Here is a 72,089-nt window from a genome sequence, read left to right on the forward strand (position 1 = left end):
TTTCGACTCTTAGTTGCGACTTGTCACTGAAATCGCAGAAAGCAGTGTTAAATTCGGCCAATAGATGGCTCACGTCTTTGAATATGAAATACTACTTGCGGCTGCTAACTGTGACTGAAATCGCAGTTAGATTCTGTAAAGTTGCTACTGTGATATCTGCGACTTCTCAGTCACTGTGATTTCTAATAGATACGCGATTTCCTGCCCACCACTACTGCATAGCGTCAACCATGTTCTAACAAGGGTGCGAGCACAAACATTTAAAGTTCAAGATTGCCGTGGACAAAGGGACGTATCAGCTCGAAAGGCTGCCAACTTTTAGTCATGCGTGCTCCATACGCAAATTTGATTAGCAGCTATGACATAAATTACAGCAAGGAATAAAATGATTTCGTGAAAGCACATACAGACGTTCACATTCAAAGACGGCTTACGTTATTTATTTCTCATTGACACACACGAGACGTCGCCTTACTACATCGCTGAGGTTGTTGGCAGTCGTAAACAAAAGGAGATATGTATCGATCACAACTTTGGAATGATACTCCTGGCTCCTACCCGTCACATCACGTTTTCGACCCATTATCACGTTCACTTGTGCTGGCGGAACGGCAAATTATAGTTACGTTGTGATTTAATACATGTGTACTACTTAAAATCTCTGGTGCTGAGCTGGTAAAAAAAGTTTGGGAGGTGCTGGAACGCGTTCCGGCCGAGATTAAACCCTGGAACATCTCCTTTCTTGAAGTAGAAAATCGTGACCAGCTCCGTGATAAATAATGTTGTAAATCACAATCATACCTAATGTTGTCTTGTGCTCTGAAGTTTGCGTGTTATGGTGTATCCAGGAATCATTTTCATGATGAAGCAATTTAGAAATGAAAGAAAATGCCTCCCTTTCCAGAAGACACACACGCAATACATCCACCCAGATTTACAGATGTGAAGAGACAGTAGCTGAACAGTGAAAATTTTGATGTTGTCTTGGGGAAACAGACTGTAGATGTATGTTCGTCATTCTTCTCATTTTTTTGGCATGGACACGTAACACATCTTTGCCTCACACAGTCTTCGAATGACTATAAACGACATACTTTATCGCTACACCAAAATAAGATAACAACTGCCCCTACCCCTACTGTATACTGGACGACAGTATACAGTACTGATGCATTTTACAAAAATAATCAAATGCCACGTAGAAATTCCACTTAAATTACTTTTTGGTCTCGCTAGAGATCAAATCCCATTGTTTGTGGTGAGACGTATCTTATTTATCCCTTGCACATATGAGCTTCATATTATTATTAATTTACGAAACTTTAAAAGTTCAGTTCCTGACAGATCATTACTCAGCAAAGGGCATGTTTGAATTAGTTTTCCGCTCCATTATTGACGTGTAACCACCACCAATAATAGTTTACACGGCCACATCTCCACACATTAAACAGTGTTCATTCTGTGCGAGACTCTCAGTACCTTTGGTACAACTTCCGAGAACAATTCACTCTAGACTCTGTAGATGACAAATTGCACGTCATTATAGTGTCCAATGGGTAGCTATACAGGACAACTGCGTGTTGATTCGTCTTTGGTTAAAAGTTTGATGCTGCAACAGAGAAGCTGTACAGTTCCAACCATGGTTATACAGACCATATTGTCGTCCACATATTATGTGTCCAAAAGGCCATACCTGTCATTGGCACCACATCGAGAACTACCCATATTCCACTTTATGTCCGCAAATTACTTGCTTTAATTCCCCCTTTGGAGTTCAATGTCACTGCAAAGGGCACTTAGAACATTTTCATCATTGTAGTCACATGCAACTATGATCATACTTCACACAAATATATATTCGTGATTCAACACACACTACACAATATGTGGACAGTTTTTCTTGAAGTCCCTATTCATACAGAGTTTTCCTTACAGGTATTTGTACAAGTGCGTAAAATTTTACATGACTTACACAATGAAATTAAAACATAACAGCAATTTGCTCCTTATAGCCAGACAAACATTTTTAATATTAACTGACACACGAGGGCTACTACATTTTGCTTATATACAAATTTATACATGAATCTGTTACGTTTTCAGTATCTGCATAATAATATTTAAATACAATGGAATAACATTTAAGGAGGTGTTTGCATCTTCAACAGTCATAAGGCAACATTCCTGTGACAAGTTATTTCATATTAATTTTCATCATTATTAAATCATTCGCATTAACAACTTTTATGATGAGGTAGTGCCTTCTTTAACTTTTAAAATCATGTAACAACTGAAGTAACATAAGCAATCTGATGATATGCATGAACTACTACCATCACCTCATTTAACTCAAGCATTTTTAATTCCAAATGGCTAACTAAAGGAATAGGGAACTTCACTCTTGCATGTCCAACGCAATTAAGCATAACTCCACCTCTCTCAAATTGACCAGGTGGTGGTTTACAAATTGACAGGGAGTTATGACAAGGAATGGAAGCATTTATCATCTCCTGCTGAACATCATTCACATATATCTCAATAATTGATTAAGTATCTGTGAACACTTCTTTGAATTTTGCGCCAAACTTTACTTGGTGTCTGCAGCACTATAGATAAAATTCTAACATCATTGTGTCATACAAGTTTATTAATGTCATTTGCTTAAAAGTACCTTCTGTGTACAATAATATGTAAATATGTTACTATAAAAGTTGTGTCAAAAGAAATATTCATGGAAAGACATACAGATAAGCCATGATAGGTATAATTGTCTTTAACATTTGTATTTAGAGTTCAAATTGTTACTTGCATTCTTCAATGCATGGGCAGTCCAACACCACCACCCCCCCCCCCCACACCCCCTTGGATTCTATGGTAGTACAAGACCTCTATTTCATTTCCCATCATATTTGTGTACTATAACTGCTTTATATTCACACACAACATTCACACTATCACATTCATTCAGCAAGCAATTGTTTTTACTTCGTCATTTTCTGACTCTCGGAATTCAATCTTTATTTGTGATAGTGCAAATATTAACACCATGCGCATCACTTTGATTTACCTTTTTCATCCCTTCCATATTCATACAATGAGTTCACACTAAACTAAGTTATCTTCTTAGATGAGGCAGTGTCATTATCCCCTTTCATAGCTTATTCAGAGCATGAGCATATCTCTTCAATTATTCATTCTTTCATGGCAAACATGCATACCTATCTATTATGCTTAGTTTATTTTGTATACAGCCTAACGTAGATTTCTGTGCATATATTGCAAATAGTAACCTGATGTGTAGATATCTTTCTGAAGTTAGTTCATTTTCTTTCCTTCAATGAAAATATTTCCTTATCTTAGTTCTCTCTCATATTAGCTTTACTGTTACAGTGTAAACCTCAGTATTTATTTTAGTAATCAATTTATATTCACAATCTTTCAAAGTATATTCTACCTAGTGTATGATACTAATGTTAGCTGAGTATCTGTCATGTTAAGCAGTTTGATTCATTTTGTCTTCACATATGTGCCGAAGTCACTGTCCTGTTATGCAAACTTTTACTGCACTTATACATTGCCTTTCACTGTAATGCTGCATCATTTATTTCTCCCCACCATACCTAGCAATTTGAGGTTGGAAGGTGTACGTATTCAAGTAGTAAACTTGCATTGTGGCAATTAAATTTGGCTTATTACTTATTTCACAACAGCCTTTTGTCAATGAACAAAATCTTGCATAACTAGTGACTTATCTTATTTCTATTTACACAGCTATAAATAACAAGAGAGAACTCAAACACTGGAAAAACCAGGAAGGAATGTAACAATATATTTTATCAAGAGGGAAACTTATCCTAAAACTAAGTGGACAACTTCCATAATTAATAGTGAAATATTTTCACTCTACTTAAGCACAATAACTTCTTTGGCTGGTTTAAACTTTTGGCAAATCCATTCAGTGTACAAATTCCTTTAAGGGGGTATTACATGATTACATGTCAATATGCTGCGAATCATACTGGTCTAATGTGACAGTCATCTAGCAGTAGAATGAGTGTAATTACGACAATAACCAGACACATTATCCGCATGTGCACTAGGAAGTGATAACTCATGCATGCAGCGAAGGGGGTTCCGCAGTGCTTTCTGCTTGTTATTTGCTATATTATTATTTGCTAGAGGCTAATTTCAAGTTTTCGCATTGGCGATTTTCCACATTTTTCGGGAATTAGCTTTTCACAAATGCAGAGAATTTTTTTTTCTTTTCTTTTTGCAGTAGACCTTCTTTTATACTAGCTGGTCGTGAAAGTATTTTCTTCTATTGACTGTTTCATATTCTAGAAATGCAATGGAGCAAAGAAGCGTTAAGCATCTTGATTCAGGCATACAGCAAGGAAAGTTGTATGCCTGACCCACTGTATCATAATAAGGTACATTGGCAATTTTTTATTTCTGAGTAGCATGCCTATATCATTGCACAATGATTTTCGATTTGTATCTTAAGGCCTTAGCTTATGAATGTTCATGTTTGATTTGATTCATCTCTTGCTTTATTTCAGCATGCCAAGAAAGAGAAAGTGGCAGTGATAGGCAAGTAACTCCCTGCAGTTTCATAGTTTCATTCCGTGCGACATACGAGTTTTGTATATATATCAAACAAGAAAAAATAACATAGGTGCACTAACCCAAAGGTATCTTTAAGGACTGGTCCTTTAAAGTGTGCAAACTGCAGTGCATATGTCCACAACAACTTTTGGAATGGCGGGCTGTGCTATCCTGTGGCTAAAAGCCAGACTCTTAGATTCCCCAGTCACCAGGAAACATAATGGTACAATCAGACCGCAACATAAAAGGACATGTACCAGTATTTTATCATGATCTAGACTGGTATGATCACAAAACGTATAAACATGTGATTTAATTCTTACTTTCAAGAAAGTGACTTCCCTCATGGCTGTCACACTTCCTAATTCCATCTTCTGTCGCAAACAGCAGTTTCTCAAAACAAGCCATGTCCATCCTCACGAAGTTCCAGACATCTTGCGGGTCTTTGGGCCTCAGTTCTTTCATAAGCAGTCCATATATTCCCCTGCCTTTATCCGTTCTTTTCAGCCAGGGTCGAACCGAACATCATCTTGTTTTCCGTTATCATCGTTCTGACCAATCCAAAGATTTACTGTCACTGCCAGGGCAATACCTCCAAAAACAAGTGGGTCCTCCATGTGCAAAATACTGCAGAAATGTAAATTTATATATACATATACCTGTGTAACTAAGTGTCGTAATATAAAACTAATTGTTTTGTCTGTAATTCAGAACAGTACTAACCTAAATAAGAGAATAACAGTAACTTAGTAAATAATGATAAAAAATAATTTCTTATTAAATAGGTACCTTGAGCGCTCAGAAATAATTTGATCGAATGATGTACCAATATATCAAACGGTCCCCCTTGTGTTTCGCCCGGTAGAACGAATAACGTTACAGGAGTTCAGACATTTCTATTTGCATTTCGCACGTTGTTACCTTCTACTGTACATGTACACCAGATATATCGCTTGTGGATGGTGTAATAGGTCGACGTGAACCAGTCCGTAGTTTAACATATGCATCCTTGGGATGCTGGTGCATAGGTGTACGGTTTAGGCACATCGCATAATAGGGGCTTTAGATCTTTGGGTGGATAAAGACACTTATCCTTTCCACTTATGTGTAAGTTGTCTGTTACCTATGAAATACAATACACTATCAGTTAAAATTATCTGCAGCTCCGCAACTCTTGAGAGACAGTTGTCTGTAATTCTCTTAATAATGCAACTGGTAATCACCGGTATCGATGCATACAACTTAACATACTTCGGAAAATAATACTCATATAAGGCAATCATATACTTAACACAAACTTTTCCTTTTAGATAATGTCTGGCAGCATCCATTGCTACTAATTTCTTAGGTTTTGTGGGAACTGTTGGAGATAGTTCAATTAATTTTAATCACTTACTTAACACACTCGTTTCCTTTTAGATAATGTCTGGCAGCATTCAATGCAACTAATTCTTTATGTTTTGTGGGAACTATTGGATGCAGTTCAATTGATTTGTTGGAGTGTTTGGGATTCTGACAAGCAATAAATTTTTGAATTACTGGGAGAATTCGGCATCGCATGGTGGGGAAGTAGCAGTACATGTTTACCTTATTGGTGCATTTAGAAACACCATTATGACCCCCATATGTTTCTAGTGTAAAGAATGAATTCATCTACAAAGTTTCCAGGTCAATATATGCAACATCATCCTCGGTTAAGAGTATTTCGGTGAAATAGTCCTCCTTTATACGAGAGAGAGAGAGAGAGAGAGAGAGAGAGAGAGAGAGAGTGTCTTGACATTATTTGAGTCTTAGCTATATTCAGTGTGGATCTTCTTCTTGCAATTACCTCAGGCTATTGCATATTTTTACGTAATAGGGTCGGTGTGTTTTGCCTTGCACAAGGTAGGAAACAATTTCAGAAATCTGTTCTGCAAGTTCTAAAAATTCAGTTAGCCTCGGCAAGGTGTCAGCAATTATATTTTGTTTACCTTTGATATACACTACATCGAATCTGAATTCCTGCAAGCAAATACACCAACTTGCCAGGTCTTCTGTGTGGCAATTTGCACATCAAGCGAAAAGAAAACGCTTGATGGTCACAGTAGAATTTGGCATGTTTTCCCCACAAATAACATTTTAATTTCTTAAAAGCCTACAGTGCAGAGAAAGCTTCACGCTCTATCACTCAATTCAGTTAACTTGCATGTTGTGTGTAGCCGATCCTCTTCTCTGGGTAATCAGCTACATCAATCTCCCAAAAGCTTCTTCTCCAAAGACTATAGCTGGTTAAAAGAATTTATTAAAATACTTCTCTATCCTTGAAATAATTTTGGTACGCATAAATTACTTTTCAGTTCAATCACTATATATTTTCAACTTTCACAGACAATAACTTCTGCAAGCTAACTTATTTCTTAAACATTAGACTCATTTACACATATTCAAATAACATACATGTGTCTTGCTTCATTCATAGCCACGACTTGAAATAATTCGAAAGAGTCTAGTCTCAAAAGAGTCCAATACATGAATGAACATAGAAATCTATACTCAATTTTCCATTAGTCTTTTTACAATCAACAGAGACACTAAGGAACACAGATTACTACGTAAAGTTTCCTTGTTCTTCTCAACCCCTACACAGAGACTCTGCGGACCGTACAGCAGGTACTTGTCTGTCGCAGTTCGGCTGTCTGGCCCATCTTTTCCTTGTAAACTTTTTTTTTTTACCCACACATACAAATAGACTAAGCACAGTAGGGTGTATTCATTTCTCCCACTCACCTCTAAAATATCGGGTGTTCGAAACGTTGGAAGGCCGAGTGGTTCTAGAATTTACTCCAAAATTCTCGAAGCACTACAGGTTTTCTATCTGTCTTGGTTATTTGGAATAGGCATGCCCCCAGACCTTGCAAAGGTGCATCAGCACTTAAACGAAACTCTTGTGACATGTCCGGGTGATGGAATATATTTACACTGAGTAGAGCTTCTTTTAGGTTTTTAAAGTCAATTTGACATTCATTGATCCATATCCATGGGTTACTCTTCCGTATCAAGTTAAACAGGGCATCACCTTTCAGCAGCTGGTCAGGAATAAATTTTCTAAAGAAAGCCTTGATAAGCTGAATTGTATTTTGTTCTGAGGTGGGGAATATGTGATTGCATCTATTCTGTGGATCTGGCAAAATATTTTGGGGCGATATTACCGTATTTACTCGAATCTAAGCCGCATCTGAAAAATGAGACTCAAAATCAAGGAAAAAAAAATTTGCCGAATCTAGGACGCACCTGAAATTTGAGACTCGAAATTCAAGGGGGAGAGAAAAGTTTTAGGCTGCATCTCCAAATCTAAACAAAGTTGGTCCATTGTAATATGAGTCGAATGAATGACGATACAGCTACAGTAGTTTTGTTCGAGTCGCAACCTTAGCAGTTAAGCTTTACCCGGTAGCCATCGCTATGCGTCAGACGCTCCGTCTGTATTTGTACGGGTAACCTTCCTTTTTCACTTGCTTCGTCTGGTTTGAATTGATTGCTTACTTTTCTTTGATCTGATAAGCGCTGTTTTCTTTGTTATAGGTGTTTACGTCACTCAAAGCTGAAAATGCATTACTGTACTGGGTCATGCATTCTTTGTCGCATTCTGATAGTGCGTGTTTACGGCCTGTCGCGGCTCGCGGCATGGCTTGCTTTTGTGCGCACTACCGCCACTTACAATTTAAATTAAAAAAAGAGAGGAATCATCTCATTAGCGAAACAATGGCAAGAGACTGCTATTTGTTGTTACTTACACTGCTGCTTTCTTTGATAATGATCAACAAGAACCAAATAATACACTGCGTATGATAGAAGATGTTCTGAACGAGAGTTCAGCGAAAAATTTTCTCCGTTTGAAAATCTTTGCACGTGCCTTTTTAGTACATTACATTCTGCACAGAAATTCGAGTCATCTTAGATTTAAAAATCTAGTCAATTGCTGTGCTTCATTTCTGACTGTATCACTACTAGGCATAAGAATAATACGAATATAAACATGACATGATATGTATATTCTTCCACGTTTGCTGTTGCCTCACTCTAGTTTCGTAGTTTATTAGGCAGACAGGATTTAAATGAGATAGCAGCAAACACACAACAATACATGGCAAAATGTTTATATTCGTATTATTCTTATGGTGAAGAGAATACAGCATGTGATTCACAATTCATAGAAGTCCCTATTAGCATCCATCTCTTCTCACAGGTAGGAAAAAATTCAAAACGTAGAGTTGGCCATATTGACAAACATCCCAAACAGTCTTGCCAATCGGATTTTCGTAGTTAATTGAAATGCTGCTACATTCGAAGATGAACAATACGGAATTTGTATTTACTTAGTTGGATAATGTATTAAAATGCAGTGGTCGAAACTCGGGGCGGAGAAAAAAAAAACTCATCTTCCACCTTTTTTTTTTTTTTTTTTTTAAATTTATTTACTGACACAGAGGATTTGGTGCCAGTACTTATCTTTGTGCCTACAAAGCATGCCTGTGTAGCGCTACATATATTCGACGGCATAAGTTAGTTGTGGCCGCACCCACCAACATTTTTCAGAACTTCCACTTGCTTTGCACTCGATTCTAAGCCGCAGGCGGTTTTTTGGATTACAAAATCCGGAAAAAAAGTGCGGCTTAGATTCGAGTAAATACGGTATGTGTCTTAGTGCTTTGACCTTTTCCTTCCCAAATTCAGAATTCTTTAAATTTACTATAACACCGTATTCTGAGAATTAGTATAGTACTTGTCCCAAAGTCACAAATGCTCTTCTCAGGTAGCATTGCTGTTAGTCATCCACATAAACAGTGATTTTATTAAGCAGTTCTGGGCCTAAAACTTCATCTAACACAGAAATGAAGACACGTGTTCAAATTTAAGCTGAAAGGCAAGGTACAAAATTCATAGCTTCTGCCCCTGCTCCACATTGCGGAAGGCTCTCATGAATACCACAGCATTTGTTCTTTTGCCCTCTGTAATAAAAGTCAGAAACTGTATATGCTGAGTAACCATTCATCAGCTAAGGGAGTAGACAGGTAGGCCGTACAGTCTGCTAATGTCATTGCACTATTTGCATATGGGTATACGCCTTTTATGGCGGCGCAACTGGTATTGACATTAGAAGTACCTTTTGCATTTTATACTCTCCTTCCTCTCTGCCTGAAGGACTAGTGGTAAATGGCAGATAGGTACTGCAGCTCTCTATTCTACCTGATTGCTTGTAAGTAGTGGTTCCTTCGTGGTATCAGTAACACTAGTTACATTGTTCCGCAATTTTTCTTCCACTCCCTTTATACCCGTTTCAATCCTGACAATTAAATTCATTTTCCTTCTCCCAGACTACCTCTTTCACCATGTCTACATAGGTCTTATGCTCTTGCACTTACTTCTGTGCTAGTGTCGTCTAGCCTACTGTTCAGTTTTAAATGATTCAATTCTACAGAGTGTTATACTTTCTCAGAAAAATCTTTAAATATAGTTTGCAACTTGGTAACAGTTTCTTGCATCTCCTTCAGATTTTTGTTAATTGTTGACGGACACCCCTCTATTTTAATCCGTGTGTTGCTCATGTTTTTCAACTTACCTGCCATTTCAACACCTGATACCTTTTAACCTAGCGTATCTATTTCTTGAAACAGATCTGCGAATATATATATGATTTACACACATCACATCCACCCATCATCATGGGAAAGACAGCTAGTTGAAGAGTGAAAAATTTGATATCAGCGTAAGGAAACTTTAGAATACAGATATATGTACATATAATAGAAGGAAACATTCCACGAGGGAAAAATATACCTAACAAAAAAGATGATGTGACTTACCAAATGAAAGTGCTGGCAGGTCGACAGACACACATACGAACACAAACATACACATAAAATTCAAGCTTTCGCAACAAACTGTTGCCTCATCAGGAAAGAGGGAAGGAGATGGAAAGACGAAAGGATGTGGGTTTTAAGGGAGAGGGTAAGGAGTCATTCCAGTCCCGGGAGCGGAAAGACTTACCTTAGGGGGAAAAAAGGACGGGTATACACTCGCGCACACACACACATATCCATCCACACATATACAGACACAAGCAGACATATGTCTGCTTGTGTCTGTATATGTGTGGATGGATATGTGTGTGTGTGCGAGTGTATACCCGTCCTTTTTTCCCCCTAAGGTAAGTCTTTCCGCTCCCGGGACTGGAATGACTCCTTACCCTCTCCCTTAAAACCCACATCCTTTCGTCTTTCCATCTCCTTCCCTCTTTCCTGATGAGGCAACAGTTTGTTGCGAAAGCTTGAATTTTATGTGTATGTTTGTGTTCGTATGTGTGTCTGTCGACCTGCCAGCACTTTCATTTGGTAAGTCACATCATCTTTGTTTTTTGGATATATGTACATATCTCTTTTTGGCACAGAGATTGTTTATGTGATCATTACTCCACACAATGTTCCGATACTTATTAAATGACACATACCTTAAGGCTATTCCAAAATAAGTTCTATAACAACATCTATTGTAAGCTGTTCCCTTTACAGATTAGCAACACTTTCCAAGAATCCTCCCCATAAAATGAAGTCTACCATTTACCTTCCACAACATCAACCTTACATGCTCATTCTAGTTCATATCACTTTGTTATGTTGTGCCTAAATATTTAATGAATGTGACTGTGTCAAGCGGCACACCACTAATAATATATTGCATCTTCATACTACCTACCCTACTACATTGAAAATGTGATTTTAAACAATTAGCCCCGAGTGAGTCTCGCTGAGTGGAGTAAGTTATTTTAGAAGCGAATCCAGAGCTCAGTCTAGCCCATTTCATGGGGAGAAGATGCCTGGATTATATGCAACACACACACTGCACTGCCACAGAGAGCCTATACTCTGCTATCTCTCAGGGGTATAACCAATAATAAATGATGGCTAGCATTGTCATGACGTGTCAGCCAACATTTTCTCTCTACAAAGGTTGTTTCCAATGACGTGATCATCTCCCCTGGACGTCAGGTGTAAGGCTCTGAAACACACTTTGAAGACACCAAGAGTGGTCCTATGAGATTTTCCTGTGGCATCCCTCGCAATACCTTTACCTTTGATGAACACTCGTTATCCAGAACAACAAGCTGGGTTCTTTTATTGAAGAAATTTTTGAGCCACTTGCATGTCTGCAAACCTATTCCATGTACTCAAACATTAACAGTCTGCAGTGGGGGACTTTGTCAAATACTTTCCAGAAATATGGACTGTCTATTGCCTTTTATCCATGGTTCATTGGATATCATCTTAGGAAATGGCAAGCTGAGTTTCACACAAATAATTCTTTTTAAATATTTGAGAGAAGCTTTTCTGTCTCAAGGACATTTATGATAATCAAAGTTAGAATATGCTCAAGAATTCTGCAGCAATTCAATGTTAAGGATAAACGGTGGCTACTCAAAACATGGAAGGGTGGGGAGAGGGGCAGAATTCTCCTGATAAATCTACCCGTGTGTGTGTGTGTGTGTGTGTGTGTGTGATATACGCTAACCATAAGCAATATGCTTGACTGCAATTTTTAAAAATCAATAATTTATACGGAATAATATTCATATAATTAATAAACTTTGAAATATTAAGTACAGGGTGTTTAAAAATGAATATAAGGGTTTTAAGGCTTTGTAGCACACATTACACTCACCTTACAGTTATAAATAATACACCAAATGAAAGAGGACCACAAACACTTTTTCTTACAATTATTCAGTGTGAACATCGATCACACATCGAGTCGATAGGCAAGTTGTTCTGAAGTTTTTGAACACTGCACATCATCAGTCTTTTTACAGATGCAAAAATTACTAATAATTCTTGCTTGCTGACATTTTCACATTCGTATTCTAACCAAAAGTACATCAAACTCTGCTACTAACCACAGTGCGTTCCAGCCTTATAATCCAGTAACTCGGCACATACTTCTCCACAACATGATTTACAGTCAGTTTCAACTTTGCCTATAATCCATACATTTTCTGTTATATCTTAACTAAATAATGCCCATTCACTGTTTAAGTAGGATGCTAACAATTGCGTAGCGGCTCTTTATAGCATAAGAACATTTCCCACTAGCTTTCTTGATGGATTTATTAACCTTAGTAATCACTCTCACTCTGATGACATAAGGATCACTAATCAATGTCTTTCTGTCACTATTCGTAAGGTCAACCTGTTCATACCTACAAGGTCTTAAATATTTTCATGGCACGTGAGTCTTTGAACTAGCTGCTCCAGACACTTTTCAGAAAATGTGACAAAACTCCTTCCCAATACTGTCCGTCCGTACCACATGCACCGAATTATAGGCATTCCAGTCTAAACTCAGTGCATTAATTCACCACACAACACATGATATTAGTTCACAAGCTAAAAGGCAGGGACCTGGATTTTGTCATGGGTATAAAGTCAAAGAACAACTCCAGTTATTTTGCATACACGAAGCATTCTCAGAAGTAGAAATTAAATGAAAAGCCAGAGAAAGTGTCTTATAATGAACCAGGCTTCCATGATAATGGCAACCAAGGAGAAATATTCAAAAACTTTATGTATAAATTCTAGAAATACTAAAAGGTCACACACACACACACACACACACACACACACACACACACACACACACACACACTAGCTAGAAGTCAAGTAAGGGATTTTGTTAATTTCTTTTTTGGCAACAAGTTTTTTCGAAGAGGGTTCAATTGTTTCTGGAGCAAATCGGCACTTCTTTTTGTTTTGAATTTCTTGTGGAAGTGAATTTTCAACAACTGGAATCAGATCCTCCTCTTTATGGTCACCTACAAAAGAACAAAAATTACAAATTACAAAAATCCATAGTGAATGTGTTCACTTCTTTAATTGGGTATCTACTTAGGCGTAGTTTTTATTAAAGAAAATCAGGAAATAACCACTTTCAAATAAACATGTAGTACTTCTAACAAATAAAATTTACTTGTCATCTAGAAATTCTAAGTGTGTAATATAAAATAAGACGAACGATTTATTTTTACATCAACACAGAATGCAAAACATTGCACACTGAATATAGTTACTTCTCATTTTCTATATATTATTCAAATTCCCACATGATTACATGAACGGAAAGTTGATAAGCCCAGCACACATTTAGTTTCCATTAACAAATGGTGGTTTTTGTATATCAAAGGTGTTAAAAGTATTTAAAAGCACCAGTTACGCACTCTTGCAATAATCCTAATCCATATGCTCCATAAAATAAAACTGCAGTCAAAAGACGGGCAATTAAATGTGACATGTAAAACTGAGGAGTTGCGAAATTTCATCCTGCTTGACCAAGCTAAGTGTTTCCTGGGGGTAACTATGACATTTTTAAACCAAATGATGACACAGTGAGGTATATGATAAGTACAGTGTGTCACACTCAACAAACAGAAAAGCATGCATCCAACAGAACAACATTGCATGTGTATGGGAAAACAAATTTGTTCCTTATTTTCAGTTATCTTAAGAAGCCTTTGTTCCATTCATATGGATGAGAATTCCCATTTAGCTTCCATTCACATCACAGTACATGTGACAGTGCTAACTTCATTACTAGGCACTAAATTTACTACATATATTTTGCTCATGCAGTTTGTCAGCACCCATTAAAACTTTAGACATGCCCTTGATTCTTCATGTCTCTAAAATGATCATCTAGTTATAAGAGGACCTATAGGTTACTGTGGACTCCATATCGTAGTGCCACTTGGGGGTTTTCATCCTTTAAAAATTCTTACTAGACATGAATCAAGCAACAAGTGAGAGAAAATGATCATAAGACCAACTGAGAATTGAGCTTTGGACCTTTGGATTAGTAGTCTTACACTTGCCAACTTGTTTAAAGTTTCGTACCATAACACGTAAAAGAGAACCCTTACAGGATTGCTCTGCTGTCCGGCTATCCAACTGTTCAAAATCATTTTTCTCAAAAATGTGTAGAGTTACCAGGTTGAAATTTATGTCACATTCTAAAGTCCATAGACCTGTGGGAGCACGCAGACGAATAGCTGCGTGTGCACAGTACAGGGGCAGTGGCGAAGACTCTAGTGTGCACATAATCATTTACTCTTTGCTTTGTGTTTGTTTTTGTCTTAGATGTTCTATGTTAATGGGGTTCATTGCTTCACAATAAAGTTAAACATTAAGAATACGAACCAGTCTATCATTAATAGAATGGAGCTACGTAGTGGCTACAAAGTGGTGACCCCAAAGTCAAAAGAACAGGTACAGCAAGAGGCAGAGGAGAAGGGCAACGAAGATACACTACAACATACACCAAATGGCAGAAGCTCTACAGCACGATCAGTACACCGGCAGGGTATGCTGCGCGGTCAGGTTTGGGAAGTATGGAACGATGTTTGACACCACGGAATGGATTCAGCGGAGCGGGACAGTGATATTACCAGGACAAAGTCTGTGGCCGGAACACATACGAGAGGAAGATTCGCTGGGACAACGCATGAAAGTACGCCCGCTGCCGTTCCTGGCCGATAAACCGGAACTTTGGTTCTCCATGTTAGAACTGGCATTCATACATAATCGGGTAACTGACAACCGGAAAAAGTTCATGATTGCAGCAAACAGTCTGGATGCCAGGGCAGCGATATTGGTTGAAGAGATAATTAGACGGCCGCTGGAAACGCTGCGATATATACAACACTGAAGGGCTTTTTAATAAGCTGGCTTACTAAACTGCTACATCAAAGAATCTGCCAGGTGTTGCGAGGTGAACGCAGAGTTGACAGAATTCCCTCCAAACACTGGAGGCATTTGTGTGGAATCGTGATGGAAAATGAATTTTCGAACACTACACTTCATTCCGTTTGGGCAGCACAGCTTCCGTCTGCAGTAAGAGCAGCTGTGGCAGCGAATAACAGATACGATATACAAAGCACTACTCCAACTCACCGACGTTTGAACCAAGAAATTCTCTCAGTATAGCAAAGGTGGAGGCGACGCCGGAAGAATACGAAGCGGCGGCGATTAATACGCAGCAGCAGATGGAGGTGTTGAGAGTTACCGGTTCGGAGGCCCTGCCGACACATAAGGAGAGCGGAGATGCCGGGAAGCAGCAGTTGTGCTGGTATCATCGACGATTCGGGGAGCGAGCCCTCAAAGTGCATTCTACCGTGCAGTCACGCTCGCCACGTAAATAACATGGAGACTGTAAGTAGAGATGTTTCTTTATTGACGGTATCTCGGCGACTTTATGTTCGGGGTGTGACGGCTTCGTGTTATTATTTGATAGAGACGGGGTCTTATGTCAGCACTTGGCCAAAGGGGAAACGTACTTCCCTCAGTGACAGCACGTCGTTTTGCCTCAAGGCTGCAAATAAACAGTCCATAATGACATATGGCAGTTGTGTCAGCCGATAGCCATGGTGGCCCATCATACAGTCCACCACATAAACACCGTGCCCGGGCCTCCAGTCTCCCTCAGACCGAGAAGGTTGGCCCCAGACAGATTTGCGGACACAAAAGCCGAGTTCGAAGAGATGTTGGAAATGGGAGTGATACGAATATCTGATAGAGCATGGGACTCGCTTTTATATTTAGTGCGGAAGAAAGACGGAAGTTGGAGACCTTGTGGTGATTATAGGTTGTTGAATGCCTGTACGATACCTGATCAGTATCCGGTTCCCAACATCGCGACTTTACAAATAAATTGGCTGGAGTTGAATGTTTCAGTGTAGTCAACTGTAAAAAAAGCATACCACCAAATACTGGTGGCTGACAGTGACATACTGAAGACAGCAGTCACTACACCTTTCGGTCTTTTCGAGTTTTTATACATGCCATTTGGTTAAAAAAAAAAAACCTGCACAGACATGGCAATGTTTCATCGATGAGGTGCTGCAAGGGCTAGATTTCACTTTTGCCTATTTAGACGATATACTGGTGTTCTCAGCGACAGCAGCCCTCCATGAAGAGCACCTCTGGACAGTTTTCGAGAGGCTATGTACTTATGGTGTAGTGGTGAATGACACCAAATGCAGTTTGCGTAAAGATCGGGTGACTTACCTGAGTCACACAGTCTCAGCAACTGGCATCCGTCCTTTGGAGGAGAAGGTCGAGGTTATACAGCAGATGCCTCGTATGTTAGATTTGCAACAGTTGCGGAGGTTCCTAGGTGTTTTAAATTTTTACCGCAGTCATCTGCCAGGATCTGAGGCTTTACAAGCACCACTCACGGAGGCTTTGGCGGGCACGAACACCGGGAAAAATCAGAAGCTACAATGGACATCAAGCATGCAGTGCACGTTCGAGCAGATCAAGGGAAGCCTAAAGCAAGCGGTTTTACTTGTTCACCCAGAGAAAGATGCGAAGCTAGCTATTATTGTTGACACCAGTCAGGTGGCGATTGGGGCAGCGTTGCATCAGTGGATTGCTGGTCACTGGTAGCCTTTAGGATTCTTCTCCAAGAAACTCTCAGACCCACAGCGGAATTGGAGAGCGTACGATAGAGAGCTGCTGGCTGCTTACGAAGCCATAAGGTATTTCTGGCCTTACGTGGAAGCCAGACCATTTACATTGTTTACAGATCACAAACCGCTCACTTTTGCATTCTGCAAGTGTACGGATACTTTGTCACCTAAACAATTCAACTGATATATATAGGCCAGTTTACTACTGATTTACGACATATTAATGGGGCAGAGAATATGGTGGCAGATTACTTCTCACGAGTTGCGGCAATAAAGTATACAGTGAACTATGCTACAATGGCGAGAGAGCAGAAGGATGATGAACAACTGCAAGTTTCTCAGCAGAGCACGCCCACCGGGTTTAAGTTAAAAAAAAAACTGTGTCCGAAGGTGAGACAATACAGTTATGGTGTGATACCTCACAGGGATGGCCTAGACCTTTTGTGCCGGAGAGTTTGCGCCGGGAAATATTCAAAGGGTTACATGGTTTGGCTCATTCGGGACCCAGAGCAATTGTAAAATTAATGACTGAGCATTTCGTGTAGCCACGAATTAAGAGAGACTGTCGGAAGTGGGTGCAGATGTGTCTGGATTGCCAGCGATGTAAAGTGGGACGCCATGTTAAGAAGCCAGTGGGTAAAGTTCAGGAGCCAACTGGTCGTTTCGAACATGTGCATCTGGGTATTGTTGGACCTTTGCCAATGTCCGAAGGCTATCCATATCTATTGACAGCAACTGATAGATTTACGAGATTGGCAGAAGCAATGCCCATTTCAGACATAGCAGCAGAGACAGTCAGCTGGGCGTTCTTGACGACGTGAATAGCACGGTTCGGATGTCCAGTACATGTCACAACAGACCAAGGAAGTCAGTTCGAATCATCCTTATTCCTGGAGATGGCAAACATGTGCGGGTTCTGCTGTCACCGTACCACAAGTTATCACCTGGAAAGCAATGGCATGGTAGAGCGGTGGCACCGAACACTTAAGGACGCGTTAATGTGCCATGGCGAGAATTGATCAGCAGCGTTGCCACTAGTGTTACTAGGCTTACGCACTGTTCTCAAACCTGATCTCGGAGCATCTACAGCAGAATTAGTATACAGGGAAACCTTATGCCTAAGAAGAGTACAGGCGAGATGGACCTACTGTACTTCTTAACAAGAGTAAGGGCTTAACTGGCTGAGCTTAAGCCACAACCAGTCACATGGCATGACGTCAGGCCATCGTTTGTACATAGAGAATTGAGCAAATGCTCACATGTAATGTTGTGAACCGACGCAGTCAGAACTCCATTGAGCCGCCATATATGGGACCTTATAAAGTACTACACCATATGGACCAGACCATGACTATCCTAGTTTGCGATAAGTGTGTTATTGTGTCAATAGACTGGGTGAAGCTGGCTCACTTACTGTTAGAAGATGTAAGACAAGAAGAGGAGGCGGGCCTGCAGCAAGACGAGGGGCCCCTGCAGGGGCGAGAGGATACGACGATTGAGGAAGTACAGCCGGAAATTTGCACAAGAGCCTTCTGCACATTCCTGGAGCTCCGCTCTTCAGGGAGGGGGCTGTGTGGGAGCACGCAGACGAATAGTTGCGTGTGCACAGTACAGGACCAGCGGCAAAGACTCCAGTGTGCACATAATCATTTACTCTTTGCTTTGTGTGTGTGTGTGTGTGTGTGTGTGTGTGTGTGTGTGTGTGTGTGTATGTGTGTGTGTGGTTTTTGTCTTAGATGTTCTATGTCTGGCTCATTGCTTTACAATAAAGTTGAACATTAAGAATACGAACGAGTCTATCATTAATAGAATGGAACTATGTAGTGGCTACAGACCCTTGGCAGTGCAGTAAATATATGCTTCCGAAACAATGCACACAAAAGAATAAAACATTAATGTCACATATTTTGATACTTACAAACTCACTCATCCACAACCAAAAGGATACTTCCCGTTGACTGAAAATCATCAAATTCGGGAAGAAGCAAGGTATCACACTAGAACCACAGAGAAAAATATTGGAAATTGTTACTCTGTAATTATGTCACATGACAAAACCTTTTCATCATTTGTTATCGGACACTGTCCCTCTGTTGGTTAACGTTCCTTTTTCTCAGGTACACCTAGACATATCAAGCTGAAATTTATGCAGCACACTGAAGTAAGTATTCCCTTAATGGTGTAAAAAGCCCCTCATCTGGTTCAGATTCATTGATGACATCTTTGAAATCTGGACAGAGTGAGGACATCCTATACACATTCCGCCAGGACCTCAACACCTTCTCCCCCATTCGCTTCACCTGGTTCTTCCTTGATGTTGACATCCACCTCAAAGGTGACTACATCAGTATTGGTTAAAAACAGTCTGGGTTGCAATGTTAGTTTTTTTATTTTTCAACAACGCGTTTCGCCTTATTTAGGCATCTTCAGGTTATCTTTTCTAGTTGGACGCGAGAGGCACCAAGATCTGCATAACGCGTTCCCGTTCATAGGAGCGAGTAACAGTAAGATGGGGGCTCAGGTAGTAAGCATCAGAACCTTCATCCACATCACACCTACCAACCACCAGCAATATCTCCACTTCGATAGCTGCCACCCATTCCACAACAAGAAGTCCCTTCCATACACCCTATCCACCAGGAGCCACTGCTCTCCGTAGTGACAAGCAGTCCCTCTCAAAATATGCCCAGAGTCTCACTGAGGCCTTCACAGACTGTAATTACTCTCCCAATCTTGGACAGAAACAGATCTCCCGTGTCTTATCTCTACAGACACTCACCACCTCCTGAAGTCCCACTGTCTGCCTCAGAGGTGTGTACTCCTTGAGACTCTGTACTACCCAGGACTGCAGAAACTGAATCACATTCTCCACCAGTATTTTGACTACATCTCGTTGTGCCCTAAAGTGAGGAATGTCCTACCCACTATCCTCCCCACACCTTCCACAGTGGTATTCTTCCACCTACCAACTTATACAATACCCTCGTGCTCCTCCCTATACAACCCCTGCTCCCAACCCCTTGCTCCATGGCTCATACCCCTGTAATAGTCCTAGATGCAAGACCTGTCCCATGCACACCACCACCACCACCACCACCACCACTGCCACCACCAATTCCAGACTGGTCACAAGTATCACCTATGCCATGAAAGGGATGGCTACCTGTGAAACCAGTCATGTGATCTATAAGCTAGATTGCAATCACTGTGCTTTGTTTTACATGGGCATGACAACCACATGAATGGACAAATTGTGGCCAAGAAACAGTTCGATCACGCAGTTGCTGAGCATGCTGTCCATCACGATGTTGTTCTTCATTTTAATCACTGATTCACAGGCTGTGCCATCTGGATACTTCTATAAAATCAGCTTTCTGAATTGAGCAGGTGGGAACTCTCCCTGCAATTTATCCCATGTTCCCGTAACCCTGCTTGCCTCAGTCTTCTGTTACATTGTCCTCCACCTGCTTATCCCATCCTTGTTCCCACTCCACAGCTTTCTATTCCACAAGCACCCTCAGTCTCTTTACTTTTCTGCTTTTCCACCCTAACCATGCCCCCTGTCTAACCTCTTGAATGTACCCAGCTGCCTTACCCTCTCTCCATCTTGTCCCCATTTGGTTCCACAAGCAGCACCTTACTGTACCTCAGCGGTACCCTGCTCTGCCTCCCTCTTCCCACCCCAGCCTCCACCTCACTCGCACCACCCAGGTTGCTTGTCCCATCACGTGCAGTTGCTCATAGTCTGGCCTGGACAGACAGATACAGTGGTCATATGTAAAGAGCTGCGTTTGCGAGAATGTATGTGTGTATGTTGTCTATTTCAGGAGGAGATGATCATGTTACTTTTTTAAAAAATCTTCAAATGAATGTCTGCATTACCAGCCTATTTTCTTTTGTATATCAACCAATTCCTTATTTTTCAATTAATATTGATAACATATTTGAATTTTTTTTTTTTTTTACATTTGGCAACCATTTCCTATGCCAATACACTGTTTCCATATAATCTTGAAATTTGTAGATGTTGTCTCCATTTTTGTTATGACTTAGTTCACATAATGCCCATATCCACATAAACAGAGTTTTTTTCGTTTTTGGGTAGTACACCAATCAGCCCAGAGGAGTATGTTGTTGATGTAAGCAGTCTGTTGTGAGTAATGCTAATCTCTTCCTGGACAACTTCCAATTCGTGAACTGTCCACAGCAAGTCAACTTTTATATAACATTTGAGCCACTTGTCAATATCACTTCACTCAATAAGGTTAAATTTTTCCATTAGTTGCAACAGTTTTTGTTTACAACTTTACATAAAGTTGATACCACTTCTGATGAATGAATTTTCAAGCTAAAATTTTCCCACATTGTTTTCCATGTGATATTTAGGTGCTTAAGTTCAACAAGGTTTTGGCTATCTGTCTTCTTCCATTCATCAGTCAAGGTCTTTGTCATTAATACTGTTTTTTGTGACATGCTATGTTACCAAGGGAACTCTCTTCCAAGTAAAATTCTCTGATACATGTAAGTTTTAAATTTATATTGCTTATGTCAATGGGTGGTTTTATACTTTCAGTGTGAACAATGTTTGGAAAGCTTCCATGTGATAGTGCTTGGCTCCTTGTTAACCACTACGGTGGTTCGTTTTACACACAGTGCAGTCATCTTCCTTCTGATATCCATTTATTCTAAGCTACCCACCTTTCTTGATTTTATGATCACACGGCAATTTAGCTTCAAGATATGGCCTTGTCACACACACTTTCTGGACATTTGTATTGTCCTTTTGGTCTGCAGTTTGAGAATTGGATACACACCTGAGTCACAATCCTGATTTTTTTTAACCAGTTGTTTTCTATTAAAGTACCTTGTATTTAGTTTGTTGTGTGCTTTCAGTTTTTGGTTGCCATTTACCATTATGATTCCTAGTGTGTCGTGGCTGTTTACCATTTGCACCCACAGTACACCAACAATTCCAAAACCTCTGGCATTTAATATTACACATTTTCCCTAGTTTATTTTTGTTCCAGAGGCTGCACTGTAGTCGTCAATTTCAGTTTTCCTATATTGTTCTCTTAACTTATGAAAACCACAGCCACACCAGTTAGTTTTCCGTTCAGTCTCCTGAGTAGTGGCTCCAGTCACAGCACAAAAAGTGACACTGAAAGCATACTACCTTGTGGTACACCCTTTTGTATCTGAATCGCCTTTGTTACGTATCTGTTGATACGAGGGTCACTCCAAAAGAAATGCACACTATTTTTTAAAAAATCCATCTTTTATTCTGCATGTTTGAAAGTTTTACAGTGTGTAGATACATAATTTAGGAACAATATTTTTATTTCTCCATATAATTTCCGTCCCTCTCAACTGCCTTATGCCATCTTGAAACCAGCACCTGTATACCTGCAGGGTAAAATTCTGGCCCAACTTGTTGAAGCCACTGTTTGGCAGCATGCACAAGGGCGTCATCATCTTCACACCTTGTTCCATGAGGAGAGTCTTTCAGTTTCCCAAAGAGAAGATAATCACATGGAGCCAGGTCAGGACTGTAAGGCGGGTGTTTCAGTATTGTCCATCTGAGTTTTGTGATCGCTTCCATGGTTTTTTGACTGACATGTGGCCGTGCATTGTCGTGCAACAGCAAAACATCCTGCTTTTGCCGATGTGGTCAAACACGTCTCAGTCGAGCTTGAAGTTTCTTCAGTGTCGTCACATATGCATCAGAATTTATGGTGGTTCCACTTGGCATGATGTCCACTAGCAAGAGTCCTTCGGAATCGAAAAACACCGTAGCCATAACTTTTCCAGCAGAAGGTGTGGTTTTGAATTTTTTTTTCGTGGATAAATTTGCCTGATGCCACTCCATTGATTGCCTCTTCGTCTCTGGTGAAAAATGATGGAGCCATGTTTCATCACCTGACACAATTCTTCCTAGAAATTCATCTCCACCATTCTCGTACTGTTTCCAGAAGTTCGCTGCATACCGTTTTTCTTGTTTCTTTGTGAGCCACTGTCAACAACCTCTGAACCCACCTGGCACAAACCTTTTTTAACGCCAACACTTTCAGTATTCTGCAAACACTTCCTTCCCCTATCCCAACGTTGCGTGACAATTCGTTAACTGTGATGCGTCTGTCAGCAGTCACCAATTTGTTCACTCTCTGCGCATTGTCTGGAGTGTGTGCAGTATGAGGCCTGCCGCTGCGAGGACAATCCTCAATATTGCCGTCCCCGCTTTCATCACGTAACCTGCTTGCCCACCGACTAACTGTACTGCGATCGACAGCAGCATCTCCATACACCTTTTTCAACCTCTTGTGGATGTTTCCCACTGTCTCGTTTTCACAGCACAGGAATTCTATGAAAGTATGTTGCTACTGACGAACGTCAAGTGTAGCAGCCATCTTGAAGACATGCTGTGACGGCACCACTCACGGGAACAGGTTGAACTAAGTTTGAAAACAAGCGGGAAGTATGTATCTACACACTGTAAAACTTTCACACATGCAGAATGAAAACTGTATTTTTACAAAAATAGTGTGCATTTCTTTTGGAGTGACCCTCGTATAATCCTTGTAGTGATTTGTTATCAAATTCCAGTTTACTTTTACAGCCCTTTCTTCAAGTCCTATTTGTTTCAGTACCTGTTCTAAATAGTGGAAATTAAGACAGTCAAAAGCCTCACAAAAGTCAACAGAAAGTAAAGCACACTTTTTGTTAGTTATGGCAACTATGAAATAATGTTACAGTATTCAGAAATTAGGGTCATGACAGATCTCCCTGGAAGGCAGGCTTTTTGAGTTTTGACTACTTTGTCAAGGAGGAACATCATTCTGCTATAACTGCTGTGGCAATCTTTTTATAATCTTAAGTTTAGTAAGGTTACTGGGCAGAAGTTGTATATTTTCTTTGACATTAGATCAATTTCACCCATTTTGGTCCTACTGGGAACAGTGCCTCCTGTCATAATTTCATTTAAAATTTCAGTAAAAGTTGCTCCAATGATACTCCACAACTTAAGATAAAAGTCTTTTCATATACCGTCTAGTCCAGGTATTCTGTGTTGTGGTGGCAACTTGTTGATTAACTCTAAAATGTCTTCTGCCTTTTTAAAAAAAAAAAAAAAACAATTCCAGAAAAAAATTCACTCTTTTTCCTTTTTGTAGCCCTCAAAGTTCTTTTCAACTTTCCCTCATGGTACTTGTTTGCTGTCAGTTTCGTGGTCATATTTAGACTCGAATGGAGTTTACCACCCACTTGAAACTGCACTCTCATGCAACCCGACTTGAAGGAGATGTTCTGCCTATGCTCGTACCAGCCGCTAAAGGCCTGGTACCCTCTACAGGCTGTGGCCTCATTCGAGGTAGACTTGGGCTCAGCGCACGGTTTCGAGGTAGTGAACCCTCCCAAACACCACATACCACATGCCTGTGGGGTTCAGTGCTGAACTCTTCCCTGTTCGATCGCTGCTAGTCAGTGAATCCTTGTTAGTTTATTTTCCTCTGTTTAGTAACATACTTAAATTCAATGGGTACTCTTGCCTGCTCTGAGGTCGTTACACAAGATGGCGCGCGCCGCAGTGCCAGCCAGCTGTGTACACTGCTGAGACAGCACGGGTATGCGAACCACTAGGGGACAGGTGCACATAGCACACTTGAGGAGACACATCACGCATCATACCGGCCACAATACTCACCAGTCTTCGAAGCAGAGCAAAAAATGCTGCGAGCTTCAATGTACTGCTGACACTCAGCCTGACGTGACACGGAAATGGAATCCATGGACCACAATATGTGTGTGAAATGTCAATGTTCACTAGTCCTGCAGTTCATATTTCAATGCGCAATTTGCTGTGTTTTTCACCCATGAGCTGAGTGATCCACTGTCCAGGGTGATCTTTTTCGTTTGTACTTTTCCTGTTGTACAACAGTTTTGTGTGTGTGTGTGTGTGTGGGGGGGGGGGGGGGAGGGGGGGGAGTGTTTGATGGCCCCTGGGCCATTGTGTTGTCCAACAGCTTCATGGCTGATAGGTGTCATACGCATCCACGCTGGAACGTGGGGGCACTCAAAACTCGCACCATACGCCAGGTGCCACAGCCTCCTGATCTGGAGCTACAGCACTCTTACCACAACCGTTGCATTAGTTTTGAGCCTTTTGTATGGTTAAGCATGTGGTGCACAGTTACTGTACAGATATTGTGTTGCACAATATGAAACACACATTGCATGATTTGCAGCCTAGTCAGTCTTCTCCTATAGACATGTCGACTGTTTCATCATGAGAGTACATTGTCTCAAATTGTTGCTGAATTTTCTGGACAATGTCATTCTGCTTTGTGAGTATGCTGCCATTTTCTGTTTCCAAGCATTCTGTGAAGTCTATTTATCGTTTATATGGTGTCTGATGAAACTGAACATAGAAGTTGCTACTTAAAGAGATTTAGGTTTCGATTTTATCTTGTGAGCTTCAATTTGTTTGTTTCTGTTTCATGCTCAATAGTTTGGCTGTTATCAAGTTTATTTCTGGATGTATCATATAGCTCTCTCAATAAGTTGTAACAAAAGTAGTCTTATTGTTTCTTGCTTCTTGAGCCCCACAATAAACTAAGTGTTGCCCAAGTTTCCTTTTGGTTAAACTGGTCCACCATTCTGATTTTGACAAATATTTATTGTTTGAGCATAGATAAGGGTGCCAAGTGTCACTTATAACATCGAATAATTCACTGTGTGCGAGGTGTGAAATGTTTAACATCCTGTGCTATCTATGTCACTTGGTAGGTTTACAGTTACTGAAAGAGCAGAATGATCATAAAACAGGCCAGAACCACATCAACAGCAAGAATTTGTTCACTTATATTATCAGACACGTGCAGTCTATTTACCTGGCTGCACAAAGTTGAGGTGAGGAACATATTTCGCTACAGTGGAATACTTTAATTCCCAAGAGTCTTTCAGTTTAACATTCTGAACCAACTCGTGCGGCTCTTTGCAGTAGTTAAAATTCGGTGACTGGTATTTTTTTTTTGTTGAGCACACAGTTAAAGTCACTACCTAGTAACAGGTTGCGGGGACCTGTCTAACAGATAAATATCTTTTTTATTGTTATTTAATGTTAGCCATGAATGTGAAACTTATCTTGCGGCCTAAGTCTAAAAAGTATGATTTATGGGAATACCTTACCTTAATAAAACAACTGTACTTTCTTTCAGAGCTATGTTTAATAATGTACGGAACCCAGGAACTGACAAATTTAAAATACTAACTTCTTGTAAGATAAGAATAACTGCTTCTTATTCATAAATGAACTGTTGTTGAAATGTAAATTTTAAATCAAATGTAATTTATAAATTTTCAAAGCCAACATTAAATTAGCTTGAGTTAAAGCCACAGAGAATCTCATTAATGCAGACTGAACAGTTGTTTTCTCATTCCATTTCCATGAGAATTTCTGATTGGGATTCTTTTACACAAGTAGTAACACTGAAGTCTTTGGAGTCCTTTATTTTTATTTTTCTTCCAGGCTCTGTACACAGTTGGCTGGGTTCTGTACCTACGCCATCCACTCTTAAGAATATCTTGTCCACTGGAAACATCTAAGGATCTTTAACGATATTTAAATCCACCTTTTGTTACACTGGTTTTTGAGTCAGTGTCCCAGATACATTTTTCTCTACAGGCAGCCTACTTCCCCCACCCCTTTCATTTTCTGCTTGTTTGTTGTCACTAACTCCCTCCTCTTATTTGTTTTTGGTGTGGAACTGCCACTCTTATGTTTGTATACAAGCACCACTTTAATTATTGTGCTTTTTGAGAGTTTGTACTTTTAGCAGTTCTGCATGTTTTGATAGGCCAGATTGCTGTGTAAACAACTGTGGCGTCAACATGGACTGCTTGTTGTGGTTCAAGAGCTGCCTTTGAGTTTGTCGGTGTTGCGTCCTGCATTGCTACCTACCCTGCTGCTGCTGTAGTATCATTCTGTGTGGTCTGTTCGAATTTTGGTATTGTCTATGTTGCTTCAATCACACATTCAACTCCTCTAATTTTCAGTGGGAGGTGCTTTTCTGATTCCAGTTTTGTGCACGAGAAACTCCGCAGCCAATAATTTTGGCTCTTGTTGTAAAACATTTCTAGTGCTTGGACCTTCAGGTTTAATCATTTGGTTTTCCATCACGAGATTCCCAATTGCTTCAGTTTTCTGCACTGCTCTAATGAATTTCTCACAATGAAAATGCTTGACATAGACCTTCATTTTTTACCTGTTTCAGATAATGAAACTGCTATGGTCACAGTGGTTTGAAGATGATAATGAATTAAAGGATTGTTCCAATGCACAACTTAGCTCATGGGTTGTAGAATTCAACAACGAGTGCACTGAAAAACTTGTTACTTGATGTGACAAGAGTGTTGTGTGTAGGAAGCAATTATGTGGACAAAGAACTGACAGTGGTAGCTTTAATTGAATATAATAAAATCTATCTTTATATACCTGCACGTTTTCTTTATAAATTAATGTAATTTACTTTTTGAATATCCTAACACTTGTTTTGAGCTATTAGCAACATTTACAATGAAAAGTAGTATTATGAAATGTAAATGCAACATCTCCAAACACCATTCCTAATTATCAACTAGATGTGAGGTCACCCAACATGCACAATTATCAGTGTATAGCTTGTATACAGATAGAAACCAGGACACATGCCAAGCATTTGGAATAACTAAACAATTTGTTACATAGATTATTGCTGAAAATTTATACACTGACAAACTTCCTTATGTCAGGAGACTGTTAGTTTCATCAGCCTAGGACACTTACTGTTCTAACTAAACTTGTTGTCTAAGAATAGAAAACAAACTTTATGATAAAATTATAATGTATACTGTTCAGCAAATGGTTCACAAATTAGTGAAGCAACAGAAGGGAAACTAACTTTGACATGCAAATTTCTGAAACTCTGACTCCATGAAGAATAACTGTAATACTGCATTTATTATATTTCTTAAACAATAATGTGTGGCTCATTTTACAAAACAAAACAGAAGTTTGCACAAAAGCCTACTTTCCTAACAGAAGAAAGCTAGATGCACATTACCTTCACCTTTCTTCTCAATCTCCCGTTTAAGTTTAACTATTTCCTCCTCTGCACGCAATCTCATTCTTTCCGTAACACCAGTCTCACTTTTCAAAGCTACGACTTCATCAGTCATTGCGATGTACCTCATCATAATATCTTCATATCGTTCCCAAATCTTTTTAGTCTTCTCTCTAATGGAAAATCAAACAGCAGTTTTCAAGGATATAACCTGTAGAGCATCTCTCCTTTCAAAAGAAAGGTACACTCAACATTGTAACCATGTAAAGACAGCAAATAATAAACTTAAAATACTGAATCACAGTTTTAAAAAAACATTAATTAATTCAATTATAGAGTTCCTTATATCTCGAGAATGACTCAGTACATGTGAGAATCAAATGTAAATATTAACAAAATGAAGCAGCCATTAAAGATGTATTAATAATATAAATACCATTAACCACTTGCGTCACGTATTATGTTTTATTTTAAAATATATCGGAAACTTAAAATCCCAAGTTTATTGGTAATTCTGCAAGAACCCTTTAAAAATGGAGTCCTAAATATTACTGTTTCTATCCAGTAGTTGACTGTTGAAGTCAGAGTATCCACTTCATACTTCTTGCTCAGAGCATCGATTATTTGGTTGCAGTTGTTGCCACTAGAGATCCCCTTGTGTGTATGCATGTTTCATGTATTAGAAATTAAGAGACATTTGTCATCTTGTATAGTAGTTTACAAAATGCATTTAGAAACAGCAGCAACAGAGGATCTGACATTGCATGAGGGCTTGACAACACATGATATGTTATCAGATGAGGCAAGTGATGAAAGTTCATCAGGTGAATAATTAGCATGTGCTCACCAGCTGGATGGTACAGATTCATCTACTGTATTGTCACCAGCTCCTCTAAGGTTTCCATTCGTGCTAAATTACTTAATAGCACTGATGCTGGTGACACCAACATTCCAAAGGATTGTAAGTTTTACCCATTTTTTGTAAATATAAGAAAGTACCTTTACTTTTCTGTTCTACTAATTATGTAAACCGTCCACAGTGAACGCTCAATAAAATTTGGCCCATGTATAATTCAACAAACAAATTCAGTAGTTTGTGCAATCCAGACAGATGAAGTGACCGACAAAAGTTTGATCTTTAAGAGATGTTGGGTACAGTATCTACTACTAAAATTAAAAAGGGGATTCAGAATCTAGACAACCATTCTTTGAAAGTTCCTAAGTGGGACACATGTTGAAAGATACCAGGTCTGAAAACATGTACAAAGACATGCTTCAGTCAACTCTGATCATAACGACACTTAAGAAACCACTTGCAGGATTATCAGTCAGTTTCCCACAGATATCACAGTCAGCCTGTACAAACTTGTGACATTCTCCGTCATTTTGTGATAGAAAACTGTTTTTCAGAGAGACAAAGTAATAGGAATTTGATGAAATGATGAGAAGGACATGTTTTTCTTTACTCACTATTCTCAACCCTGAAACAAAGGCTACATGTAAGAGATCTACAGAGGTGTCAATGTCAATAGCAGTTGCATCATATGACAACACAATGGCTCGAGTTGTGGAAATTTATCAGCACCTAGCAAATAACATCGCAACTGGTAAAAAGAGAATAAAAACCACTGCAAATATATTTTTTAACCTTGTTGTTGTCATTGGAGAGTAGTAGTAGTAGTAGTAGTAGTAGTAGTAGTAGTAGTAGATGTTGTTGTTGTTTTCTTCTTCTTCTTCAGAACAAAGACTGGTTTGATGCAGCTCTCCATGCGACTCTATCCTGTGCAAGCTTCATCATCTCCAAGTACTACTGCAACGTACATCCTTCTGAATCTGCTTAGTGTATTCATCTCTTGGTCTTCCTCTACGATTATTACCCTCCACACTTCCCTCTGATACTAAATTAGTGATCCCTTGATGTCTCAGAACATGTCCTACCAACTGATCCCTTCTTCTTGTCAAGTTGTGCCACAAACTCCTCTTCTCCCCAATTATATTCAATACCTCCTCATTAGTTATGTGATCTACCCACCTAATCTTCAGCATTCTTCTGTAGCACCACATTTCGAAAGCTTCTATTCTCTTCTTGTTCAAACTATTTATCGGCCATGTTCCATACATGGCTACACTCCATACAAATACTTTCAGAAACGACTTCCTGACACTTAAATCTATACTTGATGTTAACAAATTTCTCTTCTTAAGTAACACTTTCCTTGCCATTGCCAGTCTACATTTTATATCTTCTCTACTTCGACCATCATCAGTTATTTTGCTGCCCAAATTGCAAAACTCATCTACTACTTTAAGCGTCTCATTTCCTAATTTAATTCCCTCAGCATCACCCAATTTAATTCAACTACATTCAATTATCCTCAGTTTGCTTTTGTTGATGTTCATCTTACGTCCTCCTTTCAAGACACTGTCCATCCCGTTCAGCTGCTCTTCCAGGTCCTTTGCTGCTATCTCTGACAGAATTACAATGTCATCGGTGAATCTCAAAGTTTTTATTTCTTCTCCGTGGATTTTAATTCATACTCCGAATTTTCCTTTTGTTTCCTATATTGCTTGCTCAATATACAGAGAGAATAACATCGGGGAGAGGCTACCACCTTGTCTCATTCCCTTCCCAACCACTGCTTCCCTTCCATGTCCCTCAACTCTTATATCTGCCATCTGGTTTCTGTACAAACTGTAAATAGCCTTTCGCTCCCTGTATTTTACCCCTGCCACCTTCAGAATTTGAAAGAGAGTATTCCAGTCAACATTGTCAAAAGCTTTCTCCAAGTCTATAAACGCTAGAAATGTATGTTTGCCTTTCCTTAATTTATTTTCTAAGATAAGTTGTAGGGTCAGTATTGCCTCACGTGTTCCAATATTTCTACGGAATCCAAACTGATCATCCCAGAGGTTGGCTACTACCAGTTTTTCCATTCGTCTGTAAAGAATCCATGTTAGTATTTTGCAGCTGTGACTTATTAAACTGATAGTACAGTAATTTTCACATCTGTCAACACCTGCTTTCTTTGAGATTGGAATAATTATATTCTTCTTGAAGTGCGAGGGTATTTCACCTGTCTCATACATCTTGCTCACCAGATGGTAGAGTTTTGTCAGTGCGTCTCTGCCAAGGTTATCAGCTGTTCTAATGGAATGTTGTTTACTATAGAACTTTATTTATGGAATGCATTTATCCTCTTTGATAAAGTAGTAAGAAGAAATCACTTCAGTTCCTTATTGCTGTTATGGAAAACATGACAATGTGTAGCCATGTTCATAACATGGAGAAGAAGAAAATCTTGATGATCTTATGAAGATTGTACTGTTCTTTGCTTCTGTGCATATCACATGGCTGCAAACTTAAGTTTCAGGCTAATTATTATTTAACTTTCAATCTACACTGGATCTATGAAAAACTTTTCCAAATGTGAAGTTTTACAGATCTTTGTAATTAAAATTCTGAACAACTCATTACGATGACCTCTGTTTTTTGTACATATGTCTAGCTAAATGGAATTTTTCCATTAATAGGAGGTCCCGTACAATTATCTGAAAAATCATTATGTTAAGTTGATAGGTGACACTTTATGACTGACAGTATTCTAAGACAGGCCAGCCCAGACGTATACTGAACAAATATGTATAATGAGAAGAGGTTCTCACTAGTTATAGCAGACAATGTGGAGAACTTTCTGATAGACAGAACTAACTTGCAACATTTAAAGATGCTAAATATGGCATTTTAAAGACCATGAACTGTTTTCTGTAGCATCAGAAAAATTATTTCAAGAGGACTTTAAAAACATAATAAGTTGAACTCTATCACACAGTAACAAGATAACAGCAGCACCAACCACTCTCCCACCATCTGCAGAAGTTTCCACAAATGCCTGACCTACTGAACCAAATATAAACAGTTCATGCGAGTTTGAAGCCTTTTAGTCCGTGATCTGCTGTTGTAGCAGTCAAACGACTTGCTCATGAAGTTATTTAGACATTCACAATGTACACAATAGTTGAAAAATTGGATATGGTTTTTGTTTATCACAAATGTTGCCAAACTGTTACGGTTGTGGTGTGGTTGTATGTTGAAAGGTATCTTGATTGTGCCAAATGCTTGTCTTCTGTACATCAAGTATTAGGCTTTTGTTATGGCACCCATCTCTTCTCTGGCATGCCCAGACTTCCTTCGGTGTATTGGATTATAATTTGTAACTTTGTAAGGAAGTCTACCGCTGTTCATTCTGTTGAGATGCTCCCACCATTTCCTTCTGTTGTCCACTACTCCTCCTCATGTTGATCATGTTTATACCTTCTAAATGTGTGTGTTTCTTAATTTGTCTACACTGGTGCATCTTTTCACAGCCCAAAGAAATCTCACTTAGCTGCTTGGATCTTTCTTACTTTGTTGTTTCTAAGTGACCTGTAACTCACTTCTGTTGAGTAGTATGGATGGCTCTGAGCACTATGGAACTTAACATCTGAGGTCGTCAGTCCCCTAGAACTTAGAACTACTTAAACCTAACTAACCTAAATGCATCACACACATCCATGCCCGAGGCAGGGTTCGAACCTGCGACTGTAGCAGTCGCGCAGTTCCAGACTGAAGTGCCTAGAACCGCTCGGCCACTCCAGCCGGCTGAGTAGTATGGAGAGCATCATTATTTTATAACAATAATGGTTATGGGTTTAGAGAGATTTAACTACTTTGTTATTAGTCCCTCACTGCAAATTCTCGTAAAAAAAATATGAAGCAAGAAAAGGAGAATTGTCAGTTCCTGGGTTGTGAAAATGTAATGGTTAAAAGTGAGTGTGACACTAGCTGTAGTCAGATAGCTGAAAATGACAAAATTTAGGCACCTAAAAAAATTCTAGCTGGTCACTGAAGAATATAACAAGGAAGGTAGACATTTTCAGTACAATTAAAATGTGAGAAAAAGCAGATTGTACAGACTACAAACTAATTAGCTTAAATACATGGATAGATAAAATACGTACACAAAAGTTTAAAAATGTGCTGTACTGCTGAGTGAAAAAGGAGCCTGAGGCCACTCAGAGCATCCACTGCAGTGATAAGTACAATATGAAGGTCTTTTCCCACTTTCAGGTGAGAAATAACAATACCATCCTACCAGTGGGATTGAAACTCTCCTCCCCATCAATTTTTTTTAATTAATTGAGATTTACCTCTATACATAGGGTTTTGTCGACGTAACAAATACCCAGAAATTATTACATCGTTACATAAGATCTTAATCTCCTCGGATGTCACTCCAGCTGTTTTGATCTTGAATATGTTCTTCCCCTGTGTCAAGTGTTCTCATTGTTCATTGTACATTTTGGAGCCAGTTAGTGTGTCCTTCTTTCCTCCTTGTTTCCCATTCCTGGATAATTTTCAGTATTCTGGGTTCCTCCATTCTTCTAAAATGCCCATACCATTGTAACTTGCTTCCATCAATCGATCATGTCATGTATTCTTTCACTTACTTCCATTCTAAGTGTGAGTGAGTGTGTGTGTGTGTGTGTGTGTGTGTGTGTGTGTGTGTGTGTGTGTGTGTGATATTAGTAACCCATGTCTCCATTCCATACATAATTATGCTCTCTAATATCGATTTATATATGATTGTTTTGCTTTAGGTTATTACATTTCTGCTCCAAAAGATTGAGTTGAGCATCCCAATGAGTTTCCTTCCACTCTTAATTCTTTTATTAATTTCTAGCTCTAATTTTCCCTCCATCTCTAAAATGGATCCCAAACAGAAAGTATTGACCTCCTTAATGCTCTTTCCCTCTACGTATAAGTCATCTGGATCATCAGTCAGGTATTCTGTTTTCTGATAATCTTCAATACCTAGTTTCTGCATTCCACTGCTACCCGACTACATATATAATTTGCATCTTCTGTCTTAAACTGTAACTACTTTATCATCAGCAAATAGTAGGTGACGTAAATAAACTCCATCTTTAATTTTTAGCCCAATCCCATTGCATTTATGAGACCATGCCTTAAGACTACAGTCTCTGTAGATTTTAAACTATGTTGGTGACATGGGACAGCCTTTTAACAAACCCTTGCTTGTTCTAAGTTTCTGAGAAGATTTATTATCAATTTTCAGTTGACGGATGTTACATTTATATATTTATTGTATTATTTTAATTAAAGGATCCTTTATGTTTTCCATATGTATTGCTCTCGAAAGTAGTTTTCTCAGGACAGTATCATATGCTTTTTCTAAATCTATGAAAATTAATCCTATGTTTTTTGATTTCTCCCTATGTTTCTCTAAGATCTGTTGTAAGGTTTCATGTAGCTGCTGGCTCACTTCCTGTAGTTGAAGCTGAGAGCACATTTCATGAGATTTTTCACCCGATGCACTATCTGATGTGTTAACATTATTTTTTAACCTAGTTGGCATAGCAGTAGTTGATTCTCTTGGAGTAGAGCTCCTAAATCAGTGTCTCTGAAATCCAGTGTGCAGACAAGGAAACGCTTGACTACTTCATGTTCTGCAGCTGTTACTGAAGCAAAAGAAGATAACTTCTATTCATATCACGAAAAACCACGTCCATTGCTTTCCTTTTACAAACATATATTTCCTTAAATGGGTGAATTGATCATTAGAGTGACTCATGAAATAGAGCAGAACATAGCTTTTCATATGACATACACCTCAAAGGCTCAACATAACATCCAAGATTGCTGTATATATTTTATTTGTCACAAAACCATCTTGTCTTTTGTTTTCATTCTTGTAGTGTGGTTGCTCCTTGACGGTCAAGCTACCACAAAGCCCTGATATCAAAACATCGAAGGCCCCATGAACAGCAGGTGAAGCCATTTACTCATCATCACACCTTGCCATTTCCTCACATCCCCCACCCCTCCTCCCATTTAATGTCTGCACCGACGAAAATAAACATCTGTACATGGCATATGTTCTGCAACTTCCTTCCTACTTAATATTATTCTGTCATAATAATCTTTCCTTGCACTACACAAGGATGTAAGACTTCAGTCTATGCATGATCTACCAGCTGTGAAGCCTCATTGTTATTCCTGGGTTTTTGAAATTTCCAGCTTGTTTTTAATCTCTTTCCCAAAATTTCACATTAATGTGTCTATAACACAAATTCCTCGATAGTTAAAGCAGCTTATGTCATCCTTTTTTTAAATGTGGTATTAATATAACCTAGCTTCTTTTCCTCGATTACCGAATCTCCATGTAACAATGTTTTGAATAATCATGTTATTAATTTCACAATTTTTGTCACCAGCATATTTTAGGAACTCCAGACTGATATCACTTCATCCAGGTGATTTACCATTCTTTCCCATTCTTGACCTCATACTCACCTCACTTTCTAAAATTTGGATTTCCTTCCCTTCCTATTCCTTTCTGTTCACTATTCCTTCTTCCAGTTATTCTTCTGTATCCTCATTTAATAATTTCCAGAAATATTCTTCCATTCCTTTGGTGTTATCAGTTGAAGACCAGCCTTTGCTTTTGTCTCTTGTTGAAGCCCTTTTAATACTGACAACACTTCTTTCACTCTCACAAACACTAGTTTGCTATTGACATTTTTCTTCTTTTCTTTGTAGACTGTTCTTGCTGCTTTCGGTTTATTATTGGACCACTGACTGAAAATGTTCCTCTTTCCTTTAATTGCCACCTCTGTTTCCTCCAACCACCATTCTGCTGTACAGCTGTGGTCGTTCCCCTATATGCCCAGCACCTCTGTTGCTATAACACTGGTTTTTATGTATTCCTATATTTCCTTTGTACTTCCTTCAAATGATTCTTGCAACATTCTTCCCAGCCTGGCAGCAAAGAGTGTTTGTATACTTTCATCTTGTTGGCTGTCAATACTGAACTGTAGATTCTGAGCTTTCCCAGCACAATTCATTTTAGTGTTGTTAGTATCATTCTTTGCATTCTTCCATGGCCAAAAACTCTTCATTTTTACTAGATAATTGTCTGATACACACTGGGTTCTTCTATATGATCTAATGTATGCTGCCTTGAAACTACTTGCCTGTCAAATGTAATTTATTATACAACAAAGTTCTCTAGTATTCTATTGCAAGTACATTATGAATATCCTTGTGTTTAAAAAAAATGTGATGGTAATTTTCATATCAAACTGTTCACAAATTTCAATCAATCATTCTCCATTGTCACTGTATTCTGTCTCTCCATCTTTTCCCACTATCATACCTGATTATCTCATTCCAGATCTGTTCAAATTCCACATGATAAGCAGTTCCTTCCACCATGGGATTTTTTCTACAGTCCTGCTAAGGATCGTCTAGAAAGTATCTTTCTCCTGGTCTCTTCTCATTTGTGGTTATGTATACTCTAATAATTACAACTTTTTTCGCAAACAGTCTTTTCTGCCATAAAAAGACATTCATTAATAAAGTCTCAATTTGTGACACACTGTTTCCATGCCTTCCTTGTCATGACGGAGACTCCAGCTTTGCCTCTTGCCACTTTGGACATCCCACTGCAAATATATAAATCACTACCTAGTTGTTCTCCTCCTTTGCCTTTCCTCTTGGTCTCAGAGTACGACATCCATTTTGAACCTGTCAATCTCTGTTGCTAATAAATTCAATTTTGTGGAGATATGTCACACATTCCGGCATCCACATGTCATTTTCTTTTTTTCTTCACTTGTTCATCACCCAAGATTCCAGTTTTCCGAGGCATATTATTAGGTTTTTTAGCATTCTAATTTTTTCACTTGTGTGAAGAGCTGGCTCACTGCACAGCCCCCAACCCAGGGGGCCATGTAAATTATTATCAAAGTTTTCTTTCTTTAGTCTTTGATAAGCCAATATCACACTACAAGGCAGCAGACACTAGCGTCAGTCCACCCTGGGTGTTTCCCTGGCATGCCCTATATCTGGTGAGCATTCCCCTATCCACAAACTGAGGGGGGGGGGGGGGGGGGGTTACCCAATGCAGTGGGAGACTAGCAACTCCACACTGGCTTCCATCAAATATGACTGACAACCAAAGGATGTGTTTTATGCTGTCATTGCTAATATTTTCAGGGGCTGTGTCTCACCAGTTTGTTAAAATGCTGTGAAATTTCTATTTAGTAAATGGCATATTGTATATGCGATTACAGGCTTTGTCGGTGAATTTCAGCTATGAAATCGTCACTGGTTATCAGCCGAGCGTCGTCGTCATCTTCTAGTAGCAATGTTTCAATGGATTGCGTATCCATCATCTTCAGGTGAAGATGATGGATACGCAATCCATTGAAACGTTGTAACTAGAAGACGACGATGCTCGGCTGATATCCCGTGAAGATTTCAAGGCATATTGTATGATTCAAAGTTATGTGCAGGGAAGGATAACGAGTTTCGCTCTGCCAGGCATTTCTGAATCACGAAATTACGACGATGTTTATTGCGTGCACGCACTTCGGCAGTGTGCCACAGAACATTCAACAATAATAGCAGGATCAGTACAGATGTTGCCATTGAGGAGGATGCCAGGAAATACTGCAAACAGTATGTAGCCACAAATGCAGTGGTAGGTTGGGGGTTCTTGTAGATGATACATACCGTTTCCAACAATCCTACTTTCTCTTCTTTATTAAAACCTGTGTCTTTGCTCAGGGTCTCAAGTATGCTACTAAATGTTCTGTAGACGGATGGCACTTGTGTCAAAGTGCCCTGCCATGCCCTGATAGCTGCAGTTTTTTCTTCAGGCCACCATGGCACTGGTGTCCTTCGGGAAGAATCTGAAGGAAAGAGATCATTGCCTCCACAGCATGTATTTTTTACTATTCTTTCGATGCCTTTCTTTTGACTGGTTTCAAAAATTGTTCTGGAGATGAAGGCTTGCCAGTTGGCTTTCCAAAGTGACCCGCCTGGTTATGTTCCACTTGCCGATGTGTAGAGAAAGAGTGAATAGCAGGAAAGTGGTTGCTGTCGCAGAGGTCGCCATGGATGGATCACTGAATTCAGAGAGAGATGCTTGAGATGCCAACTAATATCTATAGCTGAGTGTCAGATTTCCAGCTCTGAAATTGATTGCTCTATTACTTGGCACCTGCAACATGTGGTTTGGCTGCCTCACAGAGGCTTGTCCACCCACCAGGAGGGAAGTTGGAGGCAGCTGTTCCATCAGCTTATGATATGGTATAAATCTGTCTGGGGGTAGACAGATATCGTATACTGTTACCTTAAATGACAGGTAGATATGAAGAGCAACAGCTTCTAATGCCGTGGACAGTGGCATCTGCTCATTGAAAATGTCAAATCGAATGAATGTGCAAATTCCTCCAGATGCCCTCTTGGTGCTAATGCAATTTGTACAGTGGGATCTTAATTTTTAATAGCAGAGAGTTTCAGAAAACCATGTTTCACGTAGAGCCATGCCAGCTGCAAAGTAAGTAGCTATAAACCGACAGAGTTCAGCCATGTAGCGATAGTAGCTGTTACAGTTTGATTGAAGAAACATCAGATTTAGATGTAAGAAAGCAGCAAAGGGAAAAGAGGAGTACAAATTAATTTGCTGCCGAGTCACAATCCACCTGAATGTTTGGCCCTCCATCGGTATTCACAGGCTCAATGTCTGGGAAAATGGGTGCCAGATTGACCAGAGCAATTTTTGCACTGAAATTTTTCCTGTCTTGACTTTTTGGACAGAAGAAGACCGTTCTCCTGTATGATCTACAGTCTGTGGCCCTGTTGGCCACTGGTTGATGGTAGGTTGCTGGTGTGTTTCATCTGGGGGGGGGGGGGGGGGCGGCGGCACTTTGTCAGGTATCTTTTTTCCTGATGATGCTGGAGGAGGATGAGGCCTCTCCAGTTGCATTGATGGGGTGATTACCACTGTTACTGTGGGTGGGTGGTTGAACGGGTATTAAAATGTGGTGTGGGCCATGAGTTCTGTTTGAGACCTTTTCATCAAGCTAGGTGTAAACTTTGACACAATGTTTGTAAAGTTTGACACCAGATCGATTGGCTGCAGTTGTTCAAACTTTTTCTAGGCATCTTGATATATTACTGTTGGTCAAGTGTTTTGTATTGCTGGATTTTCTCCTCCCTCTTGAAAACAATGTGTTTGCGAACAAGGGGGATGGTGTTCTTTGTAATTTACACATTTATGGGGTTGTCCTGCCACACACAAAGGTAGCTTTATTAGTACAGTGGGAGAATGTGTGTCACAACATTTGGCATTTGACACATATCATAGGAGGAGGAAAATAGATTGTGCATCATGTAACGTGCCCTCCCCAAATGGGCCGTACTTCCGTGAAATTTAGAAAGGTGGAAGTCCAACCCTAAGAGGAGATCATACACACTTAAGCCAAAAAGGTTGCAAAAGAGCTAAAACTAATGATGTCCTAATAATTATGCTGCCGACAGGTGTTGTTGATATACCTCGATGTGAACAGCTGAAAATGTGTGCCCCGACCGGGACTCAAACCCGGGATCTCCTGCTTACATGGCAGGCACTCTATCCATCTGAGCCACCGAGGACACAGATGAATAGCGCGACTGCAGGGACTTATCCCTTGCACGCTTCCCGTGAGACTCACATTCCCAACTGTCCACAATTTTACATATGTATTGTACAGACGCACAGACGAAGGTCAATGGTTGGGTAGCGAATGTGCACATGTTGCCCAAACTCTTACGGGAACCGCCAAAGCATGCGCGAGTAATGAGTGGGTGGGCAAATGTCTATAAGGTAAGGTACAATACATATGTAGAATTGTGGACAGTTGGGAATGTGAGTCTCACGGGAAGCGTGCAAGGGATATGCCCCAGCAGTCGCGCTATTCATCTGTGTCCTCGGTGGCTCAGATGGATAGAGCGTCTGCCATGTAAGCAGAAGATCCCGGGTTTGAGTCCCGGTCGGGGCACACATTTTCAGCTGTCCACATTGAGGTACATCAACAACACCTGTCGGCAGCTGAGGTTTTCAGTTAGTCATAATCTAGTCCTAATAATTGCCAAGTCAACAACGTAAAAGTTTCACTAGATGTAAGTGCCCTTTTAGTAGACTCTTAAGATCACAGTTCCGTTCCAACTACAAATATTGCGCAAGCCATTACTTTATAAAACTATGTTTTATTCTTTGTATCTTGTCTCTTAAATACTTGTCTGTTGTTACACATAGTTTTCCAAGTTTTGCTACTTGTCTACATCTTTGCCATACTTTTCTGAGGTATCACATATCAGATGATTAAAATGGCTGCCATGTTCTACTGTTTGATTCTTCACCACCATTTTTGTTCTTATGGCATCTCATCCTATAAAAGCCACTGTTTTAGTTGTGTATGTGGATGAAATCACATTGCAGTCTTCAGCTACTTTGGTTGGGAGGTAAATTCCTTTTTGCAGGTCATTTTCTATCTATTGAGATTTTAACACCGTCTTGCAATGTATTTGGGGATAGGTAAGGTTCCTTTAATATGAAAGTAGATTCCACCTTTCTAGTGTATTTTATGATACAAACTTTCACATGTACGATACAATACAGCTGATCACAAACGATGTTTTCATTCAGTATGGGTCTTAACTAACACAAAGATTTCTTTTGAGTTCGCAAAATGTGTGCATAACATATACTAATGAAGGTTCATCTTATCATTTATTTTGAAACAAAGAACATAATTAGAAACACAAAACTGAGAGAATTATTTGCTTAACACCATCGAAATGGAAATGAAGTCCCATGCTTCTTGACAGAGCGTAGGGGAAAGATGCAGGAAACCCATACCGTCGTACTAGGCAAGGTCCTAATGGAGGTGGTTTGCCGTTGCCTTCCTCCGACTGGAATGGGGATGGATGATGAAGACAACACAGCAACACCGAGTCATCTCAGGGCAGGTGAAACACTGACTCCGCCGGGAGTCTAACCCAGGACCCCGTGCTCGGGTTGGTTGGTTAAAAAGAGGGAGGGAGGGACCAAACTGCTATGTCATCGGTCCCTCGTTCCAATTAAAATAATTCCACAAGGGTGGGAGTAAAATAATCGAGGCATACAAAACACAGCTGAAGGAAAAGAGAAAACCACAAGAATGACAGAAGGGCAACAAACACTAAAATGGACAAAAGCGGACAAGAAAACCACAGAGAGTTGCAAGAAACATGTAGAAGAAATCAAGACAAGAGAGCAGATTACCATGGCTGGCTAACAATGAGAATAAAAAGGAGAAGCCAACCAGTCTGCAACACATTAAAACCTAAAAGCACAGGGTGGAGGACACAGAGGGACAAAGGACATGCGCTAAAACTTAGATCAAATGATAAAACCCACCCTCACGAATAAAACGTAAAACTAAGGTTGCTGTTGACTCCGTCACCCAACATCAAAGGTAGGGTGCTGGGAAAGTTAAAAGTCCACCACAGATCAGCTAAAAGTGGGCAGTCCAGCAAGAAGTGGACAACCATGATTTGTGAGTCACAGCAACACTGAGGTGGGTACTCGTGACGGAGGAGGTAAACATGCGTTAGTCACGTATGGCCAATATGAAGCTGGCAGAGGACAACTGATTCCCTGCGAGAGGATCACATGGAAGACTTCCACACATTCGTAGTCTCCTTAATGACACGCAGTTTGTTGCGCGTACTGTTATGGCATTCTGTCTCCCAAAGCCGAAAATCCCTACAGTGTAAGACAGAATGCAGGTCTGTTTCGGAGATGCCCATCTCAAGAGCGGTTTCTGCGTGGCCCGTTTGGCCAACTTGTCACCAATTTCGTTGCCTGGAATTTGGATGTGTACTGGGGTCCACACAAACACCACTGAACAATGGGACCATTCCAGGGCATAGATGGACTCCTGAATGGATGCTACCAAAGGATGGCGTGGGTAGCACTGGTCGATAGCTTATACGCTGCTCAAGGAGTCAGCACACGGTAGAAATGACTCGCCAGGGCACGATCGGATATGCACAAGAGCACAAGATATGGCCACCAGCTTTGCAGTGAAAACACTGCAGCCATCTGGCAAGGAGTGCTGTTCAATATGTCCTCAATGAACATAAGCAAAGCCTACATGACCATCAGCCATTGAGCCGCCAGTGTAAACCACTTCATGGCCCTGGTACATGTTGAGAATCTAGAGATGTGATAGTGGAGAGCCACTGGGTTAACGGAGTCATTAGGGCCATGCAAAAGGTCCAGAAGAATCTGCATCCTAGGTGTACACCATGGAGATGTACATGAATGGACCTCGAGGAGAGGTGGTAATGGGAAAGACTCCAGCTCAGAAAGAAGGGACTGGACGCAAACTACAATTGTAAGCCCTGACTTGGGCTGCTGATGCGGGAGATGAACCACTGCTGTTGGGAAAAGGAGATGGTAATTCGGATGTGCAGGAGAATTACGAACATGTGCAACGTAACTGATGAGCAGTTGTGCACACCTAACCCTCAATGAAGGGACACTAGCCTCCACCAGGACACTGGTCACTGGACTCGTTCTAAAACCTCCCGTCGCTAGGCAAACGCCGCAGTGGTGCACTGGGACGAGTAAACACAATGCCGAGGGCACCGCCGAACTGTAAACCGGACTCCCACAGGCAAGGCGGGATTAAACAAGGGCTCCGTAGAGCTGCAGCAGTGTAGAGCGATCTGCACCCTAGTTGGTATTGCTCAGGCAGCGGAGGGTACTGAGGTGCTGCCAGCGCTTCCACTTAAGCTGACGAAAGTGAGGCAGCCAAGACAACTGGGTATCAAAAACCAGTCCTAAGAATCGATATGTCTCCACTATAGTGATTGGATCGTCATTAAGTTAAAGTTCACGTTCCGGATGAACGGTACGACGCTGACAGAAATGCATGACACATTACTTCCCAGCTGAAAAATGGAAGCCATGGATTAGAGCCCAGACTGCACCTTGTGAATGACCCCTTGTAGGCGCCACTCAGCAACACCAGTGCTGGAGGAGCAGTACGAAATGCAGAAGTCATCCGCATACAAAGAAGGTGAGACCGATGGCCCTACAGATGCTGCTAGACTGTTAATAGCCACTAAAAATAGAGACACTCAATATGGAGCTGTGTGGAGCACCATTCTCCAGAATATGGGAGGAACTATGGGAGGCACCGACTTTGACGTGGAAAGTACGGAGCGACATGAAGTTTTGGATAAAAGTCGGGAGCGGGCCCCGGAGACCCCACTCATACAATGTGGCAAGGATATGGTAGGTCGTGTTTGTATGCTTTACGTAAGTCAAAAAAAGACGGCAACCAGATGTTGGCATCTGGAAAAGGCTGTTCGGACTCAAGGGACACAAGATTATCAGTGGTAGAGTGACCCTGGTGGAAGCCGCCCTAACATGGAGCCAGCAGGCCACATGACTCCAGGACCCAACCCAACCGCCGACACACGATACGTTCCAGCAGCTTACAAAGAATGTTGGTGAAGCTGGTAGGCCAGTAGCTATACACATCAAGCGGGTTTTGACTGGGTTTTAGCACTGGAATGAGGATGCTCTCCCGCCATTGCGATGGAAAGATGCCATTGCGCCAGATCCGGCTGAATATGACTAGGAAATGTCATTTATAGTCAGATGAGAGATGTTTAAACATCCGACTGTGGATCCGATACGGCCCAGGAGCTGTGTCGGGGCAATGTGCCAAGACACTGAGGAGCTCCCACACTGTAAATGGGGCTTTATAAGATTCACTGTGGCCGGTAGTGAACGAGAGGACTTTCCTTTCTATCTGCTGTTTGAGGGTGCAAAAGGCTGGGGGTAGTTGTCCGATGCAGAGGCTTGAGCAAAGTGCTTGGCAATTGCATTTGCATCGGTAGATAAGACACCACTGATGTTAATTCCAGGGACACCTGTTGGGGGTCTGGTACCCAAAAAGACGTCTTATCTTTGTCCAGACTTGGGAAGGTGATGTATGGTACCCAATGTTCAACATGTACCTCCCCGACACTCCTGTTTCTGTCTATTTATAAGCTGGTGAACGACGGGCAGGGAGTAGCTTAAAGGCTATTAGGTGCTCTGGGGAAGTGTGACACTTGTCGCTGCAGAGTTCGCCAACACCCTTTAATTGCCTCATCGACTTCTGGTGACCACCAAGGGAATGTCTTATCGGGGGCACTCTAAGGAATGAGGGATCACATTTTCTGCTGCAGAAATGATCGTTGTAGTCACCTTCTCAATGACAACATCTATGGCACCATGTGGGGGAGATTCAGCAGTGACAGCAGATGTGAAGGCTTCCCAGTCTGCCTTGTTTAAAACCCATCTGGGTAGGCGTACTTGGGGATGTCGCTAGGTGAGTGACAGGAAGATGGGAAGTGGTCACTACCACACAGGTCGTCATGTGCTTTCCAATGGATAAATGGGAGAAGACCAGGACTGCAAACCGAGAGATCAATGGCCAAATATGTGAAATGTGTGGGGGCACATGTATTTATAGGGCAGAGGTCGAGTCGTGACAGTAAAGCATGGCCCCACCTCACTAAGGAGTCATGGGCGTTAACGTCTACCAAAAGTAGGAAAGGTTTAGGGAGTTGATCAATCAGTGCAGCTACTACATTCAGGGGTACTGCACCATCTGGAGGAAGATATACATTGCAGACAGTTATTTCCTGTGTTGTCCTTATCCTGACAGCTACAGCTTCAAGATGGGTTTGAAGGGGCACAGGTTCACCACATACTGAGTTCAGGACATTGACGCAAATTCCACCTGACACTCTATTATAGCCACGACGGTTCCTATAATATCCCTTACAGCCATGGAGGGCAGGGGTCTGCATTGCCAGGAACCAGGTTTCCTGGAGGGCAATGCAGAAAGCAGGTGCAAAGCTTAACAGTTACCGTAGCTTAGCCAGGTGGTGAAAAAAACCACCGCAATTCCACTGGAGGATTACGTGATCGTGAAACTGGGAAGGCATGAAAACACTCAATGAGGCAGTCTATGCCTCTGTCACCTGCTGGTGCCACTGGATTGCCTTGGTTCTTGGGGGTCGTTTTCTTTTTAGGTTTCTCTCACTGCTCCTTAGGTTCATCCAGCTGGCAGGGCTTCACGGTCCTCCTCAATCCTTGAGACATAATCAGTGAAGCCCTACAACCAGCTACCTGTGGTTGCTTCAGCCACTGGCGGGTGTCAGCTTTGCCACTGGTAGGAACTTGGGAAGGGAGTGACCCAAGGGATCCCTTCATCATGAGAGGAGTTGAAGAAGACTTATACTCCTCTGGCTGAGAAGTGGGGACTGACATCCCTGATGGTTGGGACGGTGTTGCTCCTGAAGTAGGTTGTGTAGGAGCAACAGGGAGGGAAGTGCCCCCACTATCAAGGGGGCAGGTGGAGTCTGACCCTTCTAAGAGCCAACTGTCTGCAGTGGAAGGTTGTCATCATTTAGACAGGATGTAACCTCTCATATTTTCTCTTAGCCTCAGTGTAGGTCAGTTGGTTCATGGTCTTGTGTTCCATTATTTTTCTTTGTTTCTGGAAAACCCTGCAATCTGGCAAGCAAGGCGAATGGCATTATCCGCAGTTGACACAGATGGGAGGCAGGGTACATGTGATACTGAGATGTGAAGGACGTCCGGAATCCCGATAGGTGACACTGGAAGTACAGTGGGAAAATGTATGGCTGAACTTCCAGCACTGCATCGGGGTAGAGATATATGGCTTTACATCACTGTGGTAGACCATCAACTTGACCTTCTTGGGTAACATGTCACCCTCGTAGGCCAAGATGAAGGCACCGGTGGCAACTTGAGTATACATTGGACCCCGGTGGACCCGCTGGATGAAATTGACACTTTGCCACTCTAAATTGTAAATTGGTGCGTAGCTCATTGTCAGACTGCAAAAGAAGGTCCCTGTGAAATATGATACTCCGGACCATATTTACACTCTTACGGGGTGTGATGGAAACAGAAACATCCCCCAGCTTGTCACAGGTGAGTAGTGCCCATGACTGGGCAGAAGATGCTGTTTTGATCAATACCAACCCTGACCACATTTTGGACAAGCCCTCCACCTTCCCAAACTTGTCCTCTAAATGCTACACAAAGAACTGAGATTTCATTGACAAGAAGATTCCCCATCAACTCTCATACAGACGAGGTACCAGGGTGAATAAGCTATGCTGCTATCTTTAGCCCGGCGTTCCTCCCATGGTGTGGCCAGTGGAGGCGGAGGGGGTGGGGGTGGGGTCGATTTGGGGTCATATCTCTTAGCACTAAAGTTAGACCTTGACCACTTAGAGATTGCTGGTGTTTGACTAACAGCAAGAGATGACATACTACACTTCATGGCATATCGTCCATCCTGATGCCACCCACTCCGACCAGGGGCCCTCTCCACGAGCGCCACCCACCCACAGTAAATGCCACCTAGCAGGATGGCCATTGCTGGGAGTCCTGATGCTCCAGGGTGATGTGCATATACTCCTTGGCATACATGGGGAGTTAACAGCACAGGCATCAGCAAAGTGATCCCTGTGTGGTCAGAGCACTACAACCAACAGGGCACATGGCATCCCTATCACAACAGACTGGCTACAATGCTGGATATCAGGCGCAAATGAGCTAAGAAATCCATTAGCGTTGACAGCGCAGGAAGCGATACTGCACAGAGGATGGAGGAAAACACACCCAGGAGGATGACTTCGCCCAACAGCTGGAGAATGAGCGGACGTGCAGATCCACGTTGATGAAGGATGCGAGAGGTCTCAGCGCATGATGGACACTATGCACCATGTAAGGTGCCCTTACCCAATTGGCTCGCTCTTCGGGAAAATTTTGAAAAATGGAAGTATTAAGTTCTTAAAGAATGACAAAAATTTCTGAAATTTTAAGTACTATATTTGAAATTTATTATTCAGGATTTAGATATCCAGGTCATTCCATGTCAATTCAACCAATTTGAGAAAATGTTCCAGCTGATAGTCTCAGATTTGGCTGAAATTTAGCACACCGATGCTACCAAGTGTGGAACACTCATGTACAAAATTTTAAGTTCCTCTGCCAATTAATTCCAGAATTATGGCTTGTGAAAGAAGGTGGCGTGACGCAGAAATTGCAACCCGTATCTGGCAATCAATCTTCAGACCCAATTTCAGGTCTTAATAACTTTGGAACTATTCCGCACAGTCCTGAATCAAAACACCAACATATTACTGAGGGAAAATAAAAAAAATCCAAAATGTGATTTTAAAAAATGTAATATGTTAAAAGGTACATATTTAAGGTGCCCTCTATGCCAAATATAATTCACTCAAAAAGGGTATAAATTTTTTTGTGGTTAGCTTAATGTGGCCTAAACACACACAGAACTCATTTTGCCCATATCAGTCATACAAACAAAGTTACATGCACACGAAAATACAAAAATTTGAAAAATTACCTGAAAAACATGGATTTTCTAAGTGTGGTAGCACAAAAGGAACAAGTGATATCCAAGCCAAATTTCAAACACTGCATAAGTAGACCATAATATAATATGTGGCCAAATTTCAACTTGTTATTGCAAGGCGTTTGTGTACAATAAAAGTTGACAGATGTATTTGGTTACGTTTCTTTTAACACGATTTAGCAAGTAATAGTGATGATGCAAACAGCTTGTTTCAGATAAAGCTGCAGCAATTGTTGGGAGCCATTAAGCAACGGAAAGTTAAACAATGGTAGTTTTCAGGGACAGAATGAGTCATTGTTAGGCAGGAACAACAAAGGAAACAAGCAACAATTACAGGTTACTCATTTTTTTAAGATTCTACTTCAGACTGGTCAGTACTGTTGTGGAAAGTCAGTATGGAGGCAGAAGAGTGTACTAGTGGTGCTTTTGTTCAAACAAGTTGCAGTATTGGTAGAGCACAAGCATCTGAATGTCATAAAACAACATATGGAACAAAATATGGCATTCGATTTGTACTGTATGAATCTGACAAAGATTTGTTGCTATGGAGATTCGGGATACACCCTGTGGGCACAAGAAGTACAGTTCCAGGAAACTTTAGTGTTTGTTATCATCATATGAAAGTGTTTCTGGATAAGTATTTTTCCTACAAAGAAGTTGTTTTGATCCATTTCGGATTCATAAGAAGACAGTGAAGTGTAGCCTCAGAGAAATTGATATAAAATCAGTATTGAAAGTGAATCAGTGCATGGGACTTAACATGAAACCAGGACAAAAGTTATGTTCCAGGTGTGTGACACTGCTAAAAAATGAAGAATATTCTGATAATTTACATAACAGTGACGAAGAGTATCAGCCACCTACAACCACAGCGGATGAGCAATTAAATACTTCAGTGACCGCTCTTGGTTTGTCTCCCATGAAGAGACACAAAGTTGGGGAAAGAGACAGGCCCAGCTATGGTAGAAGAAAACTACAAGAAGCTCAAATGGAATTAAAACACAAAATATCTGACACACTAATGGTGGAAGAGGAAGAACTATCTGCTCCAAAGGAACAGAAATCGTATCAGAAATGTTCTGACTTGGACAAAATTGTGCATGATTTGAAAGAAAAATGTGCCATACCCACACGCCAAAAAAAGTAACAATTCTTACCCTTGCACCTTCCAGCTGGTCTACTGACTACACTGCAAAGGAATTCAATGTTTCTACATACAGGGTTATTACAAATGATTGAAGCGATTTCAGAGCTCTACAATAACTTTATTATTTGAGATATTTTCAACATGCTTTGCACACACGTACAAAAACTCAAAAAGTTTTTTTAGGCATTCGCAAATGTTCGATATGTTCCCCTTTAGTGATTCGGCAGACATCAAGCCGATAATCAAGTTCCTCCCACACCTGGCGCAGCATGTCCCCATCAATGAGTTCGAAAGCATTGTTGATGCGAGCTCGCAGTTATGGCACGTTTCTTGGTAGAGGAGGTTTAAACACTAAATCTTTCACATAACCCCACAGAAAGAAATCGCATGGGGTTAAGTCGGGAGAGCGTGGAGGCCATGACATGAATTGCTGATCATGATCTCCACCACGACCGATCCATCGGTTTTCCAATCTCCTGTTTAAGAAATGCCGAATATCATGATGGAAGTGCGGTGGAGCACCATTCTGTTGAAAGATGAAGTCGGCGCTGTCGGTCTCCAGTTGTGGCATGAGCCAATTTTCCGCGGGCTACGCGTGAAACTTGCCCGCACGCGTTCAACCGTTTCTTCGCTCACTGCAGGCCGACCCGTTGATTTCCCCTTACAGAGGCATCCAGAAGCTTGAAACTGCGCATACCTTCGCCGAATGGAGTTAGCAGTTGGTGGATCTTTGTTGAACTTCGTCCTGAAGTGTCGTTGCACTGTTATGACTGACTGATGCGAGTGCATTTCAAGCACGACATACGCTTTCTCGGCTCCTGCCGCCATTTTGTCTCACTGCGCTCTCGAGCGCTCTGACGGTAGAAACCTGAAGTGCGGCTTCAGCCGAACAAAGCTTTATGAGTTTTTCTACGTATCTGTAGTGTGACGTGACCATATGTCAATGAATGGAGCTACAGTGAATTTATGAAATCGCTTCAATCATTTGTAATAGCCCTGTATATGGTAAAGCAAGCTAGGAAAATAAAAGCAACCCATGGAGTGCTTCCACAACTTCAGCAGGCTCAGGGTAAGCAATTGAGTTCAGAAATAAAGGTGCTAGTGTCGGAGTTTTATGAAAATAATGACTACAGCTGAATAATGCCTGGAAAAAAAGACCAGAAAAAAAAGGCAGTGAAAATGGGAAATGTACGTGTACAGATGCAAAAATGACTGTTGCAATGCAACATATCAGAACTATAAGTAGAATTCAAGGAAAGGTATCCCAATATCGAAGTAGGTTTATCATCATTTTTCAATCTTCGGCCAACATGGGTTGTGCCTGTAAGTGCAAGGGGCACACACAATGTTTGCATATGTGAGACCCATCAAAATGCTAAGCTTATGTTTGCTGCGATAAAGGATTCTGGTCTGGATTACAAAGGTGCAATGAAGCTGCTAATGTGTGACAGCAGTTCCTACCAGTGCATGATACACAGGTGTGAAAAGTGTCCTGGTAAGGCAAATCTTGCAGAACACATGAATAACAAACTGTATGGTGAATTCCCTTATGGATGACTATGAACATGTTTCTTATAAACAATGGACACACATGGATCGCACAAGTCTTGAAACAAAGCAAAGTACAGTGGAAGATTTTGTTGACATGTTTTGTCAAAAAACGGACAAACTGATCACACACAGCTTCACAGCAACACCACAATCGGCTTATCTCCAGTTCTATAAGGATAATTTGAAACAAGATGAAATTATAGTAATACTAGGTTGGTTGGTTGTTTGAGGTTTAAGGGACCAAACAGCAAGGTCATCAGCCCCTTGTTTCAGATAGGCTCCATTCCGCTAATGGGACATCTCAGTAAAGTCAGAAAAATAAAACGGAAAAAGGTAAAAACGTAAAAGGGCAGTCATGTTGTCATTGGTAAAAAACAAAATGAGGGAAGTCGGCAAGAGAACGAACCCAACACTATGCTGAAGCAGCATAGGCAAGACCACCTGTGACGTAAAAGGTACAACTGCTAGAATGTAGAAAGTACGTATGGGAATAGAAAGACTAACCAAGCCTTAAAAAAAAGGGTAAAAACAGAGTAAAAGGGGAAGAAAAGAGGATTTCGGTCCGGGAGGGGAATCGGGAATCTCCGAACACTGCTTACAGTGGGAGACACCCAAACACTCACCGCCCTGCCCCAACACCAGAGAGAGATTAAAAACCTTAAAACTGAGAATAAAAACCACTTTCCCGGAGGAAACGGAGAACCAGAAAGACCATCCGGGAATCGTCAGCCAGCATCAAAGGTAAAGTGCGGGGGAGTCTGTACTTAGCACGCAGAGCCAAAAGAAGGGGGCATTCAACCAAAATGTGGGCTACTGACTGGAAGGCTCCACAACCACAGTGGGGGTGGCTCATCACGCAAAAGAAAACCATGGGTCAGCCTGGTATGGCCAATGCGGAGAAGACACAGTGTGGTCGAGTCCTTTTGGGAGAGGCGAAAGGAAGAACTCCACGGGCCTGGTGTCACCTTAATTGCACGAAGTTTATTAGACAGGGGAGTAGCCTCCCAAGAATTGGCCCATGACTGTGCAAAACGGGATTTGATGTGAAGCCGTAAATCCGCTGCAGGAGGGGTTACAGAAAACGGGGGGTAAGTAACTGCTCCCCCAGCCAAACGATCAGCGAGCGCATTACCCGGGATACCCACATGGCCAGGGACCCAAAGGAAGTCAATGGAACAAGCAGCACGGTGAATATCAGCGAGATGGTCATGGATGGCAGAGACCAAGGGATGGCGCGAAAAACACCGGTCAATAGCAAGAAGGCCACTCATCAAGTCCGTACATAACAAAACGCGGTTGTGTTGGGACTGTTTAATAAAGGTAAGGGCCTGGGAAATTGCCATCAATTCCGCAGTAAACACCCCACATGTAGGTGGCAGCAGATGACTTTCCATTCCAACAGAGGACGTTAAGGCATACCCAACATGATCAGCAGATTTAGAGCCATCAGTGTAAAAAACAACAGCATCCCGAAACTCCCATAAAATTTGGCAGAAAAAGGAACGGAACACCACCGGGGGAATGGAATCTTTCGGACCTCGGTGGAGATCCATCCGAATTCGAGGCCGAGGAACTAACCAAGGAGGGGTAGAGGGGAGGGAGCGAGGAAGACAGGACAAAGAAGGAAGCTGAAAATCACGGCAAAGAGACGCAAGGCGCAGCCCAACCGGTAAACCCGTCCGAGGGCGGGAGTCGGGTGGGTGACGTCCATGGTCTGGGAACAGGATAGAATAGGAAGGATGAGTGGGAGAGGAACGGATAGTGACTGCATAAGACACCAGAAGCTGGGACCGTCGAACAGAAAGGGGGGGGGGGATCCCAGCTTCAACCAGGAGACTATCAACAGGGCTAGTAGGGAAGGCACCGGTGGCCAAACGGATACCACGATGGTGGACTGGATCCAGCACGTGCAGTGTGGAAGGAGCAGCTGAACCATAAACTTGACAACCATAGTCCAAGCGAGACAGAACTAGAGCACGATAAAGACGGAGGAGGAGTGAACGGTCCGCACCCCAAGAGGAGTGGGCAAGGAAGCGAAGGACATTGAGTTTACGGAAACATCCTACCTTCAGGAGTCTGATATGGGGCAGCCAAGTGAGCTTGTTGTCGAAAAGAAGACCCAAGAAACGAAACTGTGGGACCACAGGCAATCTTTGTGCAGCGAGATAGACCTCTGGATCAGGGTGGATCGTAGTACGGCGACAGAAGTGGACCACTCGCGATTTTAAAGGAGAGAATTGAAACCCGTGTGAGAGGGTCCATGCAGAGGCACGCCGTATAGCTACCTGGAGCTGCCATTCTGCAGATGCCATCGAGGAGGAACTAACCCAAATGCAGAAATCATCCACATATAGGGCAGGGGCGACCAAGGGACCGACAGAGGCCACAAGTCCATCGATAGCAATGAGGAAAAGAAGGACACTCAAAACAGAACCCTGTGGGATGCCCGTCTCCTGGGTCTGTGGAGAACTAAAAGCAGTACCAACTCGGACTCTGAATGACCGATGGATCAGGAACTGGCGGATAAAAATCGGGAGTGGGCCCCGAAGACCCCACTGATGAAGGGTAAGTAAGATGTGATGGCGCCACGCCGTGTCATAAGCCTTGCGAAGGTCGAAAAACACTGCAACCAAATGGCGGCGCTGGGAAAAAGCCTGCTGGACTGCAGATTCCACTGCTTCTCCACTGAGAAGGGAAGTCACCCTGGAGCCAGATACGGTTAAACACCCGAAGAAGATGTTGCCGTTGTGGAGCACTGAGATGTTGAAGCAGTTGGTTATGAATGGAATCCGGGCCAGGGGACATATTATGAGAAGAAGATAGAGCAGAAAGAAATTCTCATTCAGTAAAAGGTTCGTTGTAAGATTCTGACTCACAAGGGGTGAAACATAAGGTGGAAGCTTCAGCCCGCTGTTTTTGATAAAGGAAAGCAGCTGGATAGGAGGCTGACGCTGATGCCACTGCAAAATGGGCCGCTAGATGTTCTGCAAGAACTAATGGGTCCGTACAAATTCCATCTGGGAGGTGAAGGCCTGCGAGGGTGGACTGCCGATGGCAACCTTGGAGAGAGCGAAGTGTAGCCCATAGCCGTGACAGAGGGACAGTAGAACCAAGGGAAGAAACGAATCGTTCACAACATATCCGCTTGCTCTGTTTGATTAAATAACGGGCTTTAGCGCGAAAGCGTTTAAAGGTAGTAAGGCTGGCTATAGATGGGTGCCTCTTAAAGTGTTGCAAAGCTCGACAGCGATCACGGATGGCAATGGCAATGGCCGTACTCCACCATGGGACTTGCCGGCGACAAAATGGTCCAGATGAGCGCGGGACAGCAAGGCTAGCAGCGCGAACAATCGCGTCAGACATATCACGTAGGACGTCATCAATACAACGCGACAAAGAGGGAGAAAACGCGACCTGTGCAGTGTATAGAGGCCAATCAGCGCGTTGGAAAGACCAACGAGGCAACCTGTCCATCGGGGAGCGGGAAGGGAGCGTGATAATCAACGGGAAATGGTCACTATCACAAAGGTGTGGCGACCAGTGTAATGAAGGGAGGAGAGAGGGAGAAGAAAGAGAAAGATCAATGGCAGAAAAGGTACCATGACCGGCACTGAAATGAGTAGGGGAGCCATCATTAAGAAGGCACAGGTCGTGGTCTGCAATAAATTGGTCTATAAGAAGACCTCGTCTAGATGGAAAGGCACTGCCCCACAAAGGATGATGAGCATTAAAATCCCCAAGGAGGAGGAAGGGAGGAGGAAGTTGCTGAAGAAGGGCGGTTAAGGTAGCAGGTGTAAGAGTCCTGTCAGGAGGGAGATAAAGATTGCAAACTGTGATTGCAGAGTCGAAGTGGACCCTAACAGCAACCGCTTCCAATGTAGTTTGAAGAGGAATCCACGTGCTAGCAATGTCTGTACGGACCAATGTACAAACGCCACCAGAAGCCCGCAGGGGTCTGACCCGATTTCGACAGAAAACACGGAACCCACGGAGGGTCAGTGAGTGAGCATCAGTAAAATGAGATTCCTGGAGAACCACACAAGCTGCAAAGTAGGACGAAAGAAGAGATTTCAATTCCGGAAGGTGACGATAGTATCCATTACAATTCCATTGGAGAACCACAGAACGATGGTTTAAATGGGGGCTGAACACTTTAAATCCAGTCATACCGCCGGGTCCCCACCCGTCACCGACAAGGAGGGGGGCGACATCCATGAACGACAGGTCAGAATCCGGTTGTGAAGTCGGGGAAGGGACCTCCGGTGACACCAGAGGCTCTTTGTCCCGGGACTTATATTTCTTCTTCCGTTCAGGCTGAGATCGAGGAGGGCTGTGTGGCATGAAGGAGCCAGCTGCAGCAAGATCAGAAACAGAAAGAGACCGGGCGACCTGGGGGCCGACAGACCGCGGCTCTCGCGGTCGTCGCGCGGCAGCAGACCTTTGGCCTGGAAGGTGCATCCCGCAGACGCCGAAGGAGTGGGACACTTCTCCGGCTGGGGAGGGGGAGCAGTGCCCATAGGAGAAGGTGTGGGAGCCGCAGGGGAGGGGGGAGGAGAGGGGTCCGGGATGGGGGTAAGGAAGGGGGAGGAAGGGGTGAAGATGTAACCAAGGCATAACTAGATGTCATGGACACAGGGTGGAGTCGTGCATATTTCTTACGGGCCTCTGTGTAGGTTAAACGATCGAGGGACTTATACTCCTGTATCTTTTTTTCCTTCTTATATACTGGGCAATCTGGTGAACGTGGAGAATGACTACCATGACAATTTACACAGACAGGAGGGGGAACACAGGGACTCCCCTCATGGAGTGGACGTCCACAGTCACCACAGAGAGGGGTCTGTGAACAGCGGGAAGACGTGTCCAAAACGCAAGCACTTAAAACACCTCATAGGAGGTGGGCTGTACGGCTTCACATCACAGTGATAGACCATAATCTTAACTTTCTCAGGGAGGGTATCCCCTTCAAAGGCCAGGATAAAGGCACCAGTATCAATACGATTGTCTTTAGGACCCTTCTGAACACGCCGAACAAAGTGAACACCCCGCCGTCCGAGATTGTCCCGAAGTTCCTCATCAGTTTGAAGGATGAGGTCCCTGTGAAAAATCACACCTTGTACCATATTTAGAGACTGGTGGGGGGTAATGGACACAGGTATTGTGCCAAGATGGGTACAGGCACCAAGGGCCGCAGATTGGGCAGCTGAAGCAGTTTTTATCAGCAACGAACCCGACCGCATCTTGCTCAGGGAGTCCACTTCGCCAAACTTGTCTTCAATGTGTTCCACAAAGAATAAAGGTTTGGTATTGGTGAAAGTATCTCCATTAGTCCTGGTGCAAACTAGATAACGGGGGAAAGGTTTTGCCCCTAGCCGACGGGCCTGACCCTCTTCCCAGGGGGTAGCAATGGAAGGGAAGGCCGAAGGGGCAAGAGAAGCAGCACTTGAGGAATCAGTTCCACGCAGAGAGATGGCCGCAGAAGAACGGCCAGAGTGCTGGACCCGTATGCGTTTCATTTGCATAGCGTCCGCCCTGATACTACCCACTCCGATCAGGGGCTCTCCTCACGGGCGCCACCCACCCACAACAAGGGCCGTCTGGCATGGCGGCCATTGCCGGGAGTTCCGATGCTCCAGGATGATGAGCAACCACTCCAAGGCATGTATGAGGAGGTCACAGCTCAGGTATCAGAAGTGTGATCCCTGTGTGTTCAGGGGGCTCAACCAAAAGGGTACATAGCGACCCCACCACACGGGCTGGCTACCGTGCTGGCTATGCACCCTAGTATCAGACAACGACGTGAAATAAAAGGTGGAATGTACTACGAGGGCGCACGTCGGAGACACTAGGTAAGGTGCTCTTCCCCAAATGGCTCACACTACGGAGGAGAAATTTTGTAATGGAGGTCAAACCCCAGAGGGGGACCAAGGAATGCCAAAAGGAGGAGATGATTATGCAACAAAGCCGAATTGGAAAACCAACAGAACCAGGAGGATAGCGGGGCCAACATAAGCAAGGACACCAAGAGAGGGAGAGGAGAGGGCGAGGGGAAGGGAGCAAGGAGGGGAAAGGAGGGGAAGGGAAAGGAAATGCAGCCCTGGAGAGAAAGAAGGCTGCAATGGCTCGGGGCCCCGTGCTCGCCACGCACGTATCCACAAAAAGAGTTGTGGACTCCCTGGGGGGGTATAGTAATACTAGATTTTTCTGAAAATTATGCATTTATAGTTCAAGATGCCATCCAAGGATATCATTGGGACAACTGTCAAGCAACTCTCCAGCCATTTGCGATTTACTATAGAGGTGAATCAGGTGATGTGTCTGTCATGAACCTGTGCGTTTTTAGTGACTGTTTAATTCATGATGCCATTGCAGTTAATTTCCACATTCACACTGTCATGGCATATGTTAAAAACAAGCTGCATCAAATACATTTTGCGAAATACTTCAGTGATGGGGCAGGCAGCTAGTCAGTACAAAAACTGTAAAAATCTCCAAAATTTATTCACGCATTACCATGATTTTCAGATTCATGCAGAATGGAATTTTTTCGCAACAAGTCATGGTAAAAATGTATGTGATGGTATTGGTGCAACCATTAAGCACATGACATCACAAGCTGGTCTGCAGCACCCTACACAAGGTCACATTCTAACACCTCTTCAATTATTTACCTGGGTACAGAAAAATATCTCTGGCATACAATCATTCTATGTTTCGAAAGATGAGGTGAAATCAGTCGAAGAGTTGCTAAAAAGCAGACTAGAACACGTTAAAACGGTTGCAGGCACAAGGAGCCATCATCACTTCTCTCCAGTAGACTCTGACAATGTGCAGATGAGCAGACTGTCTGGTTATAACTATAGGTTCATGCACAACATGTGTCTTCACAGTGTGTCTGACCCAGGATTCAGAAGCAAAAGCAGCAACATACAACCATGATGCTATGTTATTGCTGTGTATGATGACAAATGGTACTTAGGATGTGTTGCAGAGTGCTGTGAAGCAGAAGGTGATGTATTTGTGAATTTCATAGCACCAGCAGGACCAGCAAGATCATTTCACTGGCCACATTTGGCGGACAGGTGTTGGATTCCTTTGTAGAACATATTCTTATGACAGTTCCAGTTCCTACCACAGTGGCAGGAAGGCAGTACAATTTGCCACTCAATGTACGGAGTACAGTAGCTATAGTGGGGGAGAACTTCTGTTTGAAGCACAATCGACTGGTTTTTAGCAGTTAAGGTGCAGTAAACATTAATGATAAGTTGTGTTAATCTGTCTAAATGTTGTTGCTTAGTGATTAAACAGTTGTGGGAGAGGATAAGAAGGGGCAGAACAGTTTATGATACGTTTTTACAAAACTGTGTTGTGGAACAATGGCCACATCACCAAATACATCTGTCAACTTCCATTGTACACAAATGTCTTGCAATAACATGCTGAAATTTTGAGATATATATCAGTATGGTCTACTAATGCAGTGTGTGAAATTTGGCTTGGATACCACTTGTCCCCTTTGTGCTACCACACTTCGAAAATCCATGTTTTTCAGGTAATTTTTCAAATTTTTGTATTTTCGTGTGCATGTAACTCAGTTTTTGTGACTGATATGGGCATGAGTTCTGTGTGTGTTTAGGCCACATTAAGCTTACCACAGAAAATTTTTTCCCCTTTTGAGGGAATTACATTTGGCATAGAGGGCACCTACAATATATACCTTTTAACATATTACATTTTTTTAACCACATTTTGAAATTTTTTATTTTCCCTCAGAAATATGTTGTTGGTGTTTTGACTCATGGAGTGTGTTCTCTAAATGGATGTTACTGGGTTGTAAAAATTTCACTGGACTGTGTGGAATAGTTCCAAAGTTATTAAGACCTGAAGTTGGGTCTGAAGATAGACTGCCAGATGCGGGTTGCAATTTCCGGGTCACACCACCTTCTTTCACAAATCATAATTCTGGAACCAATTGGCAGGAGAAACTAAATTAGTGTACTGAATTTCAGTCAAATGTGAGAGACTATGAGCTGGAGCCCCTGGTTGAACTGACATGGAATGACCCATCTGTTACTTGTTTGAAAGAATGTACGTATTGGGTTGGAGCTTAAGTTCATAGCGGTTTTCCGTGAGTTTAATGAACACAATAGACAACAAAGAGTTTTGTCATCAATAATATATTCTCCTTCACTATTTGTAACAGTTTCCCAATGCTGGGGTAACTTTTTGATTCTGTGACTGTAGAAATCACATGGTTTTGAGGCGAAGAACTCTTCGAGCCATGTTCGGAGCGCATTTTCATTTCTGAAATGAAGTTCTTTGAAGATTGTTCGATAGAGGGCGGGAAAGGTCAAAATCTGAGGGCACAAGATCAGGTGAGTAGGTGGGTGCGGAACGATTTACCAATGCAACTCCTGGATAATGTTTATTGTCAGTCAAGCAGGATGTGAGCGAGCATTATTATGGAGTAGCATCACTACATGCCGTCTTTCTGGTTGTCGTTCTCGGATTGCATCTGCAAGACATTTCAGTTATTGACAATAAATGTCAGTGGTGATGGGTACACCTCGGGTCAGCAATTCACAGCACACCACACCACACCACAGCTGTTTCACCAGATGCATAACATTATCTTTTCTGGATGGACAAAGGTCTCTTTACAGGTAGTTGCTGTTTTGTTTGGGGTCAACCATTCCTTTCTTTTCCTTATGTTAACATAATGACATCATTTCTTGTCACCACTAACAATACAGGATAAGAACTGTTGGTGGTGTTCATGAGCCAACTGATGATCAGCAAGCAGAGATGTACACATGGCCAACAGCTGTTTTTTGCAATTTTGACTTGGAGGGGGGAGAGCCAGTGTGTGTGTGTGTGTGTGTGTGTGTGTGTGTGTGTGTTTTGAAAGGTACTGCCACCTCTGCATTCGTATCTGACCTGATTATTGTGTTTTCATATTAACTTTCGTGCAGTGTTTATTATATGGAGTGGGTATCCTCTTCTCCACTTTGCTTCCAAGTTTTTCTTTATTAACTTTATAAAAAGCTTCATCCTGGTTGACAAATGCTAAGAGTGTTTCTCGACTGAATTCTGAATGTTTTTCAATGATCCGTTTCATTACAAATATTGCATCTGATTTTGATCATCCTCTAAAGAAACTTACTCGTTCTTCGCTTCATAAATGATCCTAAAGCATTATATGTTCTGTCCAGTAAGTTAATCCCTCTATAAATTATGGCAGTCACCTCTACCTCTCTTTTTAAACAGCACTGAAACTTTTGCTTACTGACACATTCTCTGTATGATACTTTCGTTCCACCACCTGTTGATTATTAGATTTAGCAGTCTCATGTGAAAAGAAATTCCGTTAGATTTTAGGAGTTCATTGTTTATGCTGTTGATGCCTCAAGCTTTTCTGTTTTTCAATGCTGTAATAATTTCTGTTCTCTCTTCTATCTACATATCACCATAATCTATACAAGACAAATGGCACAAACATACGTAATCCGAAAGGCATGAATTGTCCCAATGAATTGATGCATCAGATGTCACAAAAGGAAAGCAGTGCAGCAAAGTACATGCAGTTTCTTATCAACACTCGTGGCAGTACGGAGCAGGAATTAGTGCACACAGCCAACGAAATGAAATTTGATTTATTAATCTATGAAGGACACGCGATACATACAAGGTGTGTGAGAAAAATGAAGACTGACAACTCTGTGAGCGATGTGGCAATACTGAGTTTTCCTACTTGTGTAGTTTGGTGTATTCATCACTTCCAGAGGCTTGGTCCAAGTTTCAGTTCCATACAGTCATCTCATGATTTCTGAAGGCACCATCAGTGAAGTGTTTTTATTGTGTGTTTTGAAAAGGAAAAGCAGAATTTTTGGAAGGACAAGAACATATTATTGAAGATGAACCTCATTCAGGCACATCTTCCATGTCAAAAAGAAACAAAAAGGTGCATGCTCTTGTGAATCAGAACTAACAATAAGGATAACAGGTGACTTGTTGAACACTTCCACCATACATCAAATTTTGAACTAAGATTTGCACATGTGAAAGGTTTGTGCCCAAATGATACCAAAAAGCCCTAAAGAAATGTGTGTGTTGATCTTTTTGAGAGGACTGCCAACAATTCAGTCATGTGATCACAGGTGATTAATCCTCACTGTTTGGGTATGAAAAATGGCTCAAATGGCTCTGAGCACTATGCGACTCAACTTCTGAGGTCATCAGTCACCTAGAACTTAGAACTAATTAAACCTAACTAACCTAAGGACATCACACACATCCATGCCCGAGGCAGGATTCGAACCTGCGACCGTAGTGGTCACGTGGTTCCAGACTGAAGCGCCTTTAACCGCACGGCCACACCGGCCGGCTGTTTGGGTATGATTCAGAGACAAAGCAGAAAAGTGAGGAGTGGCACACCGAGACATCTCCTCCACTGAAAAAAGCTCAAACGAGCAAACCAAAGATTAAAACAATGTTTTTCTTTTTGGGGCAGTAGGGGCTATTACGCATAAAGAATTTTTTACCTCAAAAGGCATTCCTGTTACACAGAACCACTATTCACCTGATCTGAGCCCTTGTGACTTTCTTTTGCCAAAATTGAAAAATGTCTTAAAAGCACATCAGTTTGGGACTCTGGGAAAATATTCAAAAGAACATTACAGACAGGTGAAGCCTTTCAGCAATGCTAACAAGAATGGGAACAATGACTCCGCCATTGAATAGCTGCTGAAGGGAACTACTTTGAAGTGGACAATATTGTTGTCTGAAACAAACAAAAATTGGTATATAAAAATCTGTCATTACTTCTCTCACACAACTTGTAAGTATACAGGGTCATCCATTGATAGTGACCACGCCAAATATCTCATGAAATAAGCATCAAATGAAAAAACTACAGAGAACGCAACCAGTCTAGCTTGAAGGGGGAAACCAGATGGCGCCATGACTGGCCCGCTAGATGGTACTGCCATAGGTCAAACGGATATCAACTGCGTTTTTTAAAATAGGAACCTCCATTTTTATTACATATTCGTGTAGTATGTAAAGAAATATGAATGTTTTAATTGGACCACTTTCTTCGCTTTGTGATAGATGGCACTGTAATAGTCACAAACGTATAAGTACGTGGTATCACCTAACATTCCGCCAGTGTGGACGGTATTTGCTTCGTGATACATTACCCATTGTAAAATGGACCGTTTACCAATTGCACGAAAGGTCGATATCGTGTTGATGTACGGTTATTGTGATCAAAATGCCCAAAGGGCATGTACTATGTATAATGCTGGGTATCCTGGAAGACATCATCCAAGTGTCCGGACCGTTCGCTGGATAGTTACGTTATTCAAGGAAACAGGAAGTGTTCAGCCACATGTGAAACGTCAACCACGACCTGCAACAAATGATGATGCCCAAGTGAGAGTTTTAGCTGCTGTCACGGCTAATCCGCACATTACTAGCAGACAAATTGTGCGACAATTGGGAATCTCAAAAACTTCGGTGTTGAGAATGTTACATCAACATCGATTGCATCCGTACCATATTTCTATGCACCAGGACTTGCATGGCGACGACTTTGAACGTTGTGTACAATTCTGCCACTGGGCACAAGAGAAATTATGGAATGATGAGAGATTTTTTGCACACATTCTATTTAGCGACGAAGCGTCATTCACCAACAGCAGTAACGTAAACCGGCATGATATGCACTATCGGGCAATGGAAAATCCACAATGGCTGCGACAAGTGAAACATCAGCGACCTTGGCGGGTTAATGTATGGTGCGGCATTATGGGAGGAAGCATAATTGGCCCCCATTTTATCGATGGCAATCTAAATGGTGCAATGTATGCTGATTTCGTACGGAATGTTCTACCAATGTTACTACAAGATGTTTTACTGCATGACAGAATAGCGATGTACTTCCAACATGATGGATGTCTGGGCACATGGCTCGCATGTAGTTGAAGCGGTATTGAATAGCATATTTCATGACAGGTGGATTGGTCGTCTAAGCACCATACCATGGCCCGCACGTTCACCGGACCTGATGTCCCCCGATTTCTTTCTGTGGGGAAATTTAAAGGATATTTGCTATCGTGATCCACCAACAATGCCTGACAACATGCGTCAGTGCAATTGTCAATACATGCACGAACATTATGGAATGCGAACTACTCGCTGTTGAGAGGAATGTCATTACATGTATTGCCAAATGCATTGAGGTTGACGGACATCATTTTGAGCATTTATTGCCTTAATGTGGTATTTACAGGGAATCACGCTGTAATATCATGCATTCTCAGAAATGATAAGTTCACAAAGGTACATGTATCACATTGGAACAACCGAAATAAAATGTTCAAACTTATCTACGTTCTGTATTTTAATTTAAAAGAATCTACCTGTTACCAACTGTTCGTCTAAAATTGTGAGCCATATGATTGTGACTATTACAGTGCCATCTATCACAAAGCGAAAAAAGTGGTCCAACTAAAACATTCGTATTTCTTTACGTACTACACGAATATGTAATAAAAAAATGGCGCTTCCTATTTAAAGAAACGCAGTTGATATCCGTTTGACCTATGGCAGTGCCATCTAGCAGGCCAACCATAGCGCCATCTGGTTTCCCCCTTCAAGCTAGACAAGTTTCGTTCTTTGTAGTTTTTTCGTTTGTCGCTTATTTCGCGAGATATTTGGCCCGGTCACGATCAATGGACCACCCTGTATAACCTGAGAGGCATGAATTATCCTACAGAAATGGTGTATCAGATGTTGCAAAAGGCAAACAGTGCAGCAAAATATGTGCAGTTCCTCAGCAACACTCCCTGCTGCGCTGAACTGAAAACAGAGTTTTGGGCCTCTCTGGTAGGAACTATTGACTTTATACTTGCAATGTGTTTTTCCTATGTTTGACATTTTAATACGTTATAGGCAAATATATTGGTAGTGCGTATCTCAAGTTACAGAATTTTTAAATAACAAATTTAGAAAGTTATTATTTTTCTGAAATAACTTTCTCCAGCCAAGATAAACTTACAACAAAAAGCTTAGATTACTTCTGAAGTTCTTTTTCATCATCATTAGAAATTGCTGACAGGCAACAAAGAGCGATACTGATTTCATGAGCAGTACTATTGACGAGAGGTTCCAAGTGCTGTGGAATACATGATTAGCCTATAGTGGCCGTAAACTGCAGCGGTCATAAGGCTGTGTCGGCCACCTGCTGGCAAGGCACAAAATACGTTCAACCCCTTTAACCAGCCTGGCAGGCAGGATGCTCGGCCCTGGTAGCCACCAAACGGTTAACTCCCCCCCCCCCCCCCCCCCCCAGTGTATCACCCTACCCTACATAATGGAGGCACTAATACTTCCAAAAGTTAGGATAATTTATGTACTTTAATGTGCATCTACTGGCAGTACTGAAAATTTGCATGCATATGGTCTCTCTCAATGTCATAATTTTCTCCATGGTATGTAAAACTGTTGGATCAGTGACACTTGAGCTCTACAATATCAATGAAAGGCAATATTACTATTTTCTAGAAGAGGAGCCAATACTGGAGGTGTGAAGCACCAATTTTCTTTTTCTTTACAGATTATAGTCATGGTATAAAAATATTGAGGGAACCTTAATTCCACCAACAAAATTTCAGAAGTTTTCTAGAATATTTTCCGAGTATTTTGGTATAAGGCATCCTTAGTCTTCAGTGGCTCACTGCTGATTAATGGTGTAATTATTATTTATTTGGTTTGTTACCCTAGTTATCTTTGTCTCTGTTAAAATATCTTCACAACTGTAAAACAGCTCGTAATATAACAAATGTATATCACAACAAACAGAGTAACACAACAACGCTTAGATGAAACAAATTCACTGTGACTCAATTGTCGCAGTGGGAACAGCTTAGCATAATGTCTTTGTGCTGCTCTTCTATTAGATTAAGTGCGCCCATCTGCAAGGTGCACATTGTCAAACACACCATCAGTAACCTGGTCCATTCTGCTGTATATCACTGCTAATGTACAGAGGTGTCCAGAAAATTTTGCATGGTAGCGTAGTCCATTGTTTTCTCTACATATCTTGGCTCACGTTTTCCAGCAGATGACAGTGCAGCAGTGAATGAAGTAAGATTGTCATCTGAGCAATGCAAGGCCTTGTGGAAGTGATACTGGAAGTACAAAAACACACTGGAGGTATAATGGCAATGGTGTAATGCATACGGAACTCAGCCACCAACAGTACAGCAATTTATCATATTTGGGATAAATTTGAAGCTGACGATACTGTTCAGGTGACTCAGGTTGAAGGATGCGAGTGGTTTCAAGGCATGCTTTGTGAGGATGGTTATCTGTCCTTATGACGCACAATTCAAAGGATCCTTGAAAATCCTCATGTTCACTTGGACAAATATGTCAAACTACCAGGCGTTAATGTGTGGGTGATGTGGTGTGGTCGGTCATCGTGCAGTCTGATAGGCCCATTCTTCTTTGAAGGTACCGTAATTGGCGAGATGCATCTTCATATACTGCAAACATTGATTTTACCTGCCATCCGAGAAGTGTTTGGAAATTAAAGATTTTACCTACAACAAGATGGCACTCCACGTCACTACCAAAGAGGTGTCAAAGCCTACTTGCATGAAAATCTACCTGGATGATGGATAGGTCTAAGAGGAGTTGTTGAGTACCCACCACCATCTTCAGAGATGACACCCCTTGACTTCCACCTAAAGGGGACCTTGAAAAATGAAGTTTATCAACAAAAGCCAGCTACACTGAATGAGCGACGAGAAACCATCAAGGTGTCCTGTGTGGCTATCACACCGACAACACTGACAGCCGTAGTTCAACCAACAGTTCAGCAGAATCGACATCATTTGGCCTCCAATGGAGGACATTTTAAATGCAGAAAACTGAGCCCTTCCCTGGTGCAAAAATTGTAATGGTATGCCACTTTATTCCATTAATATTGACTGTCAAAGGGTGTGTACATTTTTCTGGATCCCTAAGTACAAGTAACACTGCTACAAAGCCGAAACCGAGATAGAACAGAGCAGTGCTAAATGAAAACCTGAGGGCAAAGTGATCATTACTATTGTGAACAAAAAGTTCTGTGAGTTAACTGAACAAGTTCGTTCCCAAAAAAGGCACTCACATCACGTACTGTCAACATTTGCATTGTTGTACATGAAGTTTTAGTGCAATAAAGATACAAAGATAATGCAGGGTAAGAAATCAAAATACGATTACATACTCCATAATGAACCACTGGAAATCACAGTTGTTTATGCCAAATTACTCAAAATATCTGATGTATAAACTCCAAAATTTTGTTGGTGGAGTTCCTTTTCACCCTGTATGGAAGTCTATAGAGGAGATACACAGTGATTAGAATTATTGATACTGCTCACCCTATAGTGGGGCTGGGATTAGGCCAGCAAATCTGCCATTCTGTTTTACAAAGATTGGTCACTTACCAGTTAGTGCCACTTTCTCTGTACTGTATAGGCTATGCTACAAATTAAAAACGGTATCCACTCTAATGCTGTCAGTTTACACTTCATCCATACCCATAAACCACCTTACTATATGTAGCAGAGGGTGTTTCCAGTAGCACCATAATTTCCCCTATTTTCCATTTCAATCAATCACAAATGGTACATGCAATGAATGATTGTTGGTTAGTTTCTATTTATCTCTGATTTTCCAATCATGGTCGTTTTACAAGATGTGCGAAGGACAAAGCAGTACATTGCCAGACTTCTTGGAGCGTATGTTCCTGAATTTTCAGAGTAAACTCTCTTAAATAATAATACACGAAACAACATACTGAAATGATAAGACAGATCAGAGACATTTAACACAGGACTCAATTGCAAGCTATTAAGTGGAAGACACTAAATTATTCCAGTAGTATTAAAAGTAAAGAAAAATAATCAAGAAATACGGAAATCTGTCTTTACCTCTCTTCTCTACTAAGCGATCAAATGTCTTCACCGACTCATAATTATTGCCAAGAACAATGGGTAGAGCAGCTTTTTCTTCTGCCCATGCCCTTTGTGCTGTTTCTAGATCCTAGAAACATTAACATACTTATCACTCCTTAATTCTCTGAGCAATTATTTTTCTTTTACAAGCTATCTTAGTTAAAAATGGAAAGAGAAAAGCCTTACCTTTAAACGTTCTTTGTATGCTGTGAGTTGTAACTGCAGTTCCTTAGTTGATACTTGTTCTTTGGTTTGGGCCAAGTCTTCACACAGTCTGGCTTTTTCTTTTCTACAAGCAGGAAAATTTTGTTGCATTTACCTTTAATTAACTTAATTACTACAGTTAAGTTCACTGACAGATCAATCTATTGTGACAGATCAGGAAATATAGCAATAAGTTCGATAAGTACTGACCAGAAGCTTCCTAAAGGTTAAGAATGTCTGCAAATGGCGTTTTTGCAAAGCCAAAAGCTGCACCTTCTGCTTCTTGATTTGATTTCCAACTGCTGTCGACCATCTTCCACTTCAGCAAATAGTGAATTTCCTTTCGATGAATGAGTGTTCACTTTTGCTTTGAGTGTTTCGAGTTCAACCTTCATTAAAGCATTTTGTTCTTGAAGAGCCTGCAGATAGAAAATATATGTAAATGTGACAATGTGACATTGTATACACTACTTTTGAATGAAATGCCACTTAGTAGAGAGATAATGATACATTAACTAAAAGTAGTCCCATCATAATTACATTGTTACTGTCATATACAGTACCCCCTCCCCCTCCCCCCCCCCCCCAAAAAAAGTAATGTAACCCAACACAGTATAAAAAGGGTTGGTATAGACTCTGCACTATAATAATGCCAACTAAAGGTACCTTCACTAATGAAGTGCGTAAAAATGTACTTAGAAACAGATGATAAAGAATGCCTCCATCAAAGACTGCCCTGACTTAATCATAAGTTAATTGATAGGTGTGGATAGGTTTGACTTATTTTAATGCTCCAGCCATGAACATATTAAAGGCCCAGTGGACTACGTAATGCATAATTCTTTTAAAATTTGACTTCATGTTCTTGCCAGAAGAGACTTTATTCAAGATGAGGACACAATCAGCACTTGCAAAGCTATCTCTCATAAAACTCAGGATTGTGAAATTTTTTCCAGTAAGCCTCATTTAAGGAACTTGTGTTATAATGATTCTAAGGTGATTAATTCTTTTATTGTGGGGGAAGGGTTCAAAAATTAATAACTGCAGCCATATTCTGTTGAAACTATCACTTACACACTTACAAACAAAACAGTTCCAAACATTTGACCGATTCTTTAAAAAGTCTCAGGTCACAAAGACAAACGGTTTCAGTTCAGCACAAATTTTGGCAAACACTCAACGCAGACTTGAGCTGCATCAGTAGACAATTACTCCAAAGCACTTTGTTTGGAGAATTCAATAAATCAATTATGTATTTTTGTTAAATTGCAGGCTGAGAGGCAGTACCAGTAACTTTGGAACGAACAGTAAGTTGTATAAATAATATACCATTCATTACTTGTTAAGCTGCAGTTTTGACAATCCAGGGAGTATTTTATTTTTCATCACTAAGTAAACCATTTGCACCTAACGTAAGATGTGATTGCTGGTAAACATAATTAGGATACACAAGTCAACTGTTCACAAAATAAACTAATAATCATCATCAACGTCTCTGGATAGTGAGAGAGGAAGTTATTTTGCATGGCACAAGAAATGAACCTGCGAGATAAAACAGCTATTTGGTTCAGCATAATAGCAGAGTTCTCTAATGCTCAGCCCAAAAAGCTGAAGGAGGTGGGACACAGTAAGCCACACAGAAAACAGCGTGACCAGATGGTATTTACATGTGTGAGATAAAGAAGACGGTTCATAAAAAAAAAGGACAGCCACCATCACAGCCTACATGCTCCCCCAGATTTAAAGTCACCATGAAGAATAGCACGATAAAAAAGACTAAACAATTTTTGTCATTTCAAATGTGCTTCACTCTCCATTGAACAGTACACAGTACCAAAAGGCGGAAACAAGGACCTGTGACATCTTAAAGTTCCTCAAAATAGTCTCCCAATGAATACACCACACAGTGCCAACACTCTGGAAGACGCCAAATATCTGTGGTGGCACCATGAACGAATCATTTTACCTCATGCAACACTACTAAGGTAATGTCTTCATGTATTCTAAAGCATCTTCAGTTTTGGTATGAGGTCGTAATCGCAAGGTGATAAGTCCGGCGAATATAGTGGATGCTCTAGTACTTTCTATCTTCATCTGCAAACACGTTGCCCTGTGGCTTCTCATGTTGTCCTGAAAAATTAATGTATCATGTAGACCTTCAGCATGTTTCTCTCGAATAACTCATTGTGGTTTACAGTAGTATAGTGCATTAGTTTGTCTGTGTGGGATGAAATGGCACAAACTCACTCCTCTAATGTGAAACTATTTTGACCATTAACTTGACAGGAGAGGGAATGCAATTAAATTTCTGCCTGCATGGTGAATCTGGATGACGCCATTTCATTCTCTCTCTCTCTCTCTCTCTCTCTCTCTCTCTCTCTCTGTGTGTGTGTGTGTGTGTGTGTGTGTGTGTGTGTGTGTGTGTGTGTGTCCGTCTCCTCCTCTCTCCTAATATGCTAGATGCACATGACAAGTTTTGTAACAGTCCACTTTTCTATCTCAGTTAGTGCACAAGACAACCACTTCACACGTGTGTAGCATGTCGTGTAAAATCCTGTAGATTGTTACCTTCTCAACATTAGCATGGCACTAATTACTGCTGCAACCATCTTCTGTTGTCTTCCAAGTGTTGGACAATCTTGTACAAGCACAGACCGCACGCACAGAGGCCACCCGGGTCGGTGCATGTTGGCCATTGCATCACTGCTACCACCGAGCAACAGTTCGGTATGGTAGAGCAGTGTCGTCGTCCTGCTTCCACTTCGTGGCGTTGCCATGCTTTCCTTCTGTGGTTACCTGCAATCTTTTTGTAAGAGCACTGTTGAAGTCAGATAACATCCATCCTAAATGGCTGCTCAACTCCCACTTTGGTCTCTCTTCACACTTCATTATCCTTGTAAGTGCTGCCATCTAGCATAACCAGTGTGTATACGTGGACAAGGAAAAAAAAAAAAAATCCTTGATTATTCCCGGATAAAAACACACTTTCTCCAGGGTGAAAACACACTTTCAAATGACAGTATTCTTTTCCTCGGAACTGTAAAACTTATCAATCCTTTGAATAGCTATCTATACAAGGGCGAGGTACTTGAGGGCAATATTATGGAAATGGAAGAGGTTGACAGAGCACTGAAAGACCTAAGTCGAAACAAGGCCCCGGGAGTAGACAACATTCCATTAGAACTACTGACAGCCTTGGCAGAGCCGCACTGACAAAACTCTACCATCTGGTGAGCAAGATTTATGAGACAGGCGAAATACCCTCAGACTTCAAGAAGAATATAATTATTCTAATCCCAAAGAAAGCAGGTGTTGACAGATGTGAAAATGACTGAACTGTCAGTTTCATAAGTCACGGCTGCAAAATACTAACACGAATTCTTTACAGACGAATGGAAAAACTTGTAGAAGCCGACCTCGGGGAGGATCAGTTTGGATTCCGTAGAAATATTGGAACACGTAAGGCAATACTGACCCTACAACTTAGAAAATAAATTAAGAAAAGGCAAACCTACATTTCTAGCATTTGCAGACTTAGAGAAAGCTTTTGACAATGTTGGCTGGAATACTCTCTTTCAAACTCTGAAGGTGCCAGCAGCGGTAAAACACAGGGAGCGAAAGGCTATTTACAATTTGTACAGAAACCAGATGGTAGTTATGAGTCGAGGGGAATGAAAGGGAAGCAGCGGTTGGGAAGGGAGTAAGACAGGGTTGGAGCCTCTCCCCGATGTTATTCAATCTGTATATTGAGCAAGCAGTAAAGGAAACAAAAGAAAAATCCACAGAGAAGAAATAAAAACTTTGTGATTCACCGACGACATTGTAATTCTGTCAGAGACAGCAGCAAAGGACCTGGAAGAGCAGCTGAATGGGATGGGCAGGTCTTGAAAGAAGGATGTAAGATGAACATCGACAAAAGCAAAATGAGGATAATGGAATGTAGTTGAATTAAATTGGGTGATGTTGAGGGAATTAGATTAGGAAATGAGACACTTAAAGTAGTAAAAGAGTTTTGCTATTTGGGGAGCAAAATAACTGACAACGGTCGAAGTAGAGAGGATATAAAATGTAGACTAGCAATTGCAAGGAAAGCGTTTCTGAAGAAGAGAAATTTGTTAACGTCGAGTATAGATTTAAGATTTCTGAAAGTATTTGTATGGAGTGTAGCCATGTATGGAAGTGAAACATGGACGATAAACAGTTTGGACAGAAGAGAATAGAAGCTTTCGAAATGTGGTGCTACAGAAGAATGCTGAAGATTAGATGGGTAGATCACATAACTAATGAGGAGATATTGAATAGAATTGGAGAGAAGAGAAATTTGTGGCACATGTTGAGTAGAAGAAGGGATCGGTTGGTAGGACATGTTCTGAGACATCAAGGGATCACCAATTTAGTATTGGAGGGCAGCGTGGAGGGTAAAAATCGAAGAGGGAGACCAAGAGATAAATACACTAAGCAGATTCAGAAGGACGTAGGCTGCAGTACGTACTGGGAGATGAAGCAGCTTGCACAGGATAGAGTAGCATGGAGAGCTGCATCAAACCAGTCTCAGGACTGAAGGCCACAACAACATCAACAACAACAACGTAAATGTCTGATCTTCTGGGCTCAAAATTTTTCTAAATGGTCATTCCGAAAGAGTTGATTTTTGAATGAGAGGCAAATTCTTTGTGATTTAAGAAATTCATTGGACATTCTCACACATAGTTCAGCTTACATTAAAGGAAATTTACTTTGAAAGTTAACACTTTTCAAACAACCATTTGCAATATTTTCCTGCGACCTGTTAGAAATAGGTTCGTTTCAGCAGTTGCCAGAGAGAGCCAGGTAACAGGCATCACCACACTTGCGCAGCTACGATGGCGCAGGAAGCCTGTATGCTCATATGAGTAAAACATTAAAAGATCTTACATTATGTCATAAAAGAAACAAGACATCAGAGGATACTCCAAGAGCATCGGAATTTCGTGAACCATACTAAAATGCATAATTCGGCTTCCATGCACATTCGTATATCCAGATTTGGATGTAAATTTTCTTGGAGTACAGTAACGTTTTATCTCATGTTTGATTCTTTATTTACACTAGACTGCTTTACGGTCTCACTGAGGCCGAAATCCAATCTTACCTCTCTGGTCAGGGTGTCATTGCCGTAAAAGGTAGGTTCCTCCTTAGTGCCTACCTGCACTCTTGTTCTCACCTTTGACAGAGTGGTGCTTCCGCCCATGCTCAAAGCAGGCTACGAAATTATCATTGTCCGGCCGTACATTCCGAACCTGATGCACGGCTACCAGTGTCATTGTTTTAACTCAGGGTGTATACAGGGACAAGGAAAAAAAATTCCCGGATTTCTCCCGGATATCCCGTTTAAAAAATATGCTTTTTCCCGGGCGACCTACTGTCACTTAGCACAGAAAAAGTTCCCTCGGAACTGTAAAACTTATCAATCCTTTGAATGGTTAACGTTTTATATAATCGCGTAGAACTTCCCGGAAAAAAAAGAAAAGCCGGAGCAGAGAAGTTTTGGAAAGACCTTTGATTTGCAGCAACATATACGCTGCATATTTTCGTATTACGAAAGTATAAATTCGAATTGCACCAAACACAGCTTGTTAGTTTCCGGAGCGTTG

General features: G+C 41.5%; 1 long non-coding RNA gene and 1 other non-coding gene across 2 annotated transcripts; one reads left to right on the forward strand and one right to left on the reverse strand.

Annotated features, from left to right (window-relative positions):
• Nucleotides 1-12,248: 12,248 nt before the first annotated feature.
• LOC126092484 (uncharacterized) lies at nucleotides 12,249-28,376 on the reverse strand. The gene is made up of 2 exons (XR_007521342.1): nucleotides 28,189-28,376; nucleotides 12,249-13,447 (listed from the first exon to the last, which is right to left on the reverse strand). It is a non-coding gene; the product is annotated as an uncharacterized LOC126092484 (long non-coding RNA).
• An 11,627-nt stretch (nucleotides 28,377-40,003) lies between these two features.
• On the forward strand, nucleotides 40,004-40,077 carry Trnat-ugu (transfer RNA threonine (anticodon UGU)). Its single transcript has one exon. It is a non-coding gene; the product is annotated as a tRNA-Thr (tRNA).
• The last annotated feature ends 32,012 nt before the right edge of the window (nucleotides 40,078-72,089 follow it).

The sequence above is a fragment of the Schistocerca cancellata genome, chromosome 7, assembly GCF_023864275.1.
Source record: "Schistocerca cancellata isolate TAMUIC-IGC-003103 chromosome 7, iqSchCanc2.1, whole genome shotgun sequence".
In the NCBI taxonomy this organism is placed as follows: domain Eukaryota; kingdom Metazoa; phylum Arthropoda; class Insecta; order Orthoptera; family Acrididae; genus Schistocerca; species Schistocerca cancellata.